Source organism: Anabrus simplex, chromosome 2 (genome assembly GCF_040414725.1).
Source record: "Anabrus simplex isolate iqAnaSimp1 chromosome 2, ASM4041472v1, whole genome shotgun sequence".
In the NCBI taxonomy this organism is placed as follows: domain Eukaryota; kingdom Metazoa; phylum Arthropoda; class Insecta; order Orthoptera; family Tettigoniidae; genus Anabrus; species Anabrus simplex.
Window position 1 is genome coordinate 102,331,240 of NC_090266.1, and position 72,089 is coordinate 102,403,328.

Consider the following 72,089-nt stretch of genomic DNA (forward strand, 5'->3'; position numbering starts at 1 on the left):
ATCTGCTGAAAGGGATTCGGATGTGATCTCCGTGATGAGATGCTAATGCAATTCCAGGAAATGAGGTACGTGAACATCTGGTAATACTGATTTTGCTTCAGTCACTTAATTAAGGAGGATGAAAACATGTTGATGCCCACCTTATATTTTGACTACCAACATGAAAGTGTGCTCCATACCTCAATACCTTTACCATATCGTTGGTTAATGTAAAATTCCCTAAGTGAAATTTTCATGGTCCTAAGATAAATGGACCCGGCCATAATTGGAAAAGAAATGTTGCGCCCTGGTGGGGTTGTTATTGGCGTCATTCAATTGTAATGTATTATTGAGGAATATATATTTCAATTTCAGAAGCAAGAATATCTTACTTTACATATGGTAAGTGCAGGCCAGGGCGAGATGGTATTGTGCAACCTGCCTCAGACTGTTGTCTCCACTAAGATTAAGAAATACAATGGCCAGCAGAATTAGAATTCTCAGAAATTGTCATGAGGGGGAAGAGACAGGCAAGAGTTATTTCCAACTCAGTGGAAGGTTTCAGGCCCGCGGGCGAAATTATAGTGCGACACACTGGACTAGGCCGTCTGCAGAATTCCTAGAAGATGACGTCAGGGAATCTCCAAAGTACTAGCGAGAGCTGAACGCATAGTTGGTACTTAAAGAAAAAATATGAAACTTCTCAGTCCCGCGTGAGCTAGGACCAATCGTAAAATTCATAGACTAGTAGCAGATACGACAACTTCGTATTGTAAGAAGCACTATCAACGCTAACTCCACGGATTAAATTTATAGAGGGAAGTGAGTTATAAATTCGAGATAAGGTGAAATTTAGAAGCCTAACCAGATAATAAAGGTTATTAAAAATTATTAATTGAGGGAGATTGATTGGCGTAATTCTGAGAATTCATGGACGCTATCCGTTGATTGGCTGCAGGCAAGAGACGATACAAAAGGGCGCGAAATCTCAGCCTGGAATACAGGAGCTAAATTCCCTATTATATCAATTACCAGCGAACGATATTATTTGAGAATTGGCATAGAGGCTAAAATAACATAATTACATCAGTGGATCCCAAGTTTAAGCCACTAGCTGGGTCGCAAATTGTGGTATGAGGATATTGAAACTGCGTGCCCTAAGATGACCTCCCGTGAACTGGGAGGAGAGGGGAGTCGAATATAAATACATGGCCGTGGAGACGGAATTAACTACTTGTGAGGAGTTTTACGAGCTGTTACTACGCCAGGGTGCGTATCTTACTCGTGATAAATTGTTCGTTCTATTAATACGCCAGGGTACGTAACTTACTAGTCATAAATTGTTCGTGCTGTTACTATGCCAGTACGTGTGTGTAGTAACTCGTGGAATATTGTTTGAGGTATTACGTAGCACAGTGAACCATGACGTGCATTAGTTTGTATTACAGTCTTGAACAGTATACTAGCAGGAGTTCGAATATATACAAAACTCATTAAAACAAAACCTACGGATAGGAGTGTGAGGTTCCATATCAAAAATAGGAAGTACGTTACGTGAGAACGGTCGTGGGTGTTCGACGGAATTTCACCAAGTAAACAGTCAATTGATAACTGATACCTGGTCAGCTACGCGAGGGTGAGACGGAAAAATTCGAGTGCGCGCCGGGCCGTTGAGAGTGATACCGAGATATCACATGTTCCTAGTGTCCGGGGAAGGAACGAAGAATGTATATTCATATTAAGTGGGAGTTAACATAAAAGCCAAGAGTGTAAAATGTATGTGTTAAATTTAGAGTGGAAAACATTCCATGTGCAAAAGTTATTTTTTTATAACATTTAAAGTGTGTGATTTTAAAAAGTATTAACGATTACCTCTTCAAGCTGGCATGAATACCAGTAGGATGCAGTGCTAAACATGGGTGAGGGCCATGCTCCTCGTCCGGGTTAGCAAACTACAGGCTGAGATGAGTACCCTTTAATATATATTTGTAGATTGCTATCGTTAGCGGTAGGAGATCATATTCTTTCATTATGGTAACTTTATTGTGAAACGAACCTTTTCCGGCTCGTATAAATTCAGAGATAGATAGACAAAGGTACAAATTAATATGTACAAAATTAGATCAAGCACTCATCATAATTTTGATTATATAGTAGAGTAGAGTAGGGTGAATTTGTATATTCAAGTGCTTCAATTGTTTGAAATTATATGGAGCACGTTTCACGTAAAGATAAGGTTAATATTCGTTTTAGAGGTGCTCAAATGTGGGTTCAATCGGAAACTTTATAGATATTAAGGCATGTGGTAAGATTAGCCAGAGGTAGAGGGTTTTCAAGTGATTTTAATTGTTGTGGGACGGAATGAAGTCCATTGAATTGTCTGTAAATATCGATGATTATTTGTGCCGCGAAGTTTCGCCAGTGGTCAGAAATATAATAATCAGTAGAAGTATCGGAGTGATAAATGAACATATGTAATGTGTAAATGCGGGTTTATTGTAATGCTTTGTGAATAATGGCACGGGCCTAAGTTGATGAAATTATTGCAAGTTAAAGTAATTTTAATGTCGAGATAACATATGCCATGGAAGACTTTAATTCAGGGAGTAAATTTGATTTTTTTTGCTAGTTGTTTTACGTCGCACCGACACAGATAGGTCTTACGGCGGCGATGGGATAGGAAATGGCGAGGAGTGGGAAGGAAGCGGCTGTGGTCTTAATTAAGGTACAGCCCCATCATTTGCCGGGTGTGAAAATGGGAAACCACGGAAAACCATTTTCAGGGCTGCCGACAGTGGGGTTCTCCCGAATACTGGATACTGGCTGCACTTAAGCGACTGCAGCTATCGAGCTCGGTAAATTTGATTTTAACCTTAATTGTTGATTTAAAATTTTTGGACTCCATAATAATCATAAATATTGGTTTAGAAGCGATAGAGGCATTTGTATATGATGGTCACGCGATGTTGAAAGCCCAGAGTGGTTTCAGCCCATTTTTGAGATCGGAAGTCGAGCGGGACGTAAATCCGGCATGAGGTGAGAATTGAGCCGTACTGTTTTTGATTATGAAATAGATAAATCTCGATGCCTACGTCAATATAATATGCCGATTCGGTGTCATGAGTGGCAGGAATCCACGCACCGAAGATTAATGAATGAATTAAATGTTTGAAGAGTTCCAGTGGGATAAATGGACTTCAAAAATGAAATGGAAGGAATAACTTAGGACTTGTAGAGATTGGAAGTATTTGCCTAACTGCGAGGTGCCATGGGATTTGAGATTTGTCTTTGGAGAACATGGGGTTCCCATAAATTAACGACAGTACGAAAATAAGGTTGCGGGTTCGAATACCGTTATTATGTCCCGAGCGATGTGAAATCGGACCTTGGTGGTTCATATTTGGGAGTTAACATATATGACTAAGTTCTAAAGTTTGAAATTAAAATATAAATTTTCGAAATAATAATAATAATAATCATAATAATAATAATAATAATAATAATAATAATAATAATAATAATAATAATAATAATAATAATATAATAATATAATAATCCATGTAAATCACGTCTTAATTGGTTAAGTGCCAAACTAGATCGGAATTTTAAAAGGGGTTATGCGTTAAACATAATGATAGTTAACTGTCACGTAACAATTAAAATTAAAATATAGAATTTTCAAACTAATAATAATAATAATATTAATAATAATAATAATAATAATAATAATAATGTGAAGAAGAATATTAATAAGAATTTATTATATTATTTCTGGGAATAATAATAATAGTCATAGATATTGAAATTAAAATAAAGAATTTTCAAAATGATAATAATAATTATTATAATAATTTGAATAGAATAAGAAGAATAATTTATTAATTTTGAGAATAATAAGAATGGTTAAAAATGAAATTGAAACATTGAATCAGTGATGATTGCGGGTTACGATAATCATGATCTTCTACTGTTAATAATAATAATAATGATAATAATAATAATAATAATAATAATAATAATAATAATAATAATAATAATACATTAATAATAATAATGAAATTATCTTTTTATTTCGGGTGATGATGTTGAATGATACTAGGGAAATCAGCTGGCGAAATAACGTAATAATGTCAAGTTGTTGTAAATAATAAGTTACGTTTGTTATTTGTAAAGTAATGGCAAATCCCTACATCTGGACCATTAGGTTAGAGTCGCTTTGTCGTTTCCTTCAGTTAACGATTAGCATATCTTGGTTAGGAACCAGGGGATAGTTTTGTAGTATCCCGGGTTGGTCTCATCTCAATAAAAGTGTAGACGATGACATGATTCATGTGATCGTGCCCACTTGGCCAACAGGTAATTGGTCCATGACCATCAATGGTCATTGTGTTCAAAAGGGTCGAATTGACACCTTCAGAAATCAACGGTTCCACCACTCAAATGGATGGATGGTGAAAAGTGTAAAATATGATGTAAATTTTTCAGGAATGATTTGCCAAATAACCGGCAAATTAAGGGTCAACGAATTTTGTTGTGTGTAAATTTTTTATAACTTAAATAAAATACTCTTTAGCATTTGCAAGGAAACAGTTCCAGGTTCTTGTTCATGTAGCATAGTAAACCCTTGGTGACCGTTTAAATACCCGTCCCCATTCCTAGGACGGAGCCTTCATATTTTTCCCCTTGATCTCATTTAAAATATTTTCTGTGTTTTTTATGATGAGCCTTAACGTTAATGATTAGAGTGTCCCGTTCAACCCTATAGTACTAATTGGATGGCGCCCATACATTTAATTGGAGATCTTATATCTTCATAATTTTTGTATTGTTTATTAGTTGCGATAGATTCGGACCGTAACACTCCCCGAGATAAATGCTGGTTGGGACTCATACTTTGAGCGGGTACAATATAATTAGTGATTTCGTCTAAAATAAACGATGGTATGGAGCCTTCTTAAGCATATGATGACCTCTTCATGAGACATAGAAGGAATATTGTATTTTGATCTGAAACGACATATGACTGAATTTCAGCCAAAAGTTCACTAGGTGACTTTTACCGCTAAACCAATGATATCAAGATTTGCGCTGTGGCAATATGCCAAAAGTCCTATGAATGATCAGATTTATTGCTGTCAACATCTGTACTTAAATCTTGAATCTCTGGTTGACTATTTTTCCAGTCACAACCCATCTACCACCTTCTTTCGCGTGGTAGCTCCAGAAACAGATCTAGAAGACGGACCGTTAGAACCTAACGAGTAATTACCTCACACTAAACATGAACCACAGTTCACACATAATTCGTCTACGAACCCATTAGAGATGACGATCTGCTAGGAGTTATCCTGGTCGAACGGGAGGAGGGTCCCCGATAAGGTTACATCCGTAATGGAGACTGCATTGTGTTGAGACGCGACCATCAAAACACACGCTAATTGCATTAGCGCGCTATCTTGTTTAATGTCTTCCTCGCCTTGCACAGCACACAGGTCTACTAACCAGGCATTGTGCACGAACAAAGCGACGGTGGTACACTCGTCCCCAGGAGGCACCGTGCCTGTTATCATGTTGTTCAGATTACCAATCGCTGACCCTGCGCCTAACCTACCGTTCCTTCCTGCGGTGTCAAACATCGTACAGGCATGGATAATGAAAATATGATTGTTGCTATTATTTATATAGTTATCATAATTTCGAATATTGTTCCTTGAACAAAGGAAAACTCCAGTAAATGCTTTATGCATTTTTGAATGAATCTTCAATGAAATTTAAATATTCTAATTTATTTATTTATTTATTTATTTATTTATTTATTTATTTATTTATTTATTTATTTATTTATTTATTTATTTATTTATTTATTTATTTATTTATATACAACGCACAATATACAACTACAACGAACGCATTTCACTGGCACTGCCAAGAGACTAATAACGTAATAACAAATGTAAACTTTTCTAAAAAAATCTAACAGACATAACAGATGAATAACATGATCAGGTACGCAGACTGTTAATACAAAAGGTCCAGATCGAAAAGCATGAGAATATTCGTAGCCACATCACATCAACTTGTTCTTAAGAGATTAAATACACTTATGTAATATACTTTGTTTTTTCTTGATGCTATATCAAGGGCTGCGAGAAGGATTAAAAAGGATCGTTGGATTACTGTGTGCTGAGTGTAGGGAATTTGGAGTCTTTGACTATGGTAGAGCTGGAAGGAACGTGAAGTTAGACAAGATATTCTGTGCAGTACTACCCATTTAATATTCCGAGGAGGAAAATCGGGTCAGCTGCCCCTCACATTATGCGCTGCGATGACATATTTATTTTCTTCAATACCTGCTGAGTAGACTGAGTTCTAAGCTTGGGGTTTCTGTTCATTACAATTGCAGCAAAGGACACTGCTCCTTCAAACTGGTTAATATTAAATTGAGGGTGAATGGGGTGGGGACTGTTGTCCAAATCCGGAGAGCAGTAGTTCAAGAGGTGTTGAATGGTCTTGAGGAAGGAGTGGTGAAGAGCACTGGAATCGGAGATGTCTATGTTTCGGTAGAGAATACCAAGTAATGTCATAACCCTGGCTCTGTAAGTTTGTGTGTGGTTCTAGAAATGTAATGCAGTATCGAGTATTACACCTAACTCACGGGTGCTGCGTAACGATGGCGATGGGCTTGTCGAGTAGGTAATGTGATGTCAGCAGGGGAGATTTACCGAGGGTTATGGCCATAGCAGTAGACCAGAGTATACCAGTGTATTCAATGTATTCCCTTGGTAGGCCGTACCTTTCACTACATTATAAATGAGTTTCAGATCCAAGATCGACAAGCCTCATAATAGTTTTCCGAACCGCTTCGCTTTGGGATAAATATCAACACGACAATTTTTGAATGATCGTACACCATATGCTTACTTCCAAAGCATTGGGTGCCGTGATATTATAAATGCACCTGTAAATTCAATTATTGCTTTCGTGATTATAGTGTACTTTTTAAAATTCTCATTATAGGTATTTTCCCGGTTTCGTCCCTCTAGGCCAACTTTCCAAGGAACGTTTCGGCATGTGTTATATTTATATATTAGGAGAAATGCGCTTTTGACTTGGCCTTCCGTAATCTTAGTTTTATCAACTGTAATTTCAAGTGATCCATGTTATACTAGTTGACAACGATCTTCCTATCAATATCTAACAAAGCTTCTAGGAATACCGTAATGAGTTACTTGTGAAAATTGAAAATATTTAATAGTGTTTATAACTGTATTTTACAGCGGATTGGGATGCATTCTAGGATCAGGATATGTCCTGCAATGAGAAAGGAGTAGCGAAGTGAAAAGCACTGACTTGATAACTGCCAAAAATGCTGGCTTTGGCCCCTTTGTTCCCCCGGGTCTTATGCATGCTTAATTAGAAATTGCATGAAAACACGAATGAATGTCCTAGATGTGACCTAAAAATCATCCGACTCCTCCAACATTCTCTCCTTCATCATAGTTTCCGTCGTCCATTCATGGATCATTCTCTTCCTCTTCTTCCTTTTACTTCTATTCACCTGTATATTGATAGTGATATTTCGGCGTATGATAGACATTTTCACATTTTACTTATGTTACACATTATCATAGCTCTGCCGTCATTGATATTCACTCTAATTTCATATTATTATGTGTGATTTATCTGCGCAGTGTTTGCGATATACACTGAGTGGACAGACGTCACGGGAAGACGCTAAATGTGATGTTAATAACGATTTTCTCTTAAGCGAACCCTCAAAAGGGCAGTACTATGGCGAAGCATCTACTCTACAAGGTGTTGGAATCGTTCTAGGTGGATCTGGATCCACACATCTTGCACTGTTACCCACACTTGGTCTTGTGTATTTGGTTCAGGCTTCGTGGAGCGTACACCAGCATCAACAGCATCCAATGAATGATAGATTGGATTAAGATCGGGGGATCTGGAGGGCCAATCCATCGTCGTAACTTCACTGGAGTGCTCATCCAACCACCTGCGTGCCACCACAGAGCGGTGACATGGCACAGAATCCCCATCAGCGTACCCTAGGGCACCTGTCAGCGCTCCCTGTTGCATGAAAATGTGGCCTAATTGCAACCATGAGAACGCCACCCAGACCAGAACGGAGCCACCTCCCGCCTACACACAACCTTATTGAAACGCATAATCCAGAGCTTCATGGGTAATACGCCATCAGTTCGATACAACTGGAACCGGGATTCATCGCACCATACCACACGCCACCACTGTTCCATGGTCCATTGACGACGTTCGCGTGACCTTGCAAAGGTGTCAGCAAAGGGACACGAGTTGGTCGTCGGCTGGTGAAGCCTATGCGGTGCAGTTGCCTCCTTACCGTCCTAGTAGAAATGGGTTCCAGACTCCCAACACTCAACTGGGCGTTGATCTGTCTCACAGTAACCCGTCGAGCACCCAGTAAGGTTCTGCGGAGGTGACGTTATGTGTGTTCGTTAAACATCGGTGATCTTCCCGCGGGCCGGTTTAAGCGGGAGGTAACATTCTCTCCGAGATACTGAAGGTCCACCCTCGGCACCGTATACCTCGGAAACCCGAATTCGCGTGTAATCTCCGCAGTGCTATGACCCTTGCCCCGTGCAGCGATGATCATCCCACGTTCAAAGCCGGTTAACTCTCGACGCGTACCGAGCTTGATAGCTGCAGTATCTGGTATTCTGGAGATAGTGGGTTCGAACCCCACTGCCGGCAACCCTGAAGATGGTTTTCTGTGGTTTCCCACCTTCACACCAGGCAAATACTGGAGATGTACCTTAATTAAGGCCACGGGCGCATCCTTCCCACTCTTAAACCTTTCTTGTCCCATCACCGACATAAGACCTGTCTGTGTTGATGCGACGTAAAGCAACTTGTAAAAAAACTCTCGGGGTGTTGCCATCATCACGACACTGGTGTTTGTGACTGACTGCTCGGCTACGCCGTAGCTATCTTCAACGCTCAGGGGTTATATAGGGCATATTTTCTAATGGTACACACCTTCCCGTGGTTTTTCGCCACTCAGTGAACACGTTATACGAGACTAATTTAATATCACCAACTTGGAATAATTTATTAATATTTTTTTACTTTTCTATTTGTTATCATACTTCTTCTTAATATTGTTATTATTGTCATTTTTATTTTCATTAATAAGGATTATTTGAGTAATGCTTACAAGGAATAGGGTAATATATTAAGGCTGATTAATTGCAAAGAAGGAAATGCATCCCTAAGTACGCCATGATAATTAATATATCTTATATTATCACGGCAGGCAATTTATAGTGCGGAGCTGTGAAGACAGATGTCACGGTCAAGGATAACATGACGACAGACTGGAGGGCATACACCAAATAATAACAATATATCTCCGAAATTCCATTAAGCTCCTGAAGAACCACATTTTCAGCGCATAATGTCGTTACTGATAAGAACATTGAACATCATGTAATTTCTGGGTTTATTCCTTTGTAATGTCTCCATCATATGTGATCCGTATTACTTTGCCATTCATGGCAGCATGTTACTGGAGGTTGGTTTCTTTCGAGTATATAGTAATACTTCTAACAATAATATAATTCAGTTTGAGAAGGAGCAACCAAGAGCCAACCATAAATGGTGAGTATGGTCAAGATAGAGTATGTACACTTGACAATTCAAGGGCCCAAATTTATCAAATGTTAGATGGTTGAAATTACCACTCGAATGGTAAATAATATCGGTAGAATATACTGTTAGGTGATCTAAGTAAGAATTTTATTCAGAAGATCGGCGCTTTTAGTGGAGTATTTTCCTGTTATATGGATATATGGATGAGTCTTACAAAATTATTAAACCAGGTGGGAGTGCTCAAACTCTATTCAGTAACGTAAAAGCAATTCATTCATCTGTTTAATGTACAATTAGAATGGAGGAAGGTATAGTAATACGTTCAATAGAATAAAAAATATCCTGCTAATAATCTTAAGACACGCCCCAGTAATGAAACTAGATCCAAACATTTGAAGCATTCTTTTTTCGTTATGGTATCGAATCATGATATCCTGATGAACTATTAAACATAATAATGGCAAATTTTGATTGAACAGGTCAGGAAACGCCTGCCTAGTTCTTTCTTTCTTTCTTAATCTGTTTACCCTCCAGGGTTGGTTTTTCCCTCGGACTCAGCGAGGGATCACATCTCTTCCGCGTCAAGGGCAGTGTCCTGGAGCGTGAGACGTTGCATCGGGGGATATAACTGGGGAGAATGACCAGTACCTCGCCCAGGCGGCCTCACCTGTTATGCTGAACAGGCGCCTTGTGGGGGGATGGGAAATTTGGAAGGGATAGATAAGGAAGAGGGAAGGAAGCGGGAGTGGCCTTAAGTTAGGTACCATCCCGGCATTTGCCTGGAGGAGAAGTGGAACATCACGGAAAACCACTTCCAGGATGGATGAGATGGGAACCAAACCCACCTCTACTCATCTGACCTCCCGAGGCTGAGTGGACCCCGTTCCAGCCCTCGTACCAATTTTCAAATTTTGTGGCAGAGCCGAGAATCGAACCCGAGCCTCCGCGGGTGGCAGCTAATCACACTAACCACTACACCACAGTTATCCATAGTTACCGCACTTTTTCTATGATTTTCGTGCTGGATTGGATGATGAATAGTGCAAATTGTACCGAGGATGAGTCTAGGAATATTATTTAAAATCTACGCAGAGAAGACCCCCTTTATTCCGTCAATTGTCCTTTTGGAGCCAGTTGAGTCTCTGCGGGTGCTGCGATATCTTGGGGAAAATTGGCTAAATTCACAATATTAAACCCAAAATTGGAAATTTGGCACATTTTTGGAAAGATTATCAAAATAATATTTATTTAGTACCTCAAAACAATATTACACTTAACTTTTCAATTGGTTCACTTTATTGTAATTGCAAAACTTTGGCTAGATCCTCAAAATTCTGGGAAATTCCGCAGCATGGTATGGTTAATTCCACAGTAGTCCATGAATTCATTGCCGATAAGACTTGAGAGGAGTGATGCATATTGCTGATGAACTCACGTTAAAGAAACCTGTCTTCCTAATACAGTAAACAGGAAAAGTATTTAGGATTATTGATGCTCCTAGCAAAGATATCCACTGAATATTGCACAACTTTTACCACCGGAGTACAAGATGATTATGGGACGTAATAAGCCGATCAGATATTCTCACACTTGGGTAAAGGCGCAGTAAAGTTATGTTTCAGTTACTGCGAAATTACACGTACTGAGGATTTAGGCAAGCCTCCCTTTTCTGATGATATGTTCCCAGTTCACCGTCAGCCAGAGCAGTTCTTTTTTCTGGTCATTCACTTACTTCGTCATCAATTAGGCTTCTGACATTCCACGTAGAAAAATAATATTTACGTTATTTTCGACCACGATGTTGGGAAGCCATTGGACGCGGATGTCCAATCAGCTTAGTTAATGGCTGGATATGGTTAGCGCTTCTCTTGTAGCCTCCTATCCATCCAAGGTGAGAGGAATGATTTCTAATTAGGTCCGCTCAGTTGTAAATGCAACTACCATACAGCCAAAAATCCTGAAGTGAATTTCTTGATCACAAATCCACCACGAAACGTGCTAGTATATCGCTAAAGTCTCCGAGATTTCACTATCCTGCCTCCGTCGCAATTTTCTGATCACCGATGGACTTTTAGATGTCTACTTAGTAGTTATGGAGACTGCCATGCATGTATTCCTGTATTATGGGCATGCCGCTGCTAGTCCATGATAGCACCTTCTTTCACAGTGTGGGAATTGGTTTCAATGGTAACTGTTGCAAGATTACTTCTTCAACAATGCTACAGCCTTTGTCTGCCGTATCCTGCTATCTGTGGACTCTTGCCACTAATCAGCCGATGAGATCTTCGTGTGTCCCTTCTTCAATTATCCCACAGAAATGAAAGGTTTTCTCATTCGCCGACTGTGTAGTTCTCAAGGACACCTTCTCCATCTCAGCTTCCGTGGAGGATTTTACATAAACATGCAAGAGGCCCCTAAAAAGTACTATAAGCCTGCTGGTCCGAGGTTTCTTAAAGAAGTGTTACTCCCCTATTACTCACATTTCTGCCTAGCTTGTGACCGGCAGAATCTAGGTTGCTAAAGAGATATCTCAAACTTTGGAGGGGTTAGGACTGGGAAGACAGTATTCAAGTCCTTAATTGTAATGCAACACTGGCGTTTTCCTGGAGTAGTGAAAGCGTGGATGCATAGAAAACCATTCTGAAGGATGCCGGCGGTTGGGTTGAAAACCCACCATCTCCAGAATACAAACATAAAATTACAGGTCCCGTATCACCTAGCCAAATTACATAGTTTTGATATATGAAAGAAAGGAAATAGGTTTGATGAAGAAGTTCGAATTTTAAAGTTTAATAACCGGAGAAAAGGGTAAGTGGACATATGAAGTAAGAAATTAAAAAGCACACATGCCAATGCAAACACCATGGTGATACATGTTAGTTAACGACTTTACAGACACTTCTCAGTTCACGTAGTTGCTGAAAACAGAACCCTTATTATAGCGCTTAAGAATAAAATGACATTTTGTCGTCTGAGTAGTGTGGGAATGGCTCAGCCTTGTACTTAAATGTCACTGCATGAGAACTACACACATATCTCGACGTTTGGCGGTCCCTCACAACTCCCAGAGCGACGAGATATGTCGTCTACTCTCCGCAGAGATTCGTGCAATCATGCTTTTCTGACCGTGTAGAGTTATCGTGAACACTGACATTATACTTCGAGGCTCCTCTACAGTATTTCTAATTATACAGACTGTTGTATTTGTGGATGACCTCTTTAGTGGGGTGAATTGGTATACAAACTGCTCTCCGTAAGAAACTGAGATTCACTCCCTACTCAATGACCTGGTTAAGAGCGATGGGAATCTTTATACAATTTCAAATATTACTTCAAAAAATACAGCTCAGTACTTCTTAAAACAAAGGTTACTAAACCTTTCACACACACACACACACACACACACACACACACACACACACACACACACACACACACACACACACACACACACACACACAAAATCCCTTGTCGAGAATTCAATGGTGATGGTTTCATTCACTTTACTGATTAATAATTACTGTATATTGCCTGCTTTATTCCTGGCATGCTCAGCTGGAGAGCGAGAGTCTCAAGGGTGAACCGTTCGCTGTCCAGCTTAGTTTATATTTGAAGGCAGGGAAAGAGACAAGGACTAGCGACAATAATATAAAAAGATTTAAACAACAGGTTTTTGACATTTATTAACACTAGCACTCAATAGCAAATAACAATTTAACATTAAATATATCTTGATGGTAATTCAAAATTAAATTCTTCTCAGCCAGTTACCTTAGATATAGTATTTAATTCCTCTGACCCCTTGGAAATCAAAATATGCTGCTAGTATACAGATTTATATTAGAGTAATTCTGGCTCAACGAAACAAGAAAATAAATGTTATATGGGGAGGACCTCCTCTTAGTAATGCCGTAATTATTTACAACTTGAAAAAAGCAAATCCCAATGAGATATCTGACTCTTAACTGGTCTTAGCATTTAAATTATCAGATCCATTCATGTCAACATCCATTACTTCAAACGAAAATTTAAATTCTTTGAGTAACTTAAATAAGTTAAGGGGTCAAGATTTCACAAGAAAAAAACATTTATTCACGTTGTTCTACTTGTGGATAATCTTACATTACATACATTACATTGAATCTAGCAATGAAGGCAGCTAAGGATAACATGATGGCAAGCATAATTGGCAGTCAAACAAATTTTAGTGAAAAATGGAAGGGTATGTATAGGTATTTTAAGGCAGAAACAGGTTCCAAGAAGAACATTCCAGGAATAATTAATGAATAAGGGGAGTGTGTATGTGAGGGTCTTCAAAAGGCAGAAGTATTCAGTCAGCAGTATGTGTTGGATACAAGGATAATGTCGAGATAGAGGAGAAGACTAAAGCCAAAGAAGTAATAAAATTTACATATGATAAAAATGACATTTACAATAAGTTACATGAGTTGAAAACTAGAAAAGCGGCTGGAATTGATCAGATTTCTGGGGATATACTAAAGACAATGGGTTGGGATATAGTAACATTTTTGAAGTACTTATTTGATTATTGTTTGGTCTGGGGAGCTATACCAGATGAATGGAGAGTTGCTATAGAAGCCCCTGTGTATACAGGAAAGGGTGATAGACATAAAGCTGAAAATTACAGGCCAGTAAGTTTGACATGCATTGTATGTAAGCTTAGGGAAAGCAATTCGGTTTTAGGAAAGGTTATTCCACTGAAGCTCAACTTGTAGGATTCCAGCAAGATATAGCAGATATGTTGGATTCTGGAGGTCAAATGGACTGTATCGCGATTGACCTGTCTAAAGCATTTGATAGGGTGGATTATGGGAGACTACTGGCAAAAATGAGTGCAATTGGACTAGACAGACTCAATGGGTTGCTATATTTCTAGAAAATAGATCTCAGAGCATTAGAGTAGGTGGAGCTTTGCCTGACCCTGTAATAATTAAGAGGGGAATTCCTCAAGGCAGTATTATTGGACCTTTATGTTTCCTTATATATATAAATGATATGAGTAAAGGAGTGGAATCGGGGTAAGGCTTTTTGCGGATGATGTTTTTTTCTATAGGGTGATAAATAAGTTACAAGATTGTGAGCAACTGCAACGTGACCTCGAAAATGTTGTGAGATGGACAGCTGGCAAAGGTATGTTGATAAACGGGGTTAAAAGTCAGGTTGTGAGTTTCACAAATAGGAAAAGTCCTCCCAAATTTAATTACTGCGTTGATGGGGTGAAAGTTCTTTTTGGGGATCATTGTAAGTATATAGGTGTTAATATAAGGAAAGATCTTCATTGGGGTAATCACATAAATATGATTGTAAATAAAGGGTACAGATATCTGCACATGGTTATGAGGGTGTTTAGGGGTTGAAGTAAGGATGTAAAGGAGAGGGCATATAAGTCTCTGGTAAGACCCCAACTAGAGTATGGTTCCAGTGTAAGGTACCCTCACCAGGATTACCTGATTCAAGAACTGGAAAAAATCCAAAGAAAAGCAGCTCGATTTGTTCTGGGTGATTTCCGACAAAAGAGTAGCGCTACAAAAATGTTGCTAAGTTTGGGTTGGGAAGAATTGAGAGAAAGAAGAAGAGCTGCTCGACTAAGTGGTATGATCCCAGCTGTCAGCGGAGAGATGGCGTGGAATGACATTAGTAGACGAATAAGTTTGAATGGCGTTTATAAAAGTAGGAAAGATCACAATATGAAGATAAAGTTGGAATTCAGGAGGACAAACTGGGGCAAATATTCATTTATAGGAAGGGGAGTTAGTAATTGGTATAACTTACCAAGGGAGACGTTCAATAAACTTCCAATTTTTTTCAAATCATTTAGGAAAAGGCTAGGAAAGCAACAGGGAAACTGCCACCTGGGCGACTGCCCTAAACGCAGATCAGTATTGATTGATTTATTGTCTGATTCATCAAACGTGAGATCCATAGAACTGGACATTTAAAAAGAAATTATTCGGAAATCATTACTTAAAGATGTCTCTACCAGAATTATTTCCATCAAATTTTACTCGTACAAAAATTATTTCCACGAAACTTCCTTTAATATTTAACTGGACAGCACGCGAAGTTAATCTTTAACATCCGATGCTTTACAATAACAGTGAACTTTGTCCAGACCCATGAAATAATCCTTCCTTATTCATTGGTGTCTGACACTTTGACCTTATTTGAACTTAAATTTAAAATAAAATTTACTAAAGATTTATGTTTCAATAAGTCAGATCAACTCAAAAAACAGTGCTGATAACCTCGGTCCAACATGATGAACACGGGCCCGGGTCAAAACCACATTTCTAGAAAATTTCACAAGTCACTGAAATTGCTACAGCACACACACAACATTCACTCAAAGACACACGAGAATTAGGCCTATCTACATTATTTACAACGAATTCTAGACTTTGAATTTTATACTTTGATTTTTACCCTGGACACATGAAATATCACGATGACAGTATCGGTAAAAAATCCATTTACGACTCTCAGAAACATGATGAAATCTGAGTGATCACTTGGTCACAAATGATGAAAATTTCACAACGTTGGTCATAATAACATCAGCGGTTGATATCTGGAAGAATTGTCGTCTATAGATACGCACATAGCACAGGTCAAACATTAGCATTCGCATTCATGGTTCATGAGTTAAAAAATTATTATTACTTAACTCTACATTTATCAATCAAGATGTGCTCCACACTTGAAGAAACTACGTTTTACCACACACGTACTCTTCAAATAAAATTCAATAAATGAATTCAATAATTCAATAAACACAGTAAACGATCCCCCGGGATTCTGCCATATTCCAGGCTCACATTCATCTTAATTGAGCACAAATTAACATCTTACAAAAGGATCAAGCAATATTTAAACTCATGACCGTTACTCATTCATTTAACCCGAGGTGGAATTATCATTTTTATTATTATTATTATTATTATTATCATTATTATTATTAATGCACCGGGCGGTACACCTCCACGCCGCTAATTCAAACCTTGCGCCAGTTGAAACTCCCCTACTGGAGGAAGTCTGAACTTTATCTAATGTATTAATTTTCAAGTTTCTCAGAAGATGTCACTACTTGGAAATTTTGAAGTTTCTGAACTGGGTTGTTTTCGATGTATTTTTGTTTTGCCTGTAGTAAGAAGTGTGAACATTCTCTTCTAGAGGACACTACTGAAGAACTACAATGGTGCGCCCTAGTGCGAAGTGAAAGAACTGTTTTTTGGAGAAATTTTTATTTCAAAAGTTCGTTTCTTGTTAAATTTCTTTCTGTTAGTGTTTAAGTTGGCTGTATAACCCTTTCTTTCCCCTTGTTTTGAATTTAGCCAATCCCGAATTTCTTTAATTAATTTATAACCAATCAGATGTATCTTCCCCAAAGGGGATATATTTCTTAACCCTAGCCAATAAAGTTTTTGTGGGAGGGTGTTCTCATTCCTCAAACGCCTCGAACTTTCCGCGAGAGTATATAAACTGCTGATTTTAGGGTCTGCGGGCCACTTCAGTACCATCTTTCAGTGTGTAAAGTACATAGCAGGGGGCGGGAAGCGCCTCTTTCGTCGGGCAGCAGTTCAACAAAAAGGTAATGGCCGTTTAATAACTTCTTTTCTTGCTAGCTCAGCAGTTTAACTCTCGGGGCGGGTACGAAACCTTTCACCATGTAACTTTCCTCTAAAATGTAAAGACACTTAGTTTCAATTCTATCTTTTCAAACTAAAAATTTGGGATAGAGAGTGCTTAACCCTCTTGAACTCCCACGCATATTGTTTTGAGGTGAACTTATTTTTCACAACCGATTCTTCCTTAGCGTAATGTAAATTGTTTCTTTCTAAAGTCACCTCTTTAGTATGGGATTAGCCCTTGCATTAGTGGCCTAGAGCCAGTTTAGGTTTTAAACAAAATGTATTAGGAGTGCTGCTTGCCTCCTCTCAAATTGGTATTTTAGAGGCCATGTAATTAACCTTTTCTCTCTTAATAGGCCTCAGTAGGTTGGGTATTTTACCCCTGTTTTCGTGTCCGTGGAGGACAACTTGAAAGTGGAGTTTGGTGTGGCCTTTGATAGGTTTAAGGTTTGAGAGCGAGTGGCTCTTTCTTGAAAATTGAGTGTTGTATGCCTCAAGGAGGCTTTACTGTGTAATTTTGGAGCTAGTGCTCCTGGGCATGAATGGGGTTTTCTGCCCCTCTGTTAAAACTTGTTTTGGGGTAAAGTTGGGCTAATTGCCCAAGAATTGTGAGTTCGGGGCTCGAAGCCCAAATCCTGTAAATACTGTAATTGTAATTTGTTACCTTGCTATTCTGTACCTGCCTTTATTGTTATTTCTTGATTTTGCTAAGAAAATATAACCTTGTTAAATTTTATCTTAACTTTAATTTCGTATTTTGAGGCCCGTTCACCCCCGCACCTTCTTTCACCTCTGCTAAGCCACCAAACCACGGTAACAAGTGGTAGCAGAGCGTGGTTGAATGGGTCTCAATTTAGCCCCTTTTGACGGCTACACATTGTTTTGATCCGAACTCTAACAATTTTCTCTGTTGCTGGAAATTTTTGATTTTTCTTTTTCAAAATTGTTCTGTCATCATGCCCGGCCCTCGCGATGTTCTCCATCTTAACTCTTTGCGCAAGGAGGAGGTGATCTATGAATTGACTATTAGAAATGTGCAATCTGGAGGCACGGTTGCGGTAGACACAAATTAGCTTAGAGAGACCCTTGATTTGCCCATTTCCATCCCCACTTTGGGAGAGAAAGAAATTGACGACTCTCTTTCCACGATCACTGACAATACTACTGAGCTAGCATCTGTAGTTAGTTTTTTTGAAGAAAATGATCCTTCGCCTAATCAAATTAAGCGTGTGCAAGCCAGGCAATTTCATTTTTCAAATAGAGTTAACGACCTGTTGTCTCTAAAGTTGAATGACGTTCAGAGGAAGGAAGCTAGTATGGTTCTCGAAAATCTTTCTGAATTATCTAGTAAGGTCACCCAATTGTTAACTGGGGAAGTTCCTCCCAAAATCGATCAACCCACCACAGTGAATGTAGGTAGCGAGGAAGAGCCTCCTAAGGGAGATGTCATTAGGAAAACCGTTGCAGCTCAAACAACCTCTGCCCCATTGGACAACGAGTCTGAACGCCGTAACTCATTGAATAATGTACGTTCTGAATTAACGTCTTTGCCACTTAGACCTTTACCTACTATGTCACCTGGGTTCAGCAGCTTGCCTTATCCATTGGCAATGTTGCTCAGAGGTATCTCGAAGTTTTCGGTTAACACTACCAGTGAAGTTATTTCTTTTCTAAGATTTTTAGTTGAATTTCAGGATCATGCCCTTGTTTTTTCTCTTTCCCCATGTCAGATTCTGAAAATCATCTATCCCTATGCAATTGGTATTCTCTCCGACAAAATAGTTAGAGCCATTGCCGAGCAATCATCTATTAAAGACTTCCACGCCCACTTGCTAGCTAACTTCATCCCGGCTAGGGCAAGGTCCTCACTGATTCAGAAGTACTATTATCGTGTACAGCGGTTGGATGAAAACTTGGCAGATTTCATCCAAGATATTAAGTTCTATACTAGGGTGTTTGCTCTTCACTTCCCTGAAGATCAGATTGTAAAAGCTATTGTGGAAGGCATTTCACCATCCTATAGGTCATATTTGTGTTTCGCGGCGTCCCCGCAAACCTTTTCTTAACTTGAAGCATTGGCCGTCTCAGCGGAAGGAGTTAGATACGCCGATTCTCTGCGTGTCGCGAAAGAACCCCCTCCTTCTTTTAGTAATCCTCGGCCTCCACCTCGCCGACCAGTTACACGACGTAAATGTTATGCTTGCGGGTCGCCTGACCATCTTCGGAACAAGTGTCCATTGATCAAACCTAGTAGGGCAAATAATGGAGCGGGCTCATCACAAGGCTGTTTTAAATGTGGGGCTTTCTCACATATCGCCAAGAATTGCCCAAATTCAAATAGCACCCCCCCCCCCTGCTCAACTTCTGGTGCAACTTCCACCAATGTCAACAATAATAAGTGACTAGCGGCTTCGGCTGAGTCGATTAATCCATCTTCCCGAGGCTCAGCCGCTGGTAAACAGGTCGAAAATTCAGGGAACGTTCAGTCTTCAAATTCATCTTTTGAATGCCCCAAAGAGTGTCTTAGGATTGCGGCGGATACCCCTGCACCTGTTCCTTTTCTTAAGATTGAGTTAAATAATGAACCTGTAACAGCTCTATTAGATTCAGGCAGTGTGTGTTCGATTATTTCGGCTGAATGATATGCAAAATTGAAATCTGTTTGTAAACTACCTGACTATGGCTCATCTCCTGTTCAATATGTTTCGGATAATTCATCTCCATTAGAAATTCTAGGTTCTGTAAATGTCAAAATCCGCATTTTTAAATTTACATGGAAAATCAAATTGTTTGTGGCTAAGCACTTGTCTTGCCCCATTATATTGGGAGCCGACTTCATTTCTCACACTGGTCTTGTGCTCGATCTTCAGAGTAGGTCGTGCACTTTCAAATTTGCGTCTAATTGTAAAATCCCATTATTGAAATGTAATTCTGCATCATGTTCATCTATTTCGCCTACCCAGGATGAGATGTTGTTAGACCTTAGACATCTACCTGAGGAGCAGGCTGATAGTATTCGTAAGGTGTGTCAGTCGTTTCCAAAGGTGTTCTCGGATACTCTTGGTGTTACTGACATTATTGAATACAAAATTGAGGTCACGGATTCGATTCCTGTCCGTTTTCCACCATATAGGCTATCTCCACCTAAAATGAAGGCTCTGAAAGAAATCATCGATCAGATGTTGAAGGATGGTATTATTAGGCCCTCTAAGTCGGCGTATTCTTCACCTATTTTTCTAGTCCCGAAACACCAAGGTGGCTTCAGGCCTGTCATTGATTATAGGGCTCTCAATCGGAAGGTGGTGTTACAATCTGTGCCCCTTCCTGACATTCATTCTTGCTTTTCATGGTTTCGTAAGGCCAAGTTCTTTACTATCTTGGACCTGAATCAGGCCTATAATCAAATTCCCCTAGCGGAAGAGTCTAAACATCTTACAGCGTTTGCCACGGATTGGAATTTGTATGAATACAACCGCGTGCCTTTCGGGCTCCCCAGGGGAGCAGCTGCACTCACTAGGCTGCTAGATAGGGTCTTCTCCGACATCAAATTTGAGTACTTGTATCACTACCTGGATGATGTCGTCGTATTTTCGGAGACCTTTGAAGAACATCTTGATCATCTGCGAGAAGTTCTTAATCGCCTTCGTAAGGCTGGGTTAACTGTTAAGTTGTCCAAGGTTGCCTTCGCTAAGCCCTCCATGTCATTCCTAGGGCATATTGTGTCACCTGATGGTGTTGCAGTCGATCATTCTAGAACACAGGCCATCCGTGATTTTAAACCTCCTAAGGACATCAAAGGTATCGCCAGGTTCATTGGAATGGTGAATTTCTTCAGGAAGTTTATTCCTAACTTCGCTAATAGAGCGGCGCCCTTGAACCTTCTTCGTAGGAAAGGCATCAAATTCGAGTGGGGACCTTCTCAACAAGCCGCTTTTGAAGATCTTAAATTAGCTCTCTGTAATGCCCCTGTCCTTGCTATGCCTGATTTCTCCAAGAAATTCATCGTCCAAACCGACGCGTCGTCGTCGGCGGTAGCTGCAGTCCTTCTTCAAGAGACTGAACTAGGGAGGCGACCCATCGCCTATGCATCTAGGACTCTATCGGCTCAAGAAGCCAAGTATTCTATCCATGAGCTCGAAGGGTTGGCAGTCTTATTTTCCTTAGAAAAGTTCCGTCTCTATCTGGAACATGTCAAATTCGACCTGGAGACAGATAATCAAGCCTTAAGCTGGGTCTTAGGTAGGCCGCGTCGTACTGGTCGTATAGCCCGTTGGGCCATCCGTATTTCTGCCTTCCAATTCGATGTCAGGCATATCAGAGGTACCGAAAATGTTGTTGCTGATGGACTCAGCCGTATGTTTTCCAACGACGTTGAGACCCATGAACCGGTCGATAGTTCATCTCCTCCCGAGTCCATGCTATCTGATGTTAATGCCATCTTAACAGATGCTCCCATGCTCTTTAGGGATATCGAGAAATACCAACGTGAAGATCCGACGCTGGCTCCGATAATGGAAACCCTTTCTTCTGGGGAACATGTCGTCCCTTATGTACTGAGGAATGGTGTTTTATGTTGCCTTTCGAGGCATGATAAGATGATGAAAGTCGTTGTTCCAGCTGTTCTTGTACCTATGATCTTCGAGTACTATCATGAGACCCCATTGGGGGGGCATCTTTGAATCTTTAAAACGCGTGAAAAGATTCGTGAAAGTTAATCTGGAAAGGTATGGACGGTGAAATCCGTGAACTAGTAAAGGCTTGTAAATCCTGTTTGCTTAGTAAACCAACCATGTCCACGAAGGTAGGCCTTTTGTCTTCTCATCAAGCGTCGCGCCCCATGGAACGCCTGTATATTGATAATGTAGGACCCTTCCCCCAGTCAAAGGGAAATGCCAACAAGTTCATCCTTGTATGCGTAGATGGTTTTACAAGATTTTCCTGGTTATTTCCGACTAAGCTGGCTACCGCTCAGTCCACCATTACTTGTCTAAATTCTATCCTTGCTTCTTTTGGTCCGTGTCAATATATTGTGTCTGATAATGCTAAGGCTTTCACATCTAATTTATTTCGTAAATTCTGCTTCGACCTGTCCATCTCTCATGTGACAACTTCTGCTTATTACCCTCAACCATCTCTGGCTGAACGGGTTAATCGTAATCTCAGGTCCGCGCTTATTGCCTGTCATCATGAAGATCATTCCAGGTGGGACACGTCCCTGCATTGGTTAGCTTTTGCTTTGAACTCGGCGCTTCATGAATCTCACAAGTTTACTCCATCTTTTTTGATGTTCAAGTTTGTTCCCAACACGCCGCTCTCTAACCTCTGGTCTCTGAGTGACATTCTACCGGAGACAATAGACCCAGATAACATTAAAGATCTTTGGAAGAAGGCTAAAGCCAATCTTAAGGTGTCTCATGAAAAGGTTAGGGAAAGATATGATCGTGGACGGAGACCCACCCATTTGAAGGTAGGCGACCAGGTGATGGTCAAGAATTTTGTTCCCGCGGGCAAGCTTGCCCCCAGATTTCATGGGCCGTGTACTTTTCTAGATTTCCTTACGCCGGTTACGTTGTTATTAAGTAATCCAGCCACCGAGAGGATATTTAGGGTTCACCTGTCACAGGTGAAACCGGTGTAAATTCTGTGTTAACTCGCTTCATATAATTTTGAAAGAAATATGAAGGTTATATTTTTTTCTAAGGGGTTTCACTTTTAAGGCCTTCTGCTCTTGGAATCTGTTTCCTTTGTGTGTAATTATTTATTGTAAACCTTCCCCACACAGTTAAACTGCCATCCTGTCCTTGCCACGGCCATTACCACGCTCCCGTCTCCTGGTCCACAACACACAGTGGCTTATAAATGCCAGGAATATCTGCACGCCGCTGGCCCCTCAACCTCTCCACCAAGCCTGTGCCCTCAAAAGGATGATGGTCCAAAAAAATTCTGCCGCCTAGCTTTAATGTTTCAGTGCCCCCGCAGCCGCGCGGCGCCGTGCCGCGACTGGGATAGAGGAACGGCCCCCTCTACTCCAGCGAGGTTGACATCTGCACGGCGAGCCGGAGGCCTCCTCCCGGCCAAGGCTGATGTGCGGCGCACAACCTGCTACTTGCCCGCAGCCTGTATATGTTCGCCGCGGGCGCGGCGTGCTTCAACACCACTACTCCTCTCATAGTGCGGGCGAGCGGTATCTCTGGGTACTTGAGGGGTCCGAGCGGCCTCCTCTGGACTCAAGCAGCGGCGGCTGGCCTGGCCGTCAAAGACATCGGCAAATGATATATTTAGTCAGTTACATGGAAGTTTCACATCAATAATTATTACCTTTTTGTATGTTACTGCAATATCTGGTGGACTTAGAAAATTTTCTTCTCTTTCAAGAATTTAAAGTTTTTCCTTCTGAATTCAACTTCTACAAACATAAAGACATTACTTCAACAGTTACTACAAGAATTTTGAAACTGGATCAAACCAAATTTAGTTAATTTTTATAAATGCTTCTGCAATTAATCGCCATATCAACAGCATAACTTGGACCTTGTTTGCAAACAAATTTCATGTGTCACCCCTGGAGGGACTTTTGGGGGGGGGAGGTCTGTACCGGGCGGTACACCTCCACGCCGCTAATTCAAACCTTGCGCCAGTTGAAACTCCCCTACTGGAGGAAGTCTGAACTTTATCTAATGTATTAATTTTCAAGTTTCTCAGAAGATGTCACTACTTGGAAATTTTGAAGTTTCTGAACTGGGTTGTTTTCGATGTATTTTTGTTTTGCCTGTAGTAAGAAGTGTGAACATTCTCTTCTAGAGGACACTACTGAAGAACTACAATGGTGCGCCCTAGTGCGAAGTGAAAGAACTGTTTTTTGGAGAAATTTTTATTTCAAAAGTTCGTTTCTTGTTAAATTTCTTTCTGTTAGTGTTTAAGTTGGCTGTATAACCCTTTCTTTCCCCTTGTTTTGAATTTAGCCAATCCCGAATTTCTTTAATTATTTTATAACCAATCAGATGTATCTGCCCCAAAGGGGATATATTTCTTAACCCTAGCCAATAAAGTTTTTGTGGGAGGGTGTTCTCATTCCTCAAACGCCTCGAACTTTCCGCGAGAGTATATAAACTGCTGATTTTAGGGTCTCCGGGCCACTTCAGTACCATCTTTCAGTGTGTAAAGTACATAGCAGGGGGCGGTAAGCGCCTCTTTCGTCGGGCAGCAGTTCAACAAAAAGGTAATGGCCGTTTAATAACTTCTTTTCTTGCTAGCTCAGCAGTTTAACTCTCGGGGCGGGTCCGAAACCTTTCACCATGTAACTTTCCTCTAAAATGTAAAGACGCTTAGTTTCAATTCTATCTTTTTAAACTAAAAATTTGGGATAGAGAGTGCTTAACCCTCTTGAACTCCCACGCATATTGTTTTGAGGTGAACTTATTTTTCACATCCGATTCTTCCTTAACGTAATGTAAATTGTTTCTTTCTAAAGTCACCTCTTTAGTATGGGATTAGCCCTTGCATTAGCGGCCTAGAGCCAGTTTAGGTTTTAAACAAAATGTATTAGGAGTGCTGCTTGCCTCCTCTCAAATTGGTATTTTAGAGGCCATGTAATTAACCTTTTCTCTCTTAATAGGCCTCAGTAGGTTGGGTATTTTACCCCTGTTTTCGTGTCCGTGGAGGACAACTTGAAAGTGGAGTTTGGTGTGGCCTTTGATAGGCTTAAGGTTTGAGAGCGAGTGGCTCTTTCTTGAAAATTGAGTGTTGTATGGCTCGAGGAGGCTTTACTGTGTAATTTTGGAGCTAGTGCTCCTGGGCATGAATGGGGTTTTCTGCCCCTCTGTTAAAAATTGTTTTGGGGTAAAGTTGGGCTAATTGCCCAAGAATTGTGAGTTCGGGGCTCGAAGCCCAAATCCTGTAAATACTGTAATTGTAATTTGTTACCTTGCTATTCTGTACCTGCCTTTATTATTATTTCTTGATTTTGCTAAGAAAATATAACCTTGTTAAATTTTATCTTAAATTTAATTTCGTATTTTGAGGCCCGTTCACCCCCGCACCTTCTTTCACCTCTGCTAAGCCACCAAACCACGGTAACAATTATTATTATTTTTATTATTATTAGTATTAGTATTATTATTTATTAGATGTGCTAAATATTAAATTTACGTAAGCCAGAGTTCGACAATAAGCCAGGTGACACTAACACGCGTTAAATGCAACAAGAAGAAAATTTACATTGAAATTCGGCGTAACAAACATGCCCTAAATCTGTCCCACATGGCTTGCACATTGAAAATATTTTCAAAAATGAATTATTATTTATCGATGAGGACAGTGATTTTTAAATAACACTAGACTACTAAATGGGACATTTGGAGTATTCATAGAAGACACGCGCACATCCTAGCTACTCTAATATTATCCAATATTCACTCACACATAACGTGACAACACTACCATTTCACATGTGAAAGAAGGATGAAAATATTAGCTACTACTGCAAATCTAGAAGAAATACTACCACTAATGAATAACTAAGCATTTTTTCTACAAAGATGAACAGATAAAATATTAGAAAAGTGTACTTAAATGTATGATGAAACTGGATCTCTGCCGATGATCTGGAATTACTGGATCACATGTCGTTGGTTATCTGCTTCCGTCGTTATCTCCCCATGTTAGATGTCACCTACGTTTTAGTATACCATCGCAGCAGTGAAGTCCAATGCAGAAATACTGTAGGCCTCCTCTTCAGATCGTTGAAACATCTTGACGAACTCCAATAACCACGTGGCGATCCACTTCTTTCTTCTAGTACGGTGAAGGCTGAAACTGACACACATTTTTAGAAGATATTCCACACACAATTACGTCGAGTTTTAGAGATGAATAACACGTAACTTAGCCTGCGAAAATCTGCCAGACTCGTTGACTAATGTACCATAAGAAGGTAGTTGCTTTGCAATGCCTTCGAGTAGAAATATTGCCGAGTACAGTGACGGAGTGTCTGCGTCGTAAAATCCCAGTAGAACAAATACGTAGAGCGCGAATAATTAAGAGTAAGAGCAAGCGTAAGAGAGCCTTTCTTCTGAAAACTTGGGTATTTAAGAATTTCTCAAGGTGGGTGTGTCTCTACATTGACTCGTAATTGGCCGTCGTCTTACACCTGATAGGTCATTACAACTCTCGAAAGTACTCTCACTCGAAGATTCTGGCACGCGTAATTCACATTGCGGTGAGCTTGGACGTTCCCAGTGGGCCATGTGACACAGCTGACCGGTCGATTGAAAATCAATACTTTGCTCTCGGCTGGTGAGAACAGGTTCTGTACATGCGGACACGTCTCTATAACCAAGGACTGGAAAGGTATCATCCGTAATAAAGAAATAATAGACTCTTACTTGAATACACAATAAATATTATATTGCAGGCCAAATTTGTAGGTGACAATATTAATCTGTAAATACAGACATAACCTCTGTGGTGTAGTGGTTAGTGTGATTAGCTGCCACCCCCGGCGACCCAGGTTTGATTCACGACTCTGCCACGAAATTTGAAAACTGGTACGTGAGCTTGAACGGGGTCCACTCAGCCTCGGGAGGTCCACTGAGTAAAGGTGGGTTCGATTCCCACCTCAGCTATCCTGGAAGTGGTTTTCCGTGGTTTTCCAAAACATGTTAACCAGAAATACATACACGTCTCTTCCGTTGTTTGATGAAAAGTAACTAAAACATATAAGCCACAAAGCGTTGCTGAAATATTACTACTTCCCCCAGCAATTGTGATAGAATCAACAATTTTCAGCCCATAAGATGTGAATAAATTCTAATCAGTACCATTATACCGTCCGCCTCTGTGGTGTAGTGGTTAGCGTGATTAGCTGCCACCCCCGGAAGCCCGGGTTCGATTCCCGGCTCTGCCACAAAATTTGAAAAGTGGTATGAGGGCTGGAACGGGGTCCACTCAGCCTCGGGAGGTCAACTGAGTAGAGGTGGGTTCGATTCCCACCTCAGCCATCCTGGAAGTGGTTTTCCGTGGTTTCCCACTTCTCCTCCCGTCGAATGCCGGGATGGTACCTAACATAAGGCCATGGCCGCTTCCTTCCCTCTTCCTTGCCTTCCTTCCCATCCCTCTACAAGGCCCCTGTTCAGCATAGCAGGTGAGGCCGCCTGGGCGAGGTACTGGTCATTCTCCCCAGTTGTATCCCTGACCAAGAGTCTGAAGCTCCAGGACACTGCCCTTGAGGCGGTAGAGGTGGGATCCCTCGCTGTGTCCGAGGAAAAAAGCTGACCCTGGAGGGTAAACAGATGATGATGATGATGATGATGATGACCATTATACCATTATAACATGGTACAGGACCTATTTAAATGTAGCCTAACGGGTGACTGAATTCTTATAAAACCCTTTCTTCTTGTCAAGCTGACAAGCAAATGGAGAGCTAGTGAATAAAGGAGTCCCGTTGCAAGGGTAAAGAAGAGATGCTGCCGACAATTCGGAAGTTTAGATTAAAAATCTACTTCACCGGAGCACCTGCTACTTTGTGAAACTCAACTTACAGAGCTGCATGCATATGAAGCACACTGTATATATGCCTAAACACAGCGTGATTCAGCCGCCTCTTCCAATGTAGTTTTATGCAACCCACAATGTTTATTCCAGACAACACAACCGGATATCTTAGTATTTACCACCTCAACATAATAGGGCGCCGTAATGTTAAACTTGTATCAAACACTGGAAGGCGTGTGCCTTCTAGATCATATGAACCTGACAAGCAGGCGAAACACTAAACTGATATTCTGGCCGCAGTAAACCAAATACTTGCATTAAGCTGCCAAGCATGCCGTAGTGAACCGTGTGTAGTTAGTAAAGGCATGGCGGAGCGGGCTAGCATAAGAGGTGGGAGGTTCGAGTCCAGAGCGAAGATTGCGAATTTTTAAAATATTTGTCTAATACGTACCGCACGCAATGTAAGCTCAACACCCGCTTTCATGCAAATTGTGTGTGAATGAATGTGTTTGTGGCCCTGAGAACGGCCGATCAGTTAGCAGGCCGGACACATACAGACCAGAAATAATAGGAACACAACTTCTCTGACGAAGTTTTATCGCAGCAAATGCTCCATGTGATGACCGTTTTGGTTTATGCACATTCGGGCCCGGCGTCCAATAGATCGTCTTGCGCGCTGAATCATTCCAGGTGTAATTGCTCGGCAGGCGTCTGTGATGAGTTTCCGGAGCTGGTTGGGGTTTTCCGGCGCTTGAGTGTAAACGATGTTCTTCAAGTGGCCCCAAAAGAAGATGTCTAACGGCGTTAAACCCAGTGACCTGGTGGGCCAAGAAACAGGGCCTCCTCGTCCTATATATTTCCCTGACATTTTCTCGTTCAGATGGTTACGAATGGGCAAAGTCGAATGTGGTGGAGCTCCATCCTGTTGCAACCACATCGTCAAACGATGGTGCAAGGGCACATCCTCCAGCGGCAATGGTAGTTCCTGACGTAGAAAGTGCAGGTAGCATGGGCCCGCCGGATGTCGCTCAAAGTAATAAGGTCCAATCAGGCGATCCGCCAAGATTCCACACCACACATCCACTCTCCATCGTACTTGATGGGCCACCTGTCGCATCCAGTGAGGATTGTCCGGAGTCCAATAGTTCATGTTGTGGTGATTGACGTTCCCATCACTGTGGAAGCGCGATTCGCCCGTGAACAACATATGCGATACGAATGCTACATCATTGTACAGCCTGCCTAATAGCCAGCGACAGAACTCCATTCGAACTTCAAAGTCCCACCCATGGAGATGTTGGGGATACGGGTGAAATGTATGTTCATGTAGTATTCGCCGGACGGACGGCTGGCTGGTGTTCACCTGTCGTGTAATCGCCTTGTACTGATGTGTGGATCATTACGAGCTGCCTCCAGAAAGGCCTCTTCTGTTTCACACGATGGAACGAGACTAACACGGATTGGTGGCTGGTTGGAAATCACGCCGTTTGTACTTAGGCGACTTTCAATATGGCAGATTTTCGCAGCAGCCGGTGTCGCCTGTCGGGATACCGTTCCTGGTACAGGCGTAATGCCACACACGCGTTTTTTCCTTGCTTCCTCATAAATGAGTAGCATGTCAACGCATTCCTCTGTAAAACATGCCGAATGACAGCAGAGATTACAGTACATTCAGGCCCTAACCAGCGAATTATGTACAGGGCACAAGATGAAACACAGCGTCATTCTACTGTTTGAAAAACCGGGTGAGTTGGCCATGCGGTCAGGGACGCGCGGCTGTGAGCTTGCATCCGGAAGATAGTGGGGTCGAATCCCACTATCGGCAGCCCTGGAAGATGGTTTTCCGTGGTTTCCCATTTTCACACCGGGCAAATGCTGAGGCTGTACCTTAATTAAGGCCACGGCCGCTTCCTTCCAACTCCTAAGGCCTTTCATATCCCATCGTCGCCATAAGATCTATCTGTGCCGGTGCGACGTAAAGCCACTAGAAAAAAAAACTGTTTCAATGTGGCAAACGTGAGCCTGTCTTTACGTATTCAAACATCATACCGATGCAAAATTATTTGAACGATGCAGGATTCGAACCGCCGCTGGCGCATTCCGTCGTTTGCTAAGGGAACACCTAACCATATAGGCGACGCTACACTGCTGGAAGAAACTGGTAGTACGACGAGAGGGGAGTACATACGCCATCCGGTTCGGTGTTAAAGATATTAATTACTACACACCTAGTTTTATGCATTGATTCCCCTCTTCGTTACACCCGGTCACGAGGCACGACACATTAACATAGTTACATGGTAAAAGGACGTTGTTACATGATTTCAAGGCGTGATGTTTTGCGAACAGATGATATAACATATCGCTAGGGTTCAGAATCGTGTGCAAAATGTGCTCATTGAACATAAGTATCAGACAGTACGCCTGCGGGGGAATTAAACCCCTATAACCATGTCCACGGTAGTTGAGCTAAAGCAAACGATATTGGAAGGGGCTGCTGAAACACTCTATATACAGCATATATACGCATTGCTGAGTTATATATTTCTGTACCCAGTCTAGAAAATTCTTTGAAAGTCCACAATTCCTCCGCCATCCTTTCTTAGTCGTTTTAACTCTACACCTACGCTTTCGATTCTACCTTAAGTGCCTAGCCGTTCATACACTCAGTGGTTTCATCTATTTTAGCTAACTCGTGTGACTTCTTTTTATGTGTTCATTTATTTATCTATTTACCTATTTATGTATGTATTTATTCTTGAGACTCAGAAACAGAATAGCATCGAATTACAAAAATCCGTTACAACAATTAATCTAAAAAGATATATACATATACAGAGGACAAAAATGTACGCAACAAAAAATGTACAAGCCTAGTACAATCAACACACAATATTTTACTCATTTATATAATCAAAGACCATACAGGCCACGCTACACTGCTGGAAGAAATAAAATGAATGAAAATAAAGTAGAAAAACTATTGAACTATCAGGAAAGAACCGGAAGGGAACAAAAACACGAAGCTATATAAGAAGTATCGTTGCAGAAAGAAGGATGTTATTGGGAAGATATCTAGGTTCGTGTTGAAGGAAAATAAAGTTTTATAGATGGCTGAAATACGTTTAGAGGTGGACCTTTGCGTACGATTAGGGTGGAAGTATTTAATATGGAAAGGAGTATTCATTCTGGTGGAGGGGGAGGTAGGAAAGGAATTCAGGTGACCTAAATACACCATCAGACACTATGTACGTAGCATTAGGTCATCTACTTTACTCCAAGCTGAAAGAGTTCTAAGGTTTTACTTTCTAAGCACATGGTTAGTGCTCAAGTTACGACTCTGGCTACGACGACAGCACAGAAGAAAGGTTGTACGCAGTCAAGGTGTCTGAGATTTTAAAATGAAGAAATGGACCAGACCTGGAGAGGCGAATTCAACAACTGGTTAAACACTGAAAACGCTGCATGCACCGATGACTTTTGTATCTGTGATGTGAGATATTTTTTTTACTAGTTGTTTAACGCCGTATTAAGACATTGAATGTTTTTGGTGACGCAAGGGTAGGAGAGGGCTAGGATTGGGAAGGAATGGTCCGTATCATTAGTTACGGTACAGCTCCAGCCTTTGCCTGGAGTGAAAATAGGAAAGCATGGAACATCATCTTCAAGGCTGCCGATGGTGGGATTCTAACCCTCCGTCTCCCTAATGCAAGCTCACAGCTATGCGACCCTAACCGCAAGGCCAACTCATTAGGTTATTATGTCAGAAAACCTGTAGAATAAACCAAGTAGGTGGCACCGTTTCTGCCGGAAACAAACAATAACTTACTTTCAAAATGTACTTCAAGTCTTGTTGATTATCAACAATTGAAATAGATTGGTTCTGTAGGCGATAGTCGTAAAATACAGGTAACTTACAAAGTGTGGACGAAACGGTGAAACACTTGGGATAATGAGATTTAAGACGCCATGTAGAGCTCTACTGTGAGTGTGAACCAAGTACATTTTTCAAGTTGATTGTATCTGTGACAGAACCGAATTTCTTGAGAATTTTACAGTCAACTCCGAACAAAGAACTTCTAATGAACTGTTTGAAAATAGCATTAATATGATCGTCCATAAAAGTTGCAAAAAGGAGTGGACCTAGAACAGTGCCCAGAGGAACACCGAACAGTATGGTTGTGGGAGGAGTGCTGCCTGCATCAAGAGCCACGTACTGTAATATTTCACTTAGAAGGTTCTGAATACGTGGTTGGAGTCTACTATACACTTTGAAACGTTCTGAAAAATAGTGTGGTTTAAGCGTGATATCCACGATATCGAAGGCCTTCGCGATATCTACCGTATATAGCATACATCAGGTTGAGCACCCTCGTTGTTGGCGGACGTGGTATGGTGGAGGAAGATAGCCAAGTTAGTTACGCAGGAGCTTCCAGGGAGGAAACTATGATGTTGGGGGATATGTATGAAGTGCTAAATAAAATCAAATACTGTAGAATAATCCTTTCATAAATAATTGATATTGAGATCGGGCGATAATTTGTGATATTCGACCTCTTTCCAGCTTTAAGTACTGGTGTCGAACTTGCTATCTTCCAACAGCTCGGATATTACCCGATTGAGAAGCAACGATTGAATAGCACACTGATAGGGTATGAAACGACTAGTGCTGTATTCCTAAGGAAGATAGGACTGAGACCATTCAGACCAGTGGGCTTGTTTCCTTACAGAGACGGAAGTAGGGAGTGGAATTCAGGTTCAGTGGTAGAAATAATAGTGAGGCTATATGATCTTACAGTTTTGACTTCAGGAAAATCAGCATAATGAACAGGTGTAACAAATTTAGAGGCAAAATATTCACTGAAAATGTCAGGTCAATCTGCTCCACTGTCTGCAGGATTATCAGAAGTAACTACTTCCGGTATTCGTCTGTTGTCCCTTCTGTTGTTTACAAGCGCCTATATCTTTTCATTGTTGTGTCTTATTTAAAAATAGGCTCCGTTAATATTCTCTGAGTAACCACGCGTTAGTAAGTATTTGCGGTGTTTGCGAAGGTCAGAGATTTATAAAATAATTTCTCTCTCGGAGAGTGTATCCTTCCTTTGTCCTCGCACTTCAGATGTTTTAATTTCAGCATTTATTGTATCACTCTTCTTCCTTGGGGAAACTGTCTTGGCATTGTACCTGTAGGAACGAGGTCAAGAATCGCAGCAATGGTCCAATAAAAAGAAACAAGTCCACTGCATCTTGAATTTCACCCATGAGTAGCTAATGTCATGGTAAAAGGCACAGGGTGTGATTAACAATATGCCAGTCATTTCATGCCGCATAGGCATAGAGCTCGTAAGGACAGATCGATGATATCTCGGGAGGTGGAGAGGGGCGAGTATGGAATTGCGTAAATGGGCTTTTAGTTTGAGTTTAAAATAGCTCGTCCCATAGAAACGTATGGGGCTTATTGAAATAAAGCAGATTAGAAGGAATCGAACACGGTTCTGTGCCGTGTATACGGCCTGAAGGAATAAGCCACTTTGGGGAGAGATAAACAGTCGGCTAGAAAAGCCCTGTTACATAAGTACGACAGATCATCCACATAAAGTAAAAGATAGCATAAAACTACGGTATACATTCGTTCATAAATTGGAGAATTGATGACTGGAATTCATTACCTTCAGCTGTCTTACAGCTTTTTCTCAAAAACCTAAGATGCTTCAAGTATAGTCTCCAGCATTCTGTAAATTGGCTGTAGATAGTGTGTACATTTTTATGTGATGGTGTCATACTTTAATGTAACGCTCAATCCAATGTAAATCGTAGTATTAAGGTATCTAAATTATTTAAGGTATGTATGAATTTGCATATGAACGTATTGTATTAACAGTGGCAAGGTAATGATTAGTGTAAAAATTTTGAAATACTTAAGGTACGTGAGAAAGGTACGTCTCACTATGGCCGAGTTTAATATTAAGCTAGTTTTAAGTTTACTTCATTATCATACCACTGCAAGTGATCATTGTCATTGGGATACTTCCCAATTTTAGTGCACCTGTTAATAATAATAAAATGAAAAAGACTACCTTTACAGGTGCATTTTATGACATGCTGTTTCACATAACTTATAGATTTTACGTCTCACTAACTATGTTTACTGTGTTCAGAGACGCCGAGATGCCCGAAATTTTCCCAGAGGCTGGCGTATTAGAACACCTTCAAATACCACCGGTCTGAGACAGGATAGAACCTACCAAGTAGGGCTCAGAAGGCCAGCGCTGTACCGTCTGACCTAATCAGCCCGGCAAATGTTGTTTCAGATTGTTGTTGTTTGATTCATCAGTCCATAGAGAGTTTTGATGCAGTTGTCCATGCCACCCTACCTGTGCTAATATGTACATTTCTACATAACTGCTGCGTCCTACATCTGCTGTAATCTGCTTGTCATATTCATACCTTGGTCTACCCCAACCGTCCTATCATTCTATCTCTTCTTCACGTCAAATTTAGAAACAACTACCTTCTCTCACCGATTGGATTCAGTATCTCCTCATTCGTGACTCGATCTATCCATATCACCTTCAGCATTCTTCTGCAACACCACATTTCAAAAGCTTCCATTCTCTTTATTTTTGAGCGGGTTATCGTTCATGCTTCATTTCAACACAATGCCACTCTCCAAACGAAAGTCTTCAAAGACATTCCTCTGATCCCTATACCAATATTCGAAATGGGCAAATTTCTTTTCTTAAGAAAGCCCTTCCTTGTTTGTGCCAGCCTGCATTTTATGTCCTACTTACTTCTTCCATCGTTAGTTATTTTACTACCCCAGAAACAATATTCGTCCACTTCCTAATCTAATATCTCCTTCATCACCTGATTTCGTACGACTGCACACTGTTTTGGACTTACTTATTTTCACCTTGTACTCCTCACCCAAGACTCCGTCCACACCATTCAGCAACTTCTCCAGATCTTCTATAGTCACATATAATATAACAATATCATCGGCAACTCTCAGGATTTTGGTGTCGTCTCATTGGGTTGTGATTCGTTATCCAAATTATTCTTTTATTTCCTTTACTGCCCATTCTATATAAACATTTAAAAGGAGGGGGTGGGATAAACTGCAGCTTTGCCTCACCCGTTTCTGGATTGCTACATTTTTTCATAGCCTTCGATTCTTATCCCTGCAGACTGATTTATACATAGAATGTAGATAATTCTTCTTTCTCGGTACCCGATCCGATCACTTTCAGAATCTCAAATAGATTCGTCAAATCAACATTATCAAATGCCTTTTCTAGATCTACGGACGTCCTGTATGTGGGCTTGCCTTTATTAATTCGATCCTCTAAGATCAGATGCAAAGTTAGATTGCTTCATGTGTTTCTACATTGCTTCTGAAGCCAAATTGATCTTCTGCCAACTCAGTATCAACTTGGTTTCCTTTCATCCGTAAATAATACGTGTGGAAATGTTGCAGGCGTGAGATACTAAACTGATAGTGCGGTAGTTTTCACACTTGTTAATACCGGCTTTCTTGGGAATAGGTATAACATTCTGCCGAAAATCGGATGGAACTTCACCTGTCTCATGTAACTTGTACACTAAATGGAATAACCTCGCCACGCTGTCTTCTCATAAAGCAGTCTGTAATTCAGAGGGAATGGTCTTTGTGCTTTGCTCCTATTCAGGTCTCTCAAAACTCTGTCGAAATCTGACCTCAAATTTGGGTCGCCCATTTCATCAACATCAACAGCATCTTCTTTCTCCAGTACCACATCATCTACGTCCTTACCTTGATACAACTGTTGGATATATTCCTATCACGTTTCTGCCTTGTCTTCTTTCCCTAGAAGTGTTTTTCCATCTGAGCTCTTAATATTCATACACCTAGTTTTCCCTTCTCGAAAGGTTTCCTTGATTTTTCCTGTATGCAGCATCTAGCCTTCCTAAGACCTAACAACTTACAGCATCCTTGCACTCCTCCTTCAGCCATTCTTCCTTAGCTGACCTGCATTCCCTAACCACTTAATTCTTTAATCGCCTATATTCTTTTCTGCCCTCTTCATTTTTTTGCATTCTTGTATTTTCGTCGTCCATCGATCAGCTTTATTATCTCTTGAGTTAGCCATTGATCCTTAGTCGATCTTTCCTCTCTTCCTAACATCTCTTCAGAAGCCCTACTGACCTCATTTTGAATGGCTGTCCATTATTCTGCTAATGTGTTTCCTTCAGCCTTTCCATTTAGTCCTTGTGAAACATGTTCCTCGGAACAATCCTTCACACTCTTTTCTTTCAACTTATCTAGATCCAGTCTCACTGGATTCCCTCCCTTCTTCAATTTCTCCAACTTCAGATGTCATTTCATGACCAACAAGTTGTGATCAGATTCCACGTCTGCTCCGGGGAAAGTTTTGCAATCCAATACCTGATTTCTGAATCTTTTCCTAATAATAATGAAGTCTGTTTGATACTTTCCAGTGTCTCCAGGTCGTCCATGTGCACAGCCGTCGTTTGTGCTGTTTGAACCAAGTATTAGCAAGGAATAAGTTGTGATTGGTGCAGAATTCAACCATCGAACGTCCTCTTTCGTTTCTTTATCCAAATACAAAATCTCTTACTGCATTACCTTCTCTCCCTTGGCCTATCACTGCATTCCAGTCTCCCATCACAATTAGATTCTCGCCACTTTTTACATACCGTATTAACTATTCTATCTCTTCATATATTCTTCCGATTTCTTCATCCCCTGAACTACTAGGCATATAGGCCTGCACTATTGTAGTGGGCATTGGTTTGGTGTCTATCCTCACAACAATAATCCTTTCTCTATGCTGGTTGGATTGGCTTATCCGCTGCCATATTTTCTCCTGCATTTCCCCTGCTTGATTTTGTGTTAATAATTCTGTAGTAGCCAGACCAACAATCCTACTCTTCCTACCAACTTACTTCACTTATACCAACTACATCTAACTTTAACCTATCCATCTCCCGTGTCAGATTCTCTAACCTACTACAACGATTCAAACTTCTAACAATCAACGCTCCGACTCGCAAAATGTTAGTATCGATCTCCTTGATGATCACCACCTCTCGTGTTGTCCCGACCAGGAGATCCGAATGGGGGACTATTTTACGTCCGGAATATTTTGCCCGGGAGGAAGGCATAATCAGTACATCATTCATACAGAGAGAGCTGCATGTCCTTGGGAGTTAATTACGGCTGTAGTTTCCCGTTGCCTTCAGCCGTGCAGCAGTATCAACAGAGCTAAGCCATGTTGAGTATTATTACAAGGCCATATCAGTCAATCATCTAGACTGCCGCCCTTATAACCTCCTTTCGATGAAGCATTCGTTAATCTGGTCTCTCGACAGATACCCATGCGATATGAATGCACCTGCGGCTCTGCTATCTCCTTCATAGGAACGCGCAAGCCTCTCCACCCTGGCAAGGTCACTTGGTTCGCAAGTCCTGTAATATCAACCAACCCCATGGCACTACAGGCCTGGAATGGCCTTGGCCTACTAAGCGACCGTTGCTCAGTCCTGCAGATTACGAGGTGTCGTGGGGTCAGTACGACGAATCCTCTCGGCAGTTAGTCTTGGCTTTCTAGACCGGGGCCACTATCTCACCGTCAGTCAGCTCCTCAATTCTTATTACGTAGGCTGAGTGGACCTCGAACCAGCCCTCAGGTCCAGGTAAAAATTCCTGACCTGGCCGGGAATCGAACCTGGGGCTTCCAGGTAAGAGGCAGGCACGCTACCTCTACACCACGGGGCCAACAGTCGTGTAGTATAGTGGTTCGAATACCATTAGTTAAGTTTATTAGAAGGCTGGCCTACTGAGGGAACACATGTGTTAATGTCCCCTAGTACGACGACGTTATCTTTGGAATGGCCGGCTTTAAGCACAGAGAAACATTATATTCGGAATAATTGAGAGAAGAAGAGGTAATGCGAAAACGATATTTTACTTTATAAAATTTGACTTCATCAAGCATAGCTTCATAGTCATTCATTAGGTCGTGAGTCCGGCTCCACGGCTAAATGGTTAGCGTGCTTGCCTTTGGTCACTGGGGTCCCGGGTTCGATTCCCGGCAGGGTCGGGAAATTTAACCATCATTGGTTAATTTCGCTGGCACGGGGGTTGGGCGTATGTGTCGTCTTCGTCATCATTTCATCCTCATCACGACGTGCAAGTCGCCTACGGGAGTCAAATCAAAAGACCTTCACCTGGCAAGCAGAACTTGTCTTCGGACACTCCCGGAACTAAAAGCCATACGCCATTTCATTTATTTTTCTTTAGGAAAGGAGGTGGGGTGGCATTCCAAATAGATTGTACGGCGATTACAATATCGCCGCTACGGGATCCACTTCCACTAGCTGCACTGAAAAAAGAAAACCCCTTCGAGAGTGGGATTTCAGAGTCTAATCGAATAACCATCTATTAAATTTCTCTTAACGCGATGATGTTCAAAACCTGTGTTGAAAATGAAGTTCGCAGTTGGTAATGTTATTTGTTATGGACCTGATATTTCCGTAGCATACCGAAAACTGATTATTCGTTGTAAGTCCAATGACATTTGGAAGAAGGTAGGATATATCGTCTGCTCGTTGGAAGATTAGGGCAAATACATTGTTATTACAAACGTAAATTAACTTGAGGTGTAAGAAAGCTGTTTAAATACTCTAGTAAGATACATATTTAAAGGTAAATGTTTCTCTTTCAGACCATAGAGTAGCCATTGCGGTTATAATTACAGGAAATATTATCTTAATTATTAAATTAATTTAATGGAGGAAGACCAAGTAAGATGTCGGGGAAAAGTTCTTGTTCTTGTGGCAGATGGTGGAGTTCATTTAAGTATCGTTTGTGTTGACAGCTGCACCCCTGTGGCTGTTTGGAACTGCCACCGTAAACGTGTAGCATTGTGTTGAGGGTTTCTGTTCGCTGTTATTCGCATATATCGGTCCTACATACCCCTTGTTTTCATTCCGTGGCGACTTCTGGGACGATCCTCAACGACCCTGTCTCTAGAAACTTGTTCCAGATTCTGGAGACATCACTTTGTCTCACTGCGACATTCGCAGCAACGTCCACCTGCCCCCCTGCTCCATTAGAGTAACTATACAGAGCCTCTGATCGTAAGGTATTGTTTTCTGAACCATCCTGAAGCACCACATCTCTCGTAATGACACACAGAACAAGTAATGCAATGTTTACAGGTGACACTGTTGCCATAGACTACATATATGCCCTTTCACGGTAGAAACATTGACTGTATCCGCTATAATTACATAACAAACAAACCCAATGTATTGATATCATAACTTATTTGTTGATCACAACGTTCAGTATTAACGTTCCACCAATATGCATTTCTTTTTATGTGGGAAGTTTTACGTTTGCGTTCTTCAAACGTATGTGGAAGTTTAAGTTGCTGTGCTTACTGAATACACTCAACTTTTATCAGTACAAAAACGTAACATCAGAAACATTTCTAATGCACATAAAACAGTTAATTAGATACCGGTACCAGACAGCTACACAGCGTCATGTGGCCGAGTCGGTACATCTTTCGACTGATTCTTAAATCATATCGAATATTTTCTTAATGGTAGGTTCTGAACAGAGTAAAATTTGTTATTATTATTTAAATGAATATCAAGAAATTCAACACTGTATGAAATAGAGGTTTCTGGAGGCGTTTAATAAATACAAAGAGGCTTGCAGACTGAATGCTGAAGGCCATAAGAGACTATAATGAACATGTAATTTTTTTGGTAATATCTGAAGCCATCTCTTATTTCCAACTGTTAAGCACTTCAGTGTGCCGAAACAAATTTTTGTGTAAATAAATGTATTAAAGCAAAACATATGGCAACAGAATTATGCCAAAAAAAGAACCAACTTTAATAAAACAGAATTTGGGGGAGACATGGGCTAACATCCCTCCTCGTGAACCAGTGATCTTGCACCAGTCCACCAAAAACTTGCTGGCCTCCTCAGGCTTGATGCCGAAAAGCGAAGAACAGCTGAAGGGACCAACAGGTAATGGGAAGAATCTGTTTGGTTAAAGTTGTTTCTTTTCCATCTATAGGCTAATTCTTGTACCACATGTTTTCTTTGGGGGTGTATAAATGCACATACTCAAAATTGGCCCTGAGGCTCACTCAGCCTACACCAAAAATGAGTACCCGGTTAATTCCTGGGGGCAAAGGCGGCCGGGCGTAGAGTTATCCACTCTACCCCATCAAGTGCCGAGGTTACGGATAGTGGAAGGCTTTACTTTCCACCCCTCTAAGGTCCTTCATGGCCTGTACGGAGATGACTTTGCTTTTTACTTACTCAAAATTAGTTATAGTTATACATTTTATGTGTGTACATTTGTAAGTACGTGTGTATGTGTGTACGAAATAAAATATTCTACATTACACGAGCGAATGTTTTTCACGTATTTCTTCTCTATATCAAAACTCTTACAATAGTATCATTTTCGACCATTGTAAAGTAAATAAATAGTATCCTATGGAATATACTCGAAAGCAATAACTACAGAAGAGCTGCTATCCATGTAAAATATTCAGGAGTGAATAGGGGACACCACCGAGCACGATAGCTGCAGTCGCTTAACTGCGGCCAGTACCCAGTATTCGGGAGATAGTAGGTTCAAACCCCACTATAGGCAGCCCTGAAAATGGTTTTCCGTGGTTTCCCATTTTCAGACCAGTCAAATGCTGGGGCTGTACCTTAATTAAGGCCACGGCCGCTTCCTTCCCACTCCTAGCCCTTTCCTGTCCCATCGTCGTCATAAGACCTATCTGTGTCGGTGCGACGTAAAGCAACTAGCAAAAAAAAAAAAAAAAAAAAAAATGGGGACACCTCTGTAACATTTGAAATCCTGGACCTTTGAATTCCAAAAGTTACCAGTGATATTCCGAAGAGCATTTAGTCATTCGTTATGAATTCAGTATCATCATCGCTTACCGAATAAACCACGAATAAATAGGGGAAGATTAAAAAATTTAACTTGCAGCCTATTCCAAAAGATACTTACTCCACTCGTTAACTGGCTCCCGTGATTAGTATATAACACCGTCTAGCATTTCCGTGCAAAACTACTTTTAAGAGCTTAAAATCCTGGCATTCTCATTCATTTTCTTCTGCAGAAACTGTGTATCTTCCACGTATACCCTTCATGCTCACTTCTTATAACGTGCAAGTTTCTTATATGAAACTTCACATCGATCAAGTGTGACTGAATGTGTAGCGAAGAACTCATAAACAATACAAGAGAAACTCATTCCTTGGCCCGAATTGAGTTTCCGTGTCAATCTCCCTGAGAGCAGGGCACTGCAGCGCTCGTATTTCAAGGAGACCAGCCATTAACCCGCCTGTGTTACAAACTTCCAGGTGGAGAGTTTCCCACTACATGGTACTTCCGAATTCTACACACGTGTATAATTATTATGGGCTAATTTAATGGCAGTCCTTTACTACATACAGGAGAAACTCTGTATCAAGACTTCACGGCATCGTACTTGAAAGACCAAAGGTAAAAATGGCGTCAAGCATGTGTTATTGAAACTGCACGTTCCATTGATACTTGTATTTTAAGGCAAGGAATAATTAAACTAACAAGAAACCGCGTATTAAAATAGGGCCCGACAAGAACTAATATACAGGGTGATTTGAAAGAAATCGTTGGATATATGAGAATTAGACGGTTGGTCATATTGATAAATAATTAGAAAAACAAAGTTCGGTATCACGCACCGTTGTCATTTTATCAGCTGCTCACGTTAACCAATCAGAGTGCTTCGCGGGTGAATTTAAATGAGCTATGCGGGATGGTGTTGAAAATTCCGGTCGTCGCTTAAGACCTGCTTGAGAGTCATGTCGGGAAATCAGCATCAAACACAAATACAATGGGGTTCAGCCAGTGTCACAGTAGCGTATTTACTCCGCTGCAATCCTGTCACCTCGGAGGTCCATGTTCATACCCCTCCCGTAGTGAAGTTTTCCTTCGTTTGGTGCTTTCAACCTGGTCTTAAGTCACGTGCAGGTTTAGCAGCACCGCCTCGCAAAGCCCATCTGAATTCGCTTGTGAAGCGATGTGATTGGCTAACTTCAGCAGCTGATAAAATTACAACTGCGAAGGATATCGAATTATTCTTTTCAAATCATTTATCAGTATGGCCAACCTTAACACACTCATATACGCGGTTTGCGTTGTTTCCGACCGCCCTGTAGATAGAAAACCGTATATACAGGAAATTAATAGCGTGTTTAAATGGTTGCCGATGAGGAGTGAAATGGAACATTGAAACTGGAATGGCATAGTCAAGAACAGGCTGAATTTTCCACAGGTACCATACTTAGACTCATTGGGGACAGCAAGGTCTCTATAATCTACAGCATGAAACAATTTCAACCAAGAAAGGCATAACTGTCTATAATGATGATGTATGTTTTTCATGCATTTCACCATACGAAGAATCACAGAATTCTTCAAAAACTTCAGAATGCCTGCTGATGGATATATTAGTTCTATATAGAGAGTACGTAGCACACATTTCAAAATATCTTACTATATTCCTTGCTACCATCTTACTCTTTGAGGCCACTTTATGCCTACCTTCCGACTATAATTCACAATTTTAGTTTTTTCTCTTTCTCCTACTTTGACACAATAATGTGTTCAGCATCCTTTCCACTTACTCAAGTGAAATTTTATTTTCAACATTATTCTATTCCAGATGAACTCATTGGTTCATAACTTCAACAGAAACATGCTTTTCTCATTCAGAAGATTCCCAAAAGATTCCTTCTATCTGGCCATTGGTTCCTCAGGACATAAAAAGTGTTTACCTAGTTTATTCAACAGCAAAACTGTCTGCCTGTCATTTGACCAAAGTTTTCCTGATTATTTGCAAAACTTTCACATTATTGCATCAGCACTTAAATTCGGTACGAAAAATGCCAGGATGCCGAGTCCATTGCACCCTTTTATAAGTGTAGTAGTTTTTCAGTGAGGTGCTAGATCGCTCTACACATCAAGTATTAAGAAGGTAGAATGTCTGTAATTCCTTCTTATGTCATTTGATGGAATGAAATGGAATTCAATGGGGAGCTATCAGTAATAATGTAATTTATGGAAGAAAGTAGAACTTGCTGAGTAAGCTAAGAGAATGCGTCTGGATGTGTTAGGTTAAATGATATCCGGGTAAGCGGAAATAACGAGGAAGAGATATGATATAAAGTTTTCTTGACTGTGTTCAAAAGGGAAGTGCAGATTGTATGGTAGAACCGTTCATCAGGAATACTACTGCTTGCAACATAGTTTCAGTTAGGCACGTCAAAGGGCGAATGATGCGAGTAGAATATGCAATTGGATGAAATAGGATGAGCATTGTCTCAGTGTATCCAACATGGAAGGGTGCAGATGAGGTTGAAATTGACAAGTTTCATGAAACACTGAGTGTCATAGTTGTTAGGCTCAAGAGAAAGTATACGATATTGCTAATGGGTGATTAGAGTGCAAGAGCGGCTTATGTCCCTACAGATTTGCAGCTCTCAACCACCACCATTTCCAGTTAGTTCAACGCCGTGACTTTATTCGTCAATGAGTGATGCCCGTCGCTGATGGACTTAGCTATGTATAACTAAATTCCTGAATTTAACTGGCACGATAAGAGTGTGTAGGAAACACAGTAAATGACCGAAAATACGTGAAAGCCCCTGTGAATTTTCTAAATGTCGCCACCATCCTATATTTTCAACTAGTGCTGTGGCCTCATTTAATACTATACCCCAAAACTTTAAATAGTTAGAAATTGAGTCTAACCATCGTAGTCCTGGTCTCCCTCTACTTCTCTTCGCTCCATAACAGAGTCTGTTATTCTCCCAGGTAGACTATCCTTCTTCGCCTCACATGTAACCACCCCCGCAGCCGGTTTATGCGTACAGCTTCATCAACACATTTCGTTCCTACCATAGCCTTTATCTCCTTAATCCGAGTACCCTCCTGCCATTGTTCCCGCCTGTTTGTACTAGCAATCATTCTCGCTACCTCCATGTCTGTTAATTCTAAATTATAAAAATGATATCCTGAATTCACCCAGCTTTCGCTCCCGTAAAGCAAAATTGGATGCCGTTATGCATCACTAGACCAAGCGCCAAAAGTTGGTTGCGAGATAATCGCGTTTAAATTTGGTTCTATGTGTAAATTCGGGCGAACCTTTTTTTACTAAATATGGTATTACTGGTGTTGTAGGATAATAGATTGTACCTTCTCACCAAATTTCAACATTTTTATAATCGCACTACATAGATTTTCTTCAAGAAATGGCGCTTAGTCTACTGATGCAATTTAAGGTTTTTCTCAAGTGCGAATAATGTATCACGATGCTACACCAATAACCCCTAACTGTTGAGTATCTACTGAGTAAAACTTCAAAAAAATACAACGTGGTGGCAGCCATGATTAAAAACTGAATCTCCTACTGTCTGAAAAGGCCCGCTAAGTGCTTGAACCACCACGAGCCGCGCCACAACTCCGGTACATTATTCAAGTTTTAGATGGAGAAATTCTAGAAGGGAAGCTATTCTCTAAAGTCGTTGCTATAACGACTTACTGATTTTAGGAATTTCAACTTATTTGAGTCAAATACAAATGGTAAGACATGAGCCATTCTAGTCTATACAATTTTTAATGGATTTTCCTTCACGATAGGCCTATTATATTCTGAGAGTACGGTATTGACGTGATATTTTTAAGCCTATGGATAAGTTTTGTTCTGCTTGAGACGGAAAATGTGATTAAAGATATTTTCTCCCATAAATACACACAAATCACTGGACAGGTAATAAGATTGTTGCTCTCAGTTCATTCAATCTCGAAATCAGGATCTCCATTAAATTCATCTACGTCATCCACGATCTGAGAATCTGCTTGAAGATTCTGGTAAAATTGTTTGGCATCTGTAGGTATTAGGTGCATCAGCGAACCAAAGTCTCTTAGTTTGGCTTCAGAGATAGGGTTTCCTTTTGGCCACAGAGGTATTAATGCCTGGTGAAATGGAACTCTACTTTCCCGTGGTCGTCCGTGTCTTGACTTATTTAGATTTACTTCCTGAGATTCACCATCAAATTCTAGAGAATGATTCTCAGACGCAACCTTCTTAGCAAGCTGCATTAGTAACATTGTCCTTCTCCTTACTTTTGGAAGTACTTGATGCATCGCTGAATTTCGTCACTTGATAAACCACTCAATGTATCACCACGTAAAAATGTCAGCACTATCGAAAATGCGGGCTCCCACGCTGTCATCCGCGCGCAATGTGAGGAATGTGGCGCTTGATCCAATGATGCAGACTGGAAAGTCGCATAGTCTACTGATGCAATTTACGTTTTTACAGATTTCCGCTTTGTCGCTTAGGTTTTCTGTTTACTAACAACTAACGGCCTCTTGTAATGCAGTGGGGAATTTTTTATAAATAGTTCAAGCCTTCCTCTACAAGATGGCGCTAAAATCTCAATTTTCATCAAATGGCGCTTAGTCTACTGATGCATAACGGTATCCATTGGTCTGCAAACAGACCGATGTAAAGATAATTTGGTCCGGGAGCTGACTTCCTTCTTACAGAATACAGTTGATCTCAACTGCAAGCCCACTGCATTAGCTTTACTGCATTTTGATTCAATATCAATTAGTATATTACCATCCTGGGACAACACGCGTCCTAAATACTTGAAATTATCTACCTGTTCCAGCTTTGTATCACCAATCTGACATTCAGTTCTGTTGAATTTCTTACCTACTGACATCAATTTAGTCTTCGAAAGGCTAACTTTCTTACCATACTCATTGCATCTATTTTCAAATTGCAAGTTATTGGACTGCAGGCTTTCGCCACAATCTGGTATTAAGACCAAGTCGTCAACATAGGCCAGACTGCTTACGACATTTCCACCAAACTAAAACTCTCCCTGCCACTTTATACCTCTCAGCAGATGATCCATGTAAACTACGAACAACAAAGGTGAAAGATTACAGCCTTGTTTAAACCCTGTACGTACCCTGAACCAAGAACTCATTCTGCCATCAATTCTCGCTGCAGCCCAATTGTCAATATAAATGCCTTTGATTGATTTAAATAATCCCACAGTCCTCCGGTATGGTGAACGTCTTTTTCCTCAGTACCCCGCCATATGCTTTGTCTAGGTCTACGAACATAAACACAAATGTCTACTCCCCCTCTGTTAAAGGTCTAGTGGGCGTAGGTGAAATTGCTTACTATATTTCCATCCAGCGAAATTGATTCCAGTGGTTCATTCCTTTCAGTAAATAATATTTCTTCACTGTGAACAGCAAGGGTGGAGCATTAAAGTCCGATCTACCTATCTCTTGTAAATACAGTAATATAAACCGAAAATAGATTCAAACATCAACTGTTTTTGAGGTGCAATATTCAACACAAAATATTTTGATTTTGAAAATCTTCTCAACTTACATTTTTAACAATATAATGCAACCCACGCTATTGCCCCATAGAACCATACGACAGCATCATTGCCCCCAAAACCAGGCTACCGCCATACAGCACCATACGCCAAGGCGCTCGATGGTATAAGAACTTTTCAGTCTAGAGTCAAATGCCATCTCATCTAGCAAGCGAAGAAAAGTAACCCCCAAATTGATGGGTGATAAAAGCTCTTTCGACCGTACAAGGATCAACTGCACTTCCTCCGTTCCATAGAATGCTACCTTCGGCCTCCCAAGGCCACGCTGCGTTCGCGACGTGATATCCAAATAAAACACTAAACTAAAAATGAAATGAAATGGCGTATGGCTTTTAGTGCCGGGAGATCCCAGGACGGGTTCGACTCGCCAGGTGCAGGTCTTTTGAGTTGACACCCGTAGGCGACCTGTACGTCATGATGAGGATGAAATGATGAAATGAAATGATACTAAGAAGGAAGTGCAGACTGGAAAGAAATAGAGTTAGAAATGGCTGTGGAAGTAAGGAGAAATTGAAGGAACTTACTAGAAAATTGAATCTAGCAAAGAAGGCAGCTAAGGATAGCAAGCATAATTGGCAGTCATACAAATTTTAGTGAAAAATGGAAGGGTACGTATAGGTATTTTAAGGCAGAAACAGGTCCAAAAAGGACATTCCAGGAATAAATAATGATCAAGGGGAGTGTGTATGTGAGGATCTTCAAAAGGCAGAAGTATTCGGTCAGCAGTATGTAAAGATTGTTGGTTACAAGGATAATGTCCAGATAGAGGAGGAGACTAAGGCTAAAGAAGTATTAAATTTTGCATATTATAACAATGATATTTACAATAAGATACAAAAGTTGAAAACTAGAAAAGCGGCAGGAATTGATAAGATTTCTGGGGATATAATAAAGACAATGTGTTGGGATATAGTACCATATCTGAAGTACTTATTTGATTATTGTTTGGTCAGAGGAACTATACCAGATGAATGGAGAGTTGCGATAGTAGCCTCTGTATATAAAGGAAGGAGTGATAGACATGAAGTTGAAAATTACAGGCCAGTAAGTTTGACATGCATTGTATGTAAGCTTTGGGAAGGCATTCTTTCTGATTATTTTAGACATGTTTGTGAAATTAATAACTGGTTCGATAGAAGGCAGTTAGGTTTTCGGAAGGGTTATTCCACTGAAGCTCAACTTGTAGGATTCCAGAAAGGTATCTTGGATTCTGGAGGTCAAATTGACTGTATCACGATTAACCTGTCTAAAGCATTTGATAGGGTGGATCATGGGAGACTACTAGCAAAAATGAGTGCAATTGGACTAGACAAAAGAGTGCCTGAAAGGGTTGCTATATTTCTAGAAAATAGATCTCAGAGAATTAGAGTAGGTGAAGCTTTAACTGACCCTGTAATACTTATGGGGGGAATTCCTCAAGGCAATATTTTAGGACCGTTATGTTTTCCTATATATATATAAATGACATGAGTGAAGGAGTGGAATCATAAGTAAGGCTTTTTGCGGATGATGTTATTCTCTATAGAGTAATAAATAAGTTACAAGATTGTGAGCAACTGCAGCGTGACCTCGAAAATGTTGTGGGATGGAAAGCAGGCAATGGTATGTTGATAAACGGGGTTAAAAGTCAGGAAAAGTCCTCCCATTTTTAATTACTGCGTTGATGGTGTGAAAGTTCCTTTTGGGGATAATTGTAAGTATCTAGGTGTTAATATAAGGAAAGATCTTCATTGGGGTAATCACATAAATGGGATTGTAAATAAAAGGTACAGATCTCTGCACATGATTATGAGGGTGTTTAGGGGCTGTAGTAAGAATGTAAAGGAGAGGGCATATAAGTCTTTGGTAAAACCCCAACAAGAGTATGGTTCCAGTGTATGAGACCCTCACCAGGATTACCTGATTCAAGAACTGGAAAAATCCGAAGAAAAGCAGCTCGATTTGTTCTGGGTGATTTCCGACAAAAGAGTAGCGTTACAAAAATGTTGCAAAGTGTGGGCTGGGAAGAATTGTGAGAAGGAAGGAGAGCTGCTCAACTAAGTGGTATGTTCGGAGCTGTCAGCGGAGAGATGGCGTGGAATGACATTAGTAGACGAATAAGTTTGAGTGGCGTTTATAAAAGTAGGAAAGTTCACAATATGCAGATAAAGTTGTAATTCAAGAGGACAAACTGGGGAAAATATTCACTTATAGGAAGAGGAGTTAGGGATTGGAATAACTTACCAAGGGAGATGTTCAACAAATTTCCAATTTCCTTGAAATCATTTAGGAAAAGGCTAGGAGAACAAGAGATAGGGAATCTGCCACCTGGGCGACTGCCCTAAATGCAGATCAGTATTGATTGATTGATTTATGATGATGAAGACAACGCAAACACCCAGGCTCCGTGCCAGTGAAATTAACCAATGATGGTTAAAATTCCCGACCCTGCCGGGAATCGAACCCGGGACCCTAGCGACCCAAGGCCAGCACGCTAACCATTTAGCCATGGAGCCGGACAACACTAAACTAACTTAAAGGCATAAGTGAATGGAGGAAACTAGGATGCATTTCTACGGCAAATGATAAGCAAACAAACGTTTAAACCCTATTTAGCATACCTTGATCAACACATAATTAATTCAATGTAATCCTGAATAACACTGTAATAAAAAATAATGTACAATGTCTGATGGACTGAATATAAACTCGGAGATATGACTTCGTTCATTGAGAATTTGAAAATTTCATCACTTTGATCGTTCCTCTCCTTTACGACATGACGACGAATATACCTAGATCAATAAACGTACGGTATATTAATTTGAAATATTCTTACGTACAGGAATATCCTTGTAAATGCGACGGTTCTCATCAAAGACCTTCTTCACTATTAGAAGAAACACACTATCTACGCTAAAATCGGAGACAACGTTGTGTGGTCGCCGAACTAATTAACTACACTTCTAATTAATAAACAAAAGAATAAGCTAACACTATTTGACCGTATCATAACCAACAATAAAATTAAACAGATGAAGTGTCCGGAATCGAACCCACATCGCAATGAACCCGATGACAAAATCACGAGACAGAACCCATACTCGAATTCATGCATCAAACATGAAATAAATCTCAAAGAACACATTCAAAAATTATGTACACAACTACAAACAAAAGTATAAGCAATAAACACATGCGACTGGCTGTATTTCAAGGAACAAAAGAAACCTTGTATGTGATGGAAAATCCAGGGTTAGCCTTGGACTTTGAACCAGTGGACTCCAGGATACCTATCTCTACCTATCTCAATTATTATAAAATCAAAAAACAATACTATACTGGCGTTCCAGTTATTCAATTTCATTACAGAAACAATCATGGAAAGATCAAAAGGAAATATTCTAAATGCGATCGTATATTTGCGAATCATTAAGCTTTTCATCTTGGTGCACGGGCTTGAACAATACTCTTGGCAGAATTGTTTCTTACAAGGGTGGGCTAGCGCACCATTTTAAAGCATAAATCATACAACGCAGAGCCTTACCGTGTAATGGCTGGCCAGAGATCTTTCATTTTAATCACACTCAATGCGAGACAAACAGTCTCCCTGAGTCTAATATACTCTTATCATATTCCAAAGCTTCATTGGCTTATTATTCTCTGCCAGCTTACAATTCTTTAACTCACATCAAGTCACTATTCATCTTTTCAATGTCACATCCATACACATGGAATACCCGGGTTCACAATTAGTCGATCGCACAGAAAAATCAGCCTATGGTTTTCCTACAAATCTGAACTGAGACAAAAATTCTCAAATGGATCTAAACGTGTCCATAACTTTATTCTAATTTTAAAGGAAAGCATATACTTCTTGACATGGAAGGAAAACTCTAAAAATGGGACGACGTCCGTTCGTGTCCAGGCTTGTCACAAGTTACACAAATTGGTAAAGCCATCTATATATTTTACTCATGCAAATTTACTTTAAAATCAGAGTGCGTTGCTACACCCATGATTATTATGCCAATACTGGCATTTTGAAGACACTACCGTCATGCATTACCAATATAAATTGAATATGCCATATAAAGGAAGATATTAATTTTACCGTTTGAAATCATCAATAAAACAAATCTATATTTTACCCCTCCAATCTAAAGCACTCCCAACCTTTCAGATATTTTATTACTAAATCGTGCACATGCTTTATTTTAAATGGACATTTTACAGGCCAGAAAATTTATCATATATTACAGAATTTCCGTTCCTATCTAGATAAACGAAGCAAAGCATAGCAAAGTCACCTCCGTACAGGCCATGAAGGCCCTTGGAGGAGTGGAAGGTAAAGGCTTCCACCATTGTTAACCTCGGCAAGTGATGGGGTAGAATGGTTGGCTCCAAGCCCAGCCACCTTTGCCCCCAGGAATTAACCTGGTACTTATTTTTGGTGTAGGGTGATTGAACCTCAGGGTCATATTCACCTCCGGAAGTGGAAAGCTCGTTTCTTAATTTTTTTATGACTTCCTGACGGGGATTCGAACCCACCTCCTTCCGGGCGAACCGAGCACGCCTTTACCGCCTCGGCCAGGCAGCTCCTCCTATCTAGATAAACATTGTTTAATAAAATATGAAGAGTCTCTCCCTGATTCAAAATACATTCAATTTACATTTATGAACCTAGCTTACGAGAGCTACATATTTACATGAAAATAACCCTGCAAATTACTCGGATAATACTTCAAATTTAATGTACTCATCGTCATGTCGATAAATCCATGGTTCGGACCTTGGGAAAGGCCCTTGGCATCGTTTAACCCCGCATGGCGCTGGCGTGGATCACTGATTCGAATCATCTTCTGGTCCTGTTGAGCACCTTAATAATCCTGGGGTCTTCTTCACTGGGAAAAGTCTGATGACGTTCAATTAAATTACGTCATTCACTAACACAAGTTTTGAAACATTAACACAGTCCCCGCGGTCGGATTTCCGGCGATATACTTGTCCCGTTAATCAAAACTTCAACTTTATCTGTAACTTGGACAAAGTCTTCCATACAGCGTATTGGCGAAATGTACATTAGCACGCCCGTAAGGCCAGGACACTTGCGGACATTGTGTCTGCCTCCAATACTTCACGTCCAATCATCCCTTTTGCTAGGGGCTTTACGTCGCACCGACACAGATAGGTCTTATGGCGACGATGGGATATGAAAGGCCTAGGAGTTGGAAGGAAGCGGCCGTGGCCTTAATTAAGGTACAGCCCCGGCATTTGCCTGGTGTGAAAATGGGAAACCACGGAAAACCATCTTCAGGGCTGCCGATAGTGGGATTCGAACCTACTATCTCCCGGATGCAAGCTCACAGCCGCGCGCCTCTACGCGCATGGCCAACTCGCCCGGTCAATCATCCCTTACTCAACATGGCAGTTTCTTATATAATTTCACCCCTACACGAACAACAGACGGCGAACGGTCCCCACCACATTTCGCATATCAGCCGTTCTACAAGTTGTGTAACATAGGTGATGCAGTCCAATGTGCGACTCAGACTTCTAAGAAATTTGGCTATGTCGGAAAACAAATCGATAGGCGGTTTATCTGAAATATAAGATCAAAACGATGCCTATTCGGGGATCCCCCATCCGGATTCTGCGTCTTCAGCTAGCGTGGTTACAATACTGGTGCTTATATAAGCTCCTGATGCGTAATTTCCCACACGTTGGAATTTTATGAACAATTATAATTTTGGCAGAGATCTACTATGAAAACATATGACATGCCGAGGTTTCACTCACCAATTAATACGCGTAACTCGAAATCTTACAATACAAATCAAGCTTGCACGTTGGCATTACCGTGTTTCGGCCATTCTCAGTGGGCGGAGCTATTTCTATACATTTTCCTTCCTTGTCATTTTTCATAGTTCGCTCTCTTTCTGGGGAACTCTCCACCTATCAAGGACTCATGTTTGCACCACGAAGTCTGAGGTGTTGTGAAATCTGATGCAACTTGACTTCGACATTGACAAAGGTGCTTGACACAAGTTTCCACTGCCTAAACCAATATTCAATTAATTATATGTATGACCGACGTGGTTACAATACCAGACTTCCTACCAATCTTATGTTTATGGCAGTACTAGGAATGTAAGTCGGGCCTCCGATAACGCCAACTAATAATGCTAGCCATTGCATTGCCGAGACAACAATCGAGGTATTACTTTGATCAAAATGATTGCCAAGGGATTCACAAGCGTTCTTGAAATTAGGGTGCGAACAACGGAGCTCATGGGGAGGAGGAAAATTATGTTGGTGAAATTACGCTCGAGGAAATGGAAAGGTTGGAAATGTTGGAAACTCCATTGTCATAAAGCAGCAGGAATGGATGAATGTAGACCTGAAATGGTGAAGTACAGTGGGAAGGTAGGGATGAAATGGCTTCATAGAATAATCAGATTACCATGGAGTGTTGGTATGGTACCGTAAGATTGGACAAATCCATTAACTGCACCTATTTATAAGCAAGGGAACAGGAAGGATTGCAACAAGTATCTCACTGATTGGTATACCAGGCAAAGTATTCACTGGTATCTTGGAAGGGAGGGTGCGACCAGTGGTTGAGAGAAAGTTGGATGAAAACCAGTGTAGTTTCAGACCACAGAGTGGCTGTCGGGATCAGATTTTCAGTGTGCGCAAGTCGGATGCGACAGATATGTAGTTAAGAAGAAAGATAGGTGGTAAAAAATAGGTTGTGGCAAGTGCATGGCAGGAGGGAACATTTAATGAGGCTCATAATAAAGCAAATTAAATTACACTAAAAAGGGGTCAAAAGGAGAAAATGGGAGGCTCCGTCTTAGCAAAGGGGAATGTTATTTTAAACGGTTACCAAGTGTTTACTGGAGCCTCCGTGGCTCCGACGGCAGCGCGTCGGCCTCTCACCGCTGGATACCGTGGTTCAAATCCTGGTCACTCCATGTGAGATTTGTGCTGGACAAAGCGGAGGCGGGACAGGATTTTCTTCGGGTACTCCGGTTTTCCCTGTCAACTTTCATTCCAGCAACACTCTCCATTGTCATTTCATAGCATTTATCACTCATTAATCAATCACTTTGGGAGTGGCGACCCCATTGTAATAATAGCCTATATATGTTTCAATCATTACATCCCTGACCCCGTCAATGACTGGAAAATAGGTTGTAGGTTTTCATTTCAAGTGTTTACTAGTCTACAAGAACAAGAGCTTGGAACTGTTTCCTAGCAAATGCTTACGAAGCATTTTATTTAAATATTACCTGGAACAGACAAAAATTTGTTGACCCCAATTTTCCTATAAATCCGACAAATACATTCCTGAATTTTACATAAACAGATTCCTTTGTAGACCACCCGCCCACTTGGGTTGTTGAACCTTAAATCGCCGAGTATTGCAACAAAGACACTTACGACAATACCACACCCAAATATTGTCGAGACCATTTACCTGTTGGAAAGCTGGCGCGATATCATAGATTGTGTCATCACCTCCACCTCAACGAAACCAATCCTAATGGACTCTAATAAAATAAACAAAATATTACAATGCTTGATATAATTATTTACGTATTAACTTGTCCCTTTGTCTACCTATATCTGAATTGTACGAGCCGTGAAGCAGCTCACTTGACGTTCAAATTACAATTATTAAAGAATTTGATCCCCCACCGTTAACGTTATCAAATCTAGATAATTAAATTGGTACTGTACTCTTCTCTGCCTGTCGTTTGCTATACAGGACGAGGTCCACATGGCCCCTTACGGTTTTAGTACTGCATCTTACTAGTTTTCATACCAGCTTGAAGAGGTAATACAATGCACTTTTCAGATTTACAATTTTTTTAAGTATTAAAAAATTAACATTTTTACATCTTTATATACACTAATATTTACAGGAAAATATATACTTCTGGCCTTTTATCTGACCCGTCTAATTGACACATACATTCTTCATTCCTTCCCGGCACTAAGGAACTTGTGACATCTCGGTATCACCTTCAAAGGCTCGGCGCGCATTCGTTCTTCAAACCTGTCACTGCCGTGCATGTTTGCGTCATTGTGTTCTAAAGTCTGCGACACTGACCAGGTTTTATCCCAGATCTGAATGTCTACAGGCGTCTGATTATGTCGAACAACCGCGGCTGTTCTCAAGAAGTTGGCACCGTTCCTTAGTTTTTCTTACATTGATCCTACCACAGTAGGTTTTACTTTCAATCACTTTCGTAAGTGTTTATGAATTGCTAGTTATTTGCTGGTAGGCAATTGCTGCTGGTAATGCTTTCTCCGGTATCCGAGCCCATGTTACTGGTGAACATTTCCAAGTCCGTAACGCGTACTTATCTACCCGTATTGTATCACCATACTAATGAAAGTAGCGACGGCCCAAAGATACTTTACAGTGTGGTTGGGTTACACGCACTGGATCACTACCAAAAGAACGTAGTAAACACCTCGAATAAACTTTAGAAAGTCGATCCTGTGAGCTGTAGCCCCTTCTATTTATATGAGATTCAACCCTTTTCCGGGTTCATGATAGGTCATATTAGCGTGAGATATTCCAGCTTCCCCGTTTAGCTACACGCAGACCTGCCCCTGGTTTGAACTTGTGGTCCATTTATGTGATTATATTTCTTGCCTCTGTGTGAAATCTCAACTCATTTCTATCGCTGGTGATTATCATAATTACAAATTTAGTTCCTGTCTTCTTGGCAGCAATATCTAGCCATTTGCAGCGTCCCTTGCTTTTCACCAATCAGAGAATAGCGTCACTGATATCCAAGAATTACGAGTTAAAAATCTACATAAATTACCAATTTTTTATATTAGGTCATGCTTCTAAATTCGTCTTTATGCTGAATCTGTACTTAGTTTTCATTTATTAATTTTACTCGCGAAGTTAATCTGTATAGCACCTCCCGTAATATAATTTTGGCATGATTGCTTCTTCCAGCGAATTTTGTCATTGGCCCATAGCTAAGTGGGAGTTTCAAATCTCACGTTATTCCTCTAGTTGCCAACTGTAGCCTTCAAACATGTCTCAAGCGTTCGATTTTCCATTACGTGATTTGCAAGAACTCCTGCGTGATGTGTTTTCATTGTTCCAAATATCGGCCGGCACTTAGGCTATGCATTTCTCCTTGGGTTTGGAAATACCTACAGTATTCTTGATCCATCTTGATAAGACTTCTTGGTCCACTAATTTCTGAGTGCTATTGTATTTCCTCCTTATGTCTTAATCCCTTTGGAGACAGTCGTCTGCATGGATGTCACAACACCTTACGAACTGGCTGGTAGGCCTACTCTATACAATGTATGATATTTCTGCTTAGGGTATCTAAAACATATTCCTTAATAAATAATTGAATGACGCAGCCTACACCTCCAGCAGGGTACAGTATGTACTTTAAACAAAATTAATCTGCAATGCTTTAAGACAAAATTATAACCTGTGAGATTTGTTGTTGCATATAATGACAGCATTATACGTAGATATCAAGAAGCTGTTGGGATTATCAGGAATTATCGCTGCTGAATGCTCTCTTTGGCATGTTATATATGGGTAACTTTTTTTCCTGGAATGACTTTATCTCTGCTACTGACGTGATCCTGGATTCGTTCTGCTGTGAAAACCCAGATCGGGTTAGTGGTCGCTGCTCTAGTTATGTCGTTTTCTTCTGTAACTTGTCCTGTCTACTTCCCTATTTAGAGTGTAATGACCCATATCTGGTCACGTCTACTCTTACTAAGAGCATGTGATTTTCAGGCATGCTAACTATTCTGGCTTCACACTCAGGACGGCTTAAATAGGGACTGTTAATAGCCATACACAGTTCTACGCGATGTTTAACATATTTTTAGTCTAACTCAAATCTCGAACACAGTTCGCGAATTGTGTAATTGAACTCAATCATGAATTCGAAGTGATATAGCGACCGCTAAATGAATACAACCAAAAAGTTATATTGATACTGAATGTAAATCTCCAGAAAGCTGAATATAACCCCTGGTGAACAGACTGAAACACTATGGAGGCATACGAAGTAATACAAAAAGCAACTGGATATGTCAATAAACAGACAGTTCACTCGATCTCTAGAGAGATAGATACCAAGATGTTACTCAGATAGATAGATACTTCGATTGGTACCACGATGACCGAGCTCGATAGCTGCAGTCGCTTAAGTGCGGCCAGTATCCAGTATTCGGGAGATAGTAGGTTCGAATCCCACTGTCAGCAGCCCTAAAGATGGTTTTCCGTGGTTTCCCATCGTCACACCAGGCAAATGCTGTACCTTATTTAAGGCCACGGTCGCTTCCTTCCCAGTCAAGCCCTTTCCTGTCCCATCGTCGCCATAAATCATATCTGTATCGGTGCGACGTAAAGCCAATAGTAAAAAAAAAAGATACCACGATCACAAGATAGATTGAACTCCTAGAAAAGTCTGACACGGACTTAAATGAACTTCGTCATACTAAGCGTCTCCGCTAAACAAGCCCATCCCTTCCACACATATTCCAATTAGCTAGCTAATAGTGATGTGGAATCTGAAAACCAAACCAGGTGACTTTCAAAATCTAGCCATTGGACACCATGGCGTTACTACGCATACGAAACGGTAGGATTTCCGACGTCAGCGGAAACATCCTCTTGCCTGATGCAATAGCTGCTAAACTTACAATTGTTTCACTATACCGTGCCAGTTCTTACATGCCTTCGGTAAAATTGAAATACTAATATATTTTAAATTCAACAAATCCCACTTATTTACATACACATATATATCAATTACGATAACACTTCTCTTATTTTATGATTACACGGAATGAGATACATGATACGTGCAATTAAAATGATGAAAATCTGAATATAAAATATAATTAGTAGAGTTAATAATAATAATGATTACCATGAATGGCAAGGAAAATCCTGGGTGTCTGTCCTCAAGGGGGGTAGTGAGAAATTCCCGCCATCAAACAATACGACCTCGCTAGGAATCACGGTTTCACGGTGCACGAAGAGGTCTCTGGCCTAGATACCAGCGGGAGCAACGGACGTATTGACATGATAGCCTTTCAACCAGCTAGCAAGTAAGGACTAATCTTAGATCCCACAATACGCTTCGAGTCGCACGTTGGCCAGGCCGAAGAGGTGAATGCCGAAAAGAAGTCGACTTACCAGCCAACCGTAAAAAACTATAACTACTATAAAGATAAATATCACCTAGACATTATTTCCGTCTATGGAGATATGATCGGAGCTCGAGGCATAATCCCTAAATTTCTTGTACAGCTATGGGACTCTCTCGGTCTCAACCGGACACGAATTCACGACATTGCTATCGCCGCAAACCGAGGTTCAGTAATCATACTCCGCAAACATCTATATAACATATGAAGAACCATAAATCATGCCATATCCCAAATTCATTGTAAATTTATTTCTGAGCCTTGTGGTTGTTATTTCTACCTCACACACTAGCATACTCACCAGTAACCTAGAAGGCAAAATACTGTGTAGTCGACATACTTTGTGCTTGTGGCAGCCTCCTCATGGGGGAAGGTTCCTGATTTTTAAAGAATTTTCCAAATACCAATTTTCACGTCTTTAAACTGTTAAGTTTTTGAGATATAGATACACTCATTTTAAAAATTTGCCCTCTTTTCACATCCTTAGCGACGGTATATCCATAAATCCTCCCTTTGTGAGCACCGACATTGTAATATAAATGTATCCTAAAAAATTCATTTTTTTATGTCCAGTAGTTTTAGCTCGGCGTTGATGAATCAGTCAGCCAGTCAGTCAGTCAGGACATGTTATTTTATATATAGGACATGAGTAAATGGATAAATCACAGAAAAATGGTGGGTCCATAACTTATCTGCTTACCTGTCCGAAAGAATAAAAATACACCGAACTAGCAGCCGGAGAGAACTCGAGTCGGATCATTGCGACGAGAGTGTAGATAGGACAGGTATACTACAGTATTATTAATATAAATCAGGAACTGCTTACAATTCCAACTATTTAATGGACGAAAGCATAGTCGATTCTTCAATCACAATTAAAGTTAATGCAATTTACAATCTGATGCACTCATGGTGCGAGAAAAGAAAACGCTAAAAACGGCGTACATTAGAAATTTGAGTGACGATGTCGATGTGCTGTCAGATGAAGTAGTGAACTGGTTCTTCAGTGTATAACACCCTTGGACCTAAAACATGATTCATTATGCTAGGATTAGCGACATTCCGCAGAAATAAATTTACCACTAAAATTCCCTTGCATGTGAAACATATTTACCACACAATCATAAAAAATAGCACAATTAAAACCCTACCAAAAAGACACAGGAGTTACTTGTGGCACGATTCCACTAACATTGGATGAGCGTTAACTCACAACCCCTGGGTAATCTTTACGGTTACCAGACAATCCAACGATCAAACATAAATCAAATAATACACAAATATATCACACGTTCTGTACACACAAATATAGACAGACCAAGGAAAATAAAAATCTTAGCCATACAAATGAATCTCATCTGGAAAGGAAAGGAACGAAATACTGCTTGCGGCTTTTAAAAATGGCCGTTCAACCCCAAGGGGAGTGGTAACTATGTCAACGACCTAGCCCACGGGAGGGTGAAAGTCTCCCAGACTCACAAATAGTAAACAAATGACAATACTGACCTAGTCTCAGCCGCTTTTCTGCACTCGAAACCAAAGAAGGGCCTTTACTTCCGTCTTATCTTGACGAACATTTGAGCCTTCGCACAACTTCTTGTAACAAGCGAGGAACCAATTATCTTTCTAAATATCAGGCTCAGTTACCAGACCATTTCTTGGGTCTAATTCATTAAATCCAAAGTACTATCACGTACCATTTTCTCAAAAAGCACAGTCCTCCACACATATGGCGCAACGTTACGCCATCAAGACCCAAGTTGGAGTCTATTTTTTGACAGTGTGCAGCTCGGTCAGAAATTTTAACGACATTACCTACAACGTGGTAAGAGTCTCCTCAAAAGACTTTAATCATAGTGAAAACATGCAGATAAATCATACGCGTGCAGCATCCAGATACTACGCTACTTTAATCTTTCCATCCTTCCGGATGTCAGAGAATGACAAGGTTTCCTTTGATGATAATATTTACAGCAAAATCTATCTCGCCGTACATGAGGAATATTCTGACCTAACACTAAAACGAAACAACCTTAAGTTACTCTTAGCTCCCTTATCACACGTAAATTATTATAACACACAGTACAAATCCTAAATGATAAGTTATATACTTTAATAACATCAATGACATCAAAATCATCTTAACAAATGGCCTGATTGCTCATACATCATAATCGTACCCTAGTTACCAAAGGGCTTAACTAACTAGTATTTACATAATTCATTGCTAAATTACTGCGTAACTGTCACTAATACTACCACATGCTAACAACTTTGGTTCACTTATCTCATTTTAGGCGACCCTCTTCTCTCACCATCAAGACTCGCCTATGCCATTTAACCAACCATGATGAACACGTTATCCATAGCCGATACTATCGTGCTGGTGTCTCCAGGTAGGTCCATCACAGGCATCTTCTTGAGGCTCCGCTTGAAGTTCGCATCCACACGGTCTTGAAACACGGTTCCCGAATTACTGGGATGAAATACTCAGCTAAAACCACACAACACAATCGTCATACAAACGCAGTCTCTTGCGGATACCAGAGAGGTTAGAAGCGTACTGAAGTTAAAGGCATAATTTCTCTTACCGTTAAAGACACACACGGAGATGTGTGCAGGCTTACTTTACTGTACATGAGATCGTAGCCTATTTTTGTCGAGATAAACTGATATTTTACCTCAACCACACATGTGCGTCCTTCTCAAACACAAAGATAATTTCACTTCGTAGATTAAATCCTACTACCGATCAACATCGTACTATGAGCCGATCCGTGCCACTTCTGTGAAGAAGTCTATACAAATGACGAAGTTTATGGTCGATCAATTATAAGTTCATGGCCGCACTATGACAAAATCAAATCTGATCTCGCGATAAAACTGTTATTAACATTTCTACAGCTCTGAATTGAATTAGCGTGAACGCTCAAAAGTAATCACAGTCTTTGTTCAGACAAAGGTTCAGGGCTCAATAAACAAGACAAAGATACACGCACTGGCAGCAAACTTACAGTCGAATGAGATGCCTCCCTCCAAATCTTTCAGCGCTTATAGGGAGCAAACAGTGAAGCCACGCCGGGTAAACTACTGGCAAACATACTTGAGTTTGGTATGCAGCTACTTGACTGCTTCCCACGGTGGTTGTATTAATGTAGAATTATCGAATTTGCCAGGTATTAATGGCGTTAGAGGTACCATCATGTTCGCGAAATTCTGGGTATTATTTTCATCGTTTTATTATCTCAAAAAATCCTCAAGGAGATGAGATATCACTCGATTCCCGTGACGTGTTAAACCTGTCTCTTCCCGCTTTAAATGCTGTTAAGGTGGCATGGTACTTTCCAAAACAAAACTCTTATCTCTCTTTCCTTCTCCAACACATCTTCTGTTTCACTCATACTTGGTCACGCCCTTCCTAGGGAACTGCCTCCAAGCTCCCGCGTTCTATACAACTTCGCAGCCAGATACTTGGCGTCATGTTGCGCAATATTATAATTGCGTTAAATATCCCTTATCAAGTCATGAAGAGTACGGTTCAATACAGATTATTATAATAAATTATTACCCGGGTGTAATAGATGTTCCTGATCGACAAAGTTTTGAACTAGCCAATGGGCTTCGCTAATTCCTTGTTTGTTAAACCAGTCACCCTTGATCTGCATTTAGGACTGTCACCCAGTTGGCAGGTTTTTTGTCAGTTTCTTACTTTGCCCTTTCTTAATGATGAGAAAGAATTCGGAAATTTATCAAACGTCTCCCTTAATAAATTATACCAATCCCTAATTTCTCCTCCTATAAACGGGCATTTGCCCAAGTTTGTCTTCTAAATTACAAATTTCCCTGTCATAAACTTCACTGAAGATGATTCATCTACTAATGTACTTATAAGCCATCTCTCCACTGATGGCTCGAAATAATCCAGTTGGTCGAGTTGTTCGTCTCCGTTCTTCCTAGTCTTCCAAGCCCAAAGTGTGCAACATTTTTGTAACACTACTCTTGTCGGATGTCCCCATAACAAATTATGCTTTGGACAATAGACAATCCATAAAACAAGTAAACAGCCAATTTGTACTTAAACATTCCGTTATACGAGTAATATACTGTATTATTAGTAGTATAATTGGATGGTTCTGCGGCACCTCCGCCGCCGCACGCCTCCGCCCGCCTCCTCCGCCGCCGCCGCCGCTGCCGCCCGCGGGAAATTTGAATTTTGGCGGGAAATTTTAATTTTGGCGGGAGATTTGAATTTGTAAACAAAGCCACGTGCTTTTTGACAGCTGTCATCGACAACAACGCAACGCTAACCTCACTGTTGCCATCTTGACGGGCCTAAACCTCACTAGTACCAACTTAATCTAACTAGCGTGAGGTAAACAAAGCCACGTGTTTTTTTGACAGCCACGTGCTTTTTGACAGACAACAACGCATCGCTAACCTCAGTACTGCCATCTTGACGGGCCTAAACCTCAGTAGTGCCAACTTAACCTCACTAGCATGAGGTAAACAAAGCCACGTGCTTTTGGACAGCCACGTGCTTTTTGACAGATTTGTAAACAAAGCCACGTGCTTTTTGAGAGCTCTCATCAACAACAACGCATCGCAAACCTCAGTACTACCATCTTGACGGGCCTAAACCTCAGTAGTGCCAACTTAACCGAACTAGCATGAGGTAAACAAAGCCACGTGTTTTTTGACAGCCACGTGCTTTTTGACAGATTTGTAAACAAAGCCACGTGCTTTTTGACAGCTGTCATCGACAACAACGCATCGCTAACCTCAGTACTGCCATCTTGACGGGCCTAAACCTCAGTAGTACCAACTTAACCTAACTAGCGCGAGATAAACAAAGCCACGTGCTTTTTGACAGCCACGTGCTTTTTTGACAGCTGTCATCCGCCATCTTTAAACTACAGAGCACCGTGCTGCCCTCTTTCGTCACCTGTCATCGGCAGTGCTGCCATCTTGACGGGCCTAAACCTTAGTGCTACCAACTTAACCTCACTAGCTCGAGATAAACAAATCCACGTGCTTTTTGACAGCCACGTGCTTTTTTGATAGCTGTCATCCGCCATCTTTAATCTATAGAGCACAGTGCTGCCCTCTTTAGCTACTTACCTTTGAAATGTGGTGGCGGATAATTTGAAAAATGCTTTTCGACAAGCAGCCATCTTTAATCCAGAGAGAACAGTGCTGCCCTCTATGTGGTGGCGGCAAATTGAAAAATTCCACGTGCTCTTGTTTGAAAACAAACTCACGTGCTTTTTTGACAGCTGTCATCTGCCATCTTTAATCTATAGAGCACAGTGCTGCCCTCTTTAGTTTGAAATGTGGTGGTGGTAAATTCCACGTGCTCTTGTTTGGAAACAAAGCCATGTGCTTTTTTGACAGCTGTCATCCGCCATCTTTAATCAACAGAGCACTGTGCTACTATCATGCGGGCAATTTCATCACCTGTCATCCGCCATCTTTAATGCACAGAAGACCGTGCTGCCCTCTTTATGGCTACTACCTTAAGCACGTAGTAGCGGGCAGTTTGAAAATTTCTGTTAGCTATCATCCGCCATCTTTAATCAAGAGAGCACCGTGCTGCCATCTTTAGCTAGATACCTTTGAAATGTGGTGGCGGCAAATTGAAAAATTCCACGTGCTCTTGTTTGGAAACAAACTCACGTGCTTTTTCGACAGCTACCATCCGCCATCTTTAATCAACAGAGCATAGTGCTGCCCTCTTTAGTTTGAAATGTGATGGCGGCAAATTCCACGTGCTCTTGTTTGGTAAACATAGCCATGTGCTTTTTTGACAGCTGTCATCCGCCATCTTTAATACAGAGAGCACCGTGCTGCCCTCTTTATCGTAGTAGATGTAAATTCGTCACCTGTCATCCGCAGTGCTGCCATCTTTAGCTAGATACCTTTGAAAAGTGGTGGCGGATAATTTAAAAAGAAAAATTCTACAGCAGCCCTCTCTCGACGCTAATTGCATAAGATGGCGGCTATACATGACTCCTTAAGGGTGCTTACGCAAGATGGCTGCTATACACAGGTTCTTATGAGACGCCCTTGGGATGCTTGCGCAAGATGGCAGTTATACATGGCTCCTTATGAGATACCCTAGGGATGCTAGCGCAAGATAGCGGCTGCTCTTATGGGACGGCTTAAGGGTCCTTGCACAAGATGGCTTGAGACGCCCTAAGGATGCTTGCGCAAGATGGCGGACACAAGATGGCGGCTATACATAACTCCTTATGAGACGCTTTAAGGGTGCTTGCGCAAGATGGTTGCTACTCTTATGAAGAATGCTAGCTTAGAGGCTAACGTGTCGTGATAGTTCGATTCATTAAATTTAGGGCTTAAATGCAAAATGTTAAATATATCGAAAACGGTGCACCGTAGAGCAAAACGGACAAAATTTTTCTGCCTAATACCTAGGTTCGCAGTATGAGGTACAAGAAAATCATAGTCTAATGATGGGATCAACGGTTCGGTTCCTACTTAGGCCCTTTGGCATTCGCTCTGTTTTAGCTTGTATTGAAGCGAGTCTTCGTAACATGATCAGGTCTAGCTATGGTAGAGAGTATAACGTACCGTACAGGTTCGATTCATTAAATTTGGAGGCTTAAATGCAAAATGTTAAATATCTCGAAAACGATGCATCGTAGAGCAAAATGGACAAAATTTTTCCGCCTAATACGTAGGTTCGTAGTATCAGGAACAAGAAAAAACATAGTCTAATGATGAGATCAACGGTTCGATTCCTACTTAAGCCCTTTGGCATTCGCAGCTATCTATTTCTACAAGATGGTGGCTGCTCTTATGAGAAACAAGATGCCTTGAGACGACCTAGGGATGCTTACGCAAGATGGCAGACACAAAATGGTGACTATACATAGCTCCTTATGAGACGGCCTAGGGGTGCTCGCACAAGATGGCGGCTACTCTTATGAAGAAAGCTAGCTTAGAGGCTACTGCGCAAGATAACAGCTGCTGTTATGCATGTGGTGGAGGGCAATTTGAAATTCTATGTGCTTAATCAACAGAGCACCCTGCTGCCCTCTTTAGCTGAAATGTGGTGGTGGATAATTTGAAAAATTCTTTTGACAGCTATCATCTTTAAACAAAGGCGACTATACATAGGCTGTTAAGGCCTTATCATTCTCCTCCTCCTCCTCCTCCTCCCCCTCCTCCTCCTCCTTCTCCACCTCCTCCTCCGCCTCTTATGTCAAGGCATAGCTTTATATCGAACAAGTTTAAACCTGCATCGCGAAGGCAAGCGTGTGCAGCGATAACATTATTGTCCATGTTTAGACTTTCGAAACATAAGAAGAGTAGAATCAAACGCTGTACTCGATACGACATGTGATCAGAACATTGATTGATGCGTTCAGAAAACAAAATAAGTGATCAAGACTAGAATCGAACACTGTACTCAATACATCATGTGTTTAGAATATGTCAGGGGATACGCTTGTTCTAAGAAGATCAGATTGAAACATAACAAGACTAAAATAGAACACTGTAATCGATGTTGTTAACTTCAACATGTGATCAGAACATTGATTGATGTGTTCAGAACACAAAATAAGTGATCATGACTAGAATCGAACACTGTACTCGATACAACATGTGATCAGAACATTGATCGATGTGTTCAGAACACGAAATAAGTGATCAAGACTAGAATCGAACACTGTACTCAATACAACATGTGTTTAGAACATGTTAGGGGGTACCCTTGTTCTAAGAAGATCAGAATGAAACATAACAAGACTAGAATCGAACACTGTAATCGATGTTGTTAACCTCAACATATGATCAGAACATTTTTTGATGTGTTCAGAGCAAAAGTACAATTTTGATGATTTGCTTAGTGTAAAATCAAAAACCATGGAAACACACTGTACACATATCGCGTAGCTAACTCGCTCAGTAAGCGATATTGCAAAACTACAACTTCAATGATTTGCATAGTGTAAAAATCAAAAACACACTGTACCCATACTGCGCAGCTAACTCGCTCGGTAAACGATATAGCCAAAGTATAACTTGAAATTATTTACCTTCCATCATTCGTCTTGTGTGTAAAAATCAGTCGAACAAGTTATCGCATAAACATGGCTGAAAAAAATCGTGATAGGGTATGGAACCCAGGGGTTACATCTTATCAGAAGGGCAAAAATGATGAAAGGACTCTTCCTCCTCCTTACCGCACATTCCTTGTAGGGCTAATGGGCAAAAGGGCTAAAGGGCTAAAGGGCTAATGGGCTAAAGGGCTAATGGAGCAACAACCTCATCGATCGCTATCAGCAAGAACGCTTGTACTTTGTTACGTGTAGAAAATTAATCTTTATTGGTAAATGGTTTTATGTTCAGAACAAGGAATGGAACCTAGGGGTTACGTCTTACGTAATAAAATCCCCGAGGTGCGATGAGTTACGTTTTTCGAACTAGTGTTTGGAACACTGAACTTTTCAAGATGGCAAGAGTGAGGTTAGCAATGGTCTGTTGTTGGATTTTAAATTCTACGCTATAACATGCATAAGGTGGCAGCCTTGAGGTTTACCGCCGTAAAGATGGCAAGAGTGAGGTTAACAATGTTCTGTTGTTGGATTTTAAATTCCGCGCTATAACATGCATAAGGTGGCAGCCTTGAGGTTTACCGCCGTAAAGCTGGCGGCAGTGAGGTTAGCGACGCTCTATTGTCCTTCAAAGTGAGGTTAGGGTTCGTCAAGAAGACAGCTGTCAAAAAAGCACGTGGCTATGTTTACCAAACAAGAGCACGTAGTCGTGACGTCATGGTCACGTAGTATGTTGCCTCAGCATGTAAAGTTCAATGTCTACACCTACGTAGATAACACTCTGCTATGTTCACAAGATTTTTTACACATAACTATTCTTTATGCTTTAAGTTCATGCACATAGGCTATGCTAAGATAGCAGTACAAACACATGCGAACTTTGTACATTCTAATGGAATAAGTTTAGTACTGTGTGCATCATAGATACATGATGTGTGCACGCATTTAATCTTGATTATACGTAATGCTGCTGCTTTGTTTACAAGATATTTATACATTGCTTTTCTTTATGCTTTAAGTTCGTGCACGCACAAGCGATACTCGTACGCTGTAGCAGGAGAAGTTTAGTACGATATTCGATACATACATTATCGATAGGTGATGTGTACACGCTTTAGAACATACCTCATCTTTATGCTTTAAGTTCGTGCACATAGGTTTGGGATACACAAAAGCGATTGCTACATGCTCTAGCGGAAGAAGTCTAGTACGATAGTCGATGCATGTAAAATCGATAGGTTATGCTAAGATAGCAGCACACTTACATGATTTTAGCACAATCTAGTGGAAAAAGTTTAGTATGATAGTCGTTTCGTGCAAAATCATTAGGTAATGTGTAAACGCTTTGAAACAAGGCTATTCTTTGTACTTTAAGTTCATGCGTACAGGTTATGCTAAGATAGCAGCACAATCTAGCGCAAGAAGTTTAGTACGAGACATGCAAAATCGATAGGTGACGTGTACACGCTTTGAAGCATGGCTATTCTTTGTACTTTAAGTTCATGGGTATAGGTTATGCTGAGATACCAGCAAAATCTAGCGGAAGAAGTTTAGTACGAGATTCGATGCATGCAAAATCGATAGGTGATGTGTACACACTTTGAAACATAGCTATTCTTTGTACTTTAAGTTCATGTGTATGAGTTATGCTAAGATAGCAGTACTGTAACCTGACAAACCCCGGTCAGATATTATTATTATTATTGTCATTATTATTATTATTATTATTATTATTATTATTATTATTATTATTATTATTATTATTATTATTTATTCATGTGTATATTTCATTTATGTGTGTATTTAGCCGTCGCGGCTTAGTAACTCTTTTTGGAACTTTCGTTATTATGGATACTCTCTATATTTTATTTGGGACTAGTGTGTTTCGATCACTCAGTTTATCTCCCGGTTGTGTACGTGACGAGTCTCCGAGCGGGGGTTTACGTGTTGACGGAGCTGAGGTGGAAAATTCCAGGAACTGGGCTATTTTAAGATGCTGTTGTGTTGGCTTGGGCTAGTGTGGTGCAAGCACGCGTCGAGAGTTGGAAGTTGCAGCTTGCAGTGTGCAGATGTGATACTGGTGGTAATCGGAGAGGTGTTTTGTACGAGTTGTGGGAAGATGTCCCATGCCATGTTGGGAGTTCGAGATCTGCTGTTGAAGGAACCAGGGAGAAAGATGCTGGAGTGTAACAACATTCTATGGTTATGAATGTTAGCCATATATAATTCTACGGAGAGTCTATGTAAGGTAACGTGTTGGGCCTTTTCAAACTGTACCAACGCCATCAGCAAAGTGGAGTCCATTCTTGAAAAATGAGTCATGACTGCGTGTGAATATTTTGCGTTGCGGAATAAACTGAGTACCAGTTATTGAGAGAGAGTTATTTCATAAATTAAGACATTTATTATTTATATCAATATTCTCTTTATTTTGTTATATATGTTCAAGGGTGTATCACGACGAGCTCTGCTCGGATTTCTAGGTAAATACAGGTTTAATTGACTAAGTATATTGTATGAGATTTATGTATATTCTGTTTAATTTCTATGGGTGGCGGAAATTACCAGATGGACTCCTTTTCCAATATTAATTTTTTAGGTATCAAGTGATTCAGATCTCCTTGTCACAAGGCAACGACCCTGAAGATGAGTTTCAACAGCCGGCAAAGTTTAAGAATTATTTATTTGTATATTTATGGCTCCCAAATTCCATTAGTCATTATTATTTATATTTATATTTAATAGAGAGATTTCAATGTCGCTAGCAACGTGGGGCAAGACTGATCTGAGTCACGATAGGGTATGCACACAGAAATGGTATAGTTGCTCTCAGATTTCATGATATGTACAGTTGTTGTGGAGATTTCTTGTTCGCTGTGGAGTGTATAATATGTCTTGTGGAAATTTTGCGTATGTGGGAAACGCAAGGTGATGAGTTGGACGAGAGAAAATATTAATCTGTTAAAATTAAGAAATAGGAGTGTGGAAAGGAAAGTGCATATTAATTGTAGTACAGGGGGAGCAAACTATACCGTTGACATGATTAATTCAGAGAGTGAAGCCACAATGGGCGATAATAATTTAAATGTTGTGTTAGATTCGATGGTAACCGGGGATAATGCTTCATCATCTCTATCAGAGCAGAGTAGCGATAATAGTGACCAGCAGCTAGACCAATTAGTTCATATTTTGAGTGAATTTACTAATAAACTTGAAAGTAAACTTAGAGAGCAGAATGATGAGTTAACACAGAAACTTGAAAGTAAACTTGAGGATAATAATCAGAAAATGGAAATTAATGTTGCTAAAATTGAAAAACAAGTTCAGGAAATTAGTGATAGGATGGATAATCAAGTAAAGAGGTTAAGTAAGAAAGTCGATTCAGGTATTATGGAGATGAGGAAGGAATTAAACTATCAATGTGTAGAAATTAATGGTAAATTGTCTGAGCATGATAGGCAAATTGAAGAAATTAGGGGTATATCTGAATCAAATAAAAGTGAATTTAACCGAGTAATTTGTAACGTTGCTAATAATCTTGAAGCTAAACTTGTTGAAAATAATTCTAATTGTCAGGATAAAATTTTAGATAACTTTAACAGTATTCACAATGTGATAAGTAAACAAGGTGTAATTGAACATCAGGTCAGAGAGAACGCTAGTCATATTGATGTATGGAAGGCAGATGCATTACAGAGGGTTGACGAAAAGATTCAATCAGTCAGGTCCTCAGGTGATGTTCAGAGTTCTAGCATACAAAGGCATATTATTAAGGAAATTGAGCTGCCTAAGTTTAATGGTAAGCAGTTTAACCCTCTGGAATTTCTCAAGGTAGTGGAGAAACGTTTTACTAGGAGCTTGGAAGAAGGTGTGTTAGACTGGGACTTGGTAGATGATATGTTAGCAAGTGCGTTTACGGGTGAAGCTAGGAGTTGGTATGATGTTTATAGAGGTCATATTAAGGGTTTAAGGGGATTCAGGGAGTTGTTTATGGATAAGTTTTGGGATGAGGAGATTCAGGGTAGGGAAAGAGATAGGATTATGGCTGGGAAGAATAAGGGTAATGAGGGTATTTCTCGTACGGAGTATTTTCTTGTGCACGTGGCTATTAGTCAGAACTTAGAAGAGAGTTTGCCAGAGCAGGATATTGTTAGGAGGATGGCTAGACATTTTAATGAAGATATTCAGTTGGCCATGTGCATCCAGCAGGTTAAGACCATTAAGGGAATGGAAGGGCTGTTGCAACGTTTCGATTCTTTGGGTAGGCAGGTAGGACATAGGAGTGTGGGGGAAAATAATCACAGGAGAGGAGTAGCATTTGAAAGTAATCGTAGGAATGGGAATGACTATAGCAGAAGGGATCAGGGTAATGGGAATAGGCAGGAAGAAACCAGGATTAATTTCAGGAATCAAGATAGTAGGAATTTTAATTCTAGTAATCAGTCTAGGGATTTGAATGATAGGGGGAGAAGGGATGAGAGAGGTAATAATAGTGGTAATCAGCAGAATCAGAATTTAAACTCCAACGGGATGTCCTAAATAGGTCCGTTAGGAGATCCCCACTTGATGTGCAAATCCATGTTATCAGGGAGGCTTTTGAGATTGATGTTGGTAAGGATTTGTTGTGTGACCAGGATAGTGCTAAGGAAGGTGGTTCGTCTGAATTATTGATCAACCCAGCTATGGAGGCTACCATATGGGGTGTGAAGGAGAAATTGCTTGTAGACTCGGGGAGTCATAAGTCTTGTGTAAATTTTAAATTTTGTGAGGAAGCTCGTCGCAGAGGTGAGATTATTGAGGAGATTCCTGTGAGGAACACATTTATTATCACAGCAGCTGGTGCTAAGAGTAATCGTATTCGTAGTCAGGTTATTGTTCCTATTGAGGTTGGTGGTCAGACCATGTTGCAGTGTTGTCTTGTTGTGCCTAATCAGGTATATTCCGTTATACTGGGGAATGACTGGCTATCTGAAACCAAGTGTGTGATTGACTATGATACTGCTGTTTTGAAATTTCTTGTTGGTGAAGAACGTAAACCGATTAAGCTTAATTATCAGGTGGATAGGAGTAGTTTTGTGCTTCATTGTAGTCATATTCAGGTTATTGAGGAAATTGTTGAGGATGAAGTCGATGTTAAAGTTAATAATGCAAGTATCAGAATTAATGACAGTATGGTATCGGAAAGTCAGGATTTGGTCAGTGAGGTGGAGAAAGCGGTGCGACAGACATGCCTGGAGGAGCAGCAGAAGAGGGAACTTTTGAATGTTTTGATGGAGAACAAGGAGGTGTTCTCTGGTGAATTAGGGTGTACTACTGTGTACGAACACTCATTTGATATTTTAGATAGGTCTAGTTTTAATAGTCCTAGATATCAGGTTCCTCATGCTCATGCTCTGGCGATACAGGAGTATGACCCTAAAGTTGTTCATGTTAAGGGTACTGATAATGTGTTAGCTGACTATTTGAGTCGGAATATTTCTGTGACAGCTGATGAGGTCAGCACTGATTTTAGTGAGAATATCTTGGTATGTGCTGATAAGTATGACGAATGTAGAGAGGAGAGAAGGAAACTCTCGAAGATGAAATTGGAACAGGGACAGGATGAGGAGTTGTGTGATATTTTATTTGAGTTAGAGGCTGCTGAGCCTGACACTATTGTGGAAAAAGGGAATATGAGGTATAAACTTCTGAGTGGTTTAGTAGCTCGCATATGTCATAAGGATGTATGGAGGGTTGTAGTGCCTCACCCATCTAACGCTGAGGATAAGACCATGTCTAAGTTTTTTCAATTGTTTAAGGGTCCTTTTATTGTTGCGAGAAGGATAGGGAGGTGTGCATATTCCTTAATTGATGCTAATAGGAAATGTATTGGAACTTATAATGTGTTCAATTTGAGGAGATACCATCGGGATCCCTAATGTTGTATATTGTATATTTGATGGGTAGTTTGAGGAGCTGTCCTTGGGCCATCAGCCGCCTGATTTGTGTTGTTTTGCCAACATTTGCATCTGTTGGAAAACAAAGGGGGAGTATTGTAACCTGACAAACCCCGGTCAGATATTATTATTATTGTCATTATTATTATTATTTTTTTATTATTATTATTATTATTATTATTATTATTATTATTATTATTATTATTATTATTATTATTATTATTTATTCATGTGTATATTTCATTTATGTGTGTATTTAGCCGTCGCGGCTTAGTAACTCTTTTTGGAACTTTCGTTATTATGGATACTCTCTATATTTTATTTGGGACTAGTGTGTTTCGATCACTCAGTTTATCTCCCGGTTGTGTACGTGACGAGTCTCCGAGCGGGGGTTTACGTGTTGACGGTGCTGAGGTGGAAAATTCCAGGAACTGGGCTATTTTAAGATGCTGTTGTGTTGGCTTGGGCTAGTGTGGTGCAAGCACGCGTCGAGAGTTGGAAGTTGCAGCTTGCAGTGTGCAGATGTGATACTGGTGGTAATCGGAGAGGTGTTTTGTACGAGTTGTGGGAAGATGTCCCATGC